This window comes from Pelodiscus sinensis, chromosome 1 (assembly GCF_052426305.1).
Source record: "Pelodiscus sinensis isolate ZL-2025 chromosome 1, ASM5242630v1, whole genome shotgun sequence".
Taxonomy (NCBI): domain Eukaryota; kingdom Metazoa; phylum Chordata; order Testudines; family Trionychidae; genus Pelodiscus; species Pelodiscus sinensis.
In genome coordinates this window covers 135,802,706-135,856,619 of record NC_143052.1, presented here as the reverse complement: position 1 = coordinate 135,856,619, position 53,914 = coordinate 135,802,706, and the positions used below count along the sequence as shown (strand labels likewise).

Genomic DNA, 53,914 nt, shown 5'->3' with positions numbered 1-53,914 from the left:
CATTCCCCCTGCTTCTGCCTCTGAAGAAGTCTGTGCATTCTCACTACACTGTGTCAATAATTACCGAACTGGTTCCATTTCTCTGTTGGGTTGCCAGTGATTGGGGAGTATGACAAAAGCTTGCAATGAAGTGACTCCTGAAACTTCACCGGTGAGTTGGCGTGCTTGAGCTTTCCTATGTTGATGGGCGTTCTATTAAGTTTTGGATGTTTGTGCTGTGAGGAGACTTTATGCAGGTTGAGCACTGGACTCTGGTTCTTGTCCCAAGGCCCGATGGCAGTATTCGGTTCCGCATCCACTTCCATAAGGTCAATGCTATTTCAAAGTTCGATGTGTACCCGATGCCCTGAACAGAAGAACTGCTAGACTGTCTTGGAAAGGCACAATAACTTACCACCCTGGACCTGTCCAAAGAACATTGGCAGATCCCTTTGAATGAGGGGTGCTGGGAGAAGACCGCGTTCTCCACTCCCTCAGGCCTGTTTCACGTCATCTGGATGCCTTTTGACCCCGAGGACCTTGCAGAGGCTGAGGACTGGCCCGAACTGCTGGGCCCCCACTCCAAAGAGGAGACCTTCTCTACCCTGCCCAAGGGTGCAGACCATGACAACCCTGAGAGCCGGCATCCTGTGTGGGGCCAGGTAGATGCCGAGAGGGAGTGAGGAAGTGGCCATGGGGAAGCTGGCAACTGTCAGGCTGATCTCATAACATTTTAGAGTGTGTCAGCATGTTGCTGGCCAGATCCCCGCTGATGCCAGGAGCAGCCAGGGCTACCACTGCTAGGGCCCAGGGCTGGGACGCGGTGGAGTAGGGAGGGCCCATGTCTCTCCCTCCCCTCGCTTGCCTGTGGGACTGTGTTTGCTTTGCTGCCCCGCTCTGAACCAAGGCCTGGCTTTATTGACTGGGGGACTGTGTTGGTTTTGCTGCCTGCCCTGTACTCAGGGCCCAGGGTTTGAAGGGAGCTGCTAGACATGTATTTCCAGGCCTGAGCACATGTCAGGGACCCAGGACTCAAGTAGCCAGCTTACACACAGGCACTGCAACATGCTGCAGAGGATTCAAGTGAAGTCAAAGTTTTATGAGCTGTTCATTTACATCAACAGGGAGGTCAGGACGTTGCTTCAGGAGTGACATTCTTATGGCAAATCCAGCTCCATGGATCCTGTCATCATCCTCTGATTTTCCTTTCCCACAGGAAGTGCAGTTGCCTCCGTGCTCACTGATGGAACCTTCTCTGGTTGATCTAGTCTCACCCAGGACTGCAACATCAATATTACAGCAGGGAAGTTCTCTGCAGACAAGAGCTGGTCTCCTCTCAGACCTTCGCACGTTGCCTCTGTCCACAAGGAGAGAGACTTTCCATGGTCCCAGGGTGTTTTCTTCTTTATTGGTTTTTGACCATGGGATAATGACGGGCCAGCTGCAGGAATTTGACAGGTGTCATGGGGCAGGCAATGTGTAGGGCGCCTTTCCTAGCCCCTTCCCTTAAAACTGGTGAGCAGCGCTAGCCTAAAATAGGGCTGCTCAGGTGCCTAGACGGCTGTTGAATTTCTCTGCATTCTGGGGCCAGAAAACAGCCACTAGTCCCAAGGGCACCTACATGCAGGATGTAGCTGGGACTGCCTGTGGTCATCTCCTCTTGCGGCTTCAGCGCACCCCCACCCCTGCAGGACTTGAATGAAGATGTGCTGGCTGCTGGCATGGAGCTTCCCGTGCTGGCAGCCAGGAAGTCCCTCAGCTCGTGGGGCTTCCCCAGTGGTCTGAGGGTCACAGTTCAGGGAGCAGCACAGGCTGAGGGACGTGCAGGCTGCAGGCACAGTTCTATATTGTTTGGGGGGGTCTGTAACATCTCAATAGATTGAAAAGGGGTCGGTATGATGGAAAAGGTTGGGAGACACTGGTTTAAATGAAGAAAACCAAAACTTATTTGGGTTCAGAACCCGAGCAATGCTGGGTAAATCTAGCACCTCTATAAAAGTGGTGAATATGGTGTCAGGTGGGTACATTTTTTCACAGGGGGTGCTAGAGATAAGGCCTCTGATCATACGGATTTGAATTAATGAGATCGGAGGAGACGTCACTGAGAGGAGAGTTGCAGGGAAATCTGTGGGGTATCGCTTACTGAGAAAGCCATTGCACAGGCGCGGTCCCACCCTGGATTCTAGTGACAAAAGGAAGCATTACAGCTGGGGCCTTCCTTAGCTGCAGTGGGCAACCAGGAAATCTTCAGTGCTGTAGCATGGCCTCTGCACCTCACAGCACACTGCTGAACGGCCCTCCTGGCTGTTGAATCTCAGATTGATTTCCTCGGCCCAGTCTGCCTGAACAGTCTCCGCATGCCAGAGAAAGGAAGGCGAGAGGTGCTTGCCACAGTGGAACTCTGCTTTTCAGCTTAGATAAGAAGAGCTGTTTGGTGGGATCCTATCATCATGCCCGCTTGTGATGATGAGCAGTTGATGCAGAATTTTGAATGAGCAAAGCCACTTTCAGGGGAATGTGTGAGCTCGTTCTCACCTGATGGCACAAGGACAAGCGAATGAGAGCTGTCCTGCCAGCGGAGAAGTACATGGTAATCACACCATGGAAGCTTGCTGTTCCAGACAGATTTTGCTCTGTTACCAATCATTTCACAACAGGAAAGCGGACCGTTATCCTGATGAACACGTGTGGGGCCATCCATCACATTCTGCTCCAAAAACCTGTGATACTGGACAACATGTGTGACATTGTGGGTGGCTTTGCACAGTTGGGCTTCCCAAACTTTGGTGGGGCAATAGATGGTGCACACATTCTAATTCTGGCACCAGACCATCTAGCATCTGAATAGTTTAACCACAAGGGATATTTCCCCAGGGGTCTGCATGTTCAGTGGGTCACCAAGGGCATTTCATGTACAGTAACACAGAATGGTTTGGAATGTTGCATGACACATATATTTTTCAGAACCCGGGACTGTTGAGAAAGCTGCAAGTGGGGACTTGCTTTGTGGACCAGAAGATCCCCATGAGGAAAATGAAAATGCCCATTGTGATCCCTGGGGATATTGTCTATCCCTTAATGCTGTGGCTAATGAAACAATACAGGGGAGCCTTGACAGCAGCAAGGGGTAGTTCAATAAAAGGCATGGAATGAGTATGGAGTGTGCTTTTAGCCATTTGATGGCCTGCTGGTGATGTGTGTATGGGAAGTTGGACTGACTTGGCCAATAACAATATCCCTGTGGCTATCGCCACATGCTGTGTGCTCCATAGTATTTGGAAAGGGAAGGGTGAACACTTTACTCAGGGGTGGAGCTCCGAGGCACAGCACCTGGGGCCCCAGTTTGAACAGCCTAAGACCAGAACTATTGAGGAGCAAAGACCAGGGCCATAAGGATCAGGAATAGTTGAGGCAGCAAGATGAAGTGCACTGGCTACATTGCTAGGGGGTATTTTCATTGGTCCATGCACTGCACTTAGCGCTGCAGTGACCATAGCTTTGCTGGAGTACACTTGCTTGCTTTCATGTAATGGAATGAAGATTTCATTGAAACACATGAATTTCATTTATTACACACAGTAAACGTAGGACAATCATGAAGCACAAAACAAACATCTGCATGGTTGGAGACAGAGGAAGAGGAGGTGGGGGAGATAGGAGGTGACGCATGACCCACAATTATCACAGGTTTGTATTTGTCCAAGTTTCATATACAGCCTCACCATGTGACGTGCTGTGGAAGAGGGTGGAGTCTGCAGTTCATCAGGGCTAAGCTGCATGTGGAGTGGCATTGAGTGCAATGGGAGCCTGCAGGAGTCTGCATGGATGGAGGTTGGGTAGGCAGGTATGGAGCACAGAGAGTGGTGTCTGGAGACAAGGTGGGGCCCAAACTATGTTGACAGATGGGAGGCGTATTGGAAAAAGTTTTAGAACACTGGTTGCAGGGGAGCTGGTCCCATAGCTACTCCATCTGCAGGGCTAGCAGCACCTCCAGCATGTTCACTTGCCTCCCTATAGTGCTTAGGAGCCATTGCATGCTCTCCATCTTCTCCCCCAGGTCGTTACCCTCCATTCCTGACTTTCCTTGTGTTCAGTGTCTGGGTGACTGAGGACATCTCACAAAAACTCCTCTCTAGTCTTTCATCAAGCCCCAGTCATGTAAATGGGACCCATTGCAGTTGGTTCTGGGCTTGGCTCTGTGAGGCTGTGGAGAAATAACACAAAGCAAGGAGGGGAACAAGCCCAGGGAATCTCATCACTGCCCACAGCTCCCCCCAGGCCTGAATCCACTGCCTGTTCCCACCCAGTGCAGGAGGAGATGATGGGCCTCTAGCCCAGTTTCCTGAATTTAATTTAATTTGTATTTGAAGTGAATTGAATTTGTAACCCCAGAATGGACCGTGCTTGCAGAATCCCTCCTAGAAAGCCCCCTGCCCTCACTGCCTTCTCAAACAAGGCTCTCCAACTCGCTCTCTGTGGGTGCAAGTGCTTTACAGTATGTTTGGCTGTGTCTGGACAGAAAATGGCTTCACCACAGCTATGAGTCATGTGGGCATGGTCTAACCCTGGGCAAACACTGTAGAGTAGCCAGGCCTTACCTGTTGGGGGGGGTCCTCTTTGTGGTCCATGGTTTGTGCACACTCAGCCCATCCAGTTGTCACCTAATTAGCAGGGGTGAGCTCCCTTGAGACCAGCATCCCTACCCCACAGAAGTGACTGCCCTCACACCCCATCATCTCCTGTCTTTCGGGAGCATGCCACCATCCTGAAGGCTTCTATGAGTATGTCTACACTACAAAGTTAATTCGAACTAACAGCCGTTAGTTTGAATTAACTTTCATAGCGTCTATACATGCAAACCGCTAGTTCGAACTTAATTCGAACTAGCGGAGCGCTTAATTCAAACTAGGTAAACCTCATTCTACGAGGACTAACACCTAGTTCGAAATAAGTAGTTCAAATTAAGGGCTGTGTAGCCACTTAATTCGAACTAGTTGGAGGCTAGCCCTTCCCAGCTTGCCCTGGTGGCCACTCTGGGCACAACCAGGGAAACTCTTCTGCTCCCCTCCCGGCCCCGGAGCCCTTAAAGGGGCACGGTCTGGCAACAGTGCCCGTGCCAGTTGCAAGCCTGCCAGCACCCAGCCAGCAGACCCTGCACCTGGCACAGCATGAGCCAGCCACCTGCTGCCACCCAGCCCTCTGCCTCTTCCCGGGACCAGGCTGGCAGCTCCCAGGAGCCTGCCCGGGACCGCAAGAGCTGGGCACCCGCCTGGTCTAGAGTGGAGATCGTGGACCTCATCGAGGTTTGGGAGGAGGCCTCCAACATCTACGGCCTCCGCACTAGGCACAGGAATGTGCCCGTCTATGGCAGGATAGCTGCCAGCCTGGCCATCAAAGGCCACATGTGAACCCAGGAGCAGGTTTGCATGAAAATCAAGTTGGTCCAGTGAGACCCCCGACCCTGAGCCCTGAGCTTAGAACATAAGAACATAAGAATGGCCATACTGAGTCAGACCAAAGGTCCATCTAGCCTGTCTGCTGACAGTGGCCAACACCAGGTACCCCGGAGGGAATGGACCAAAGACAATGACCAAGTGATTTGTCTGGTGCCATCCATCTCCAGCTTTCCACAAACAGAGGCCAGGGACACCGTTCCTACCCCCTGGCTAATACCACTGCATGGAACCAACCTCCATGACTTTATCTAACTTCTCTTTAAACTCTGTTATAGTTCTAGCCTTCACAGCCTCCTGTGGCAAGGAGTTCCACAGGTTGACTATGTGCTATGTGAAGAAGAACTTTCGCTTATTCGCTTTAAGCCTGCTGTCCATTCATTTCATTTGGTGTCCTCTTGTCCTTCTATTATGGGAACTAATGAAGAACTTTTCTTTATTCACCCTCTCCACACCACTCATGATTTTATATACCTCTATCATATCCCCCTCAGTCTCCTCTTTTCTAAGCTGAAAAGTCCCAGTCTCTTTAGCCTCTCTTCATATGGGACCTGTTCCAAACTCCTAATCATTGTGGTTGCCCTTTTCTGAACCCTTTCCAAGGACATAATATCTTTTTTGAGGTGAGGAGACCACATCTGTACACACTACTGAAGATATGGCGTACCATAGATTTATACTTCCCCTCCTCCTTCTTCCCCTGGCTTCCCCCTTCCAGCTCCCTCCTCCCAGGTTTCCTCCTCCCCTCTCCACCCTCTCTCTTCCCCTCTCCCACCTCCTTTTCCCAGTCTCCCCAGAGGTTAATCCCCCCCCCCCCAGTTTTGTTAAATAAATAGAGTTTCTATTTTTGAACACACGTGTCCTTTATTTTTTACATCAGGAAGGGGGGCTAGAGAGGGGTAAGTGGAAGGAGGTGAGGGAGGAATGGGGCACGAGCCCCCGATGGGGGGGACTGGGGTGGCTATGCAGGCTCCTTGGGGTGGAAGCTCTCTTGCAGGGCCTCCTGGATCCTGACAGCCCCCCGATTAACTCCCCCCAGATGGCAGCCTGCGGCAAGTGCAGCCGGGCTGATGGCCGAGTGCTGTGATGTGCCGAGTACGGGCACTCAGGGCATTCCAAGACAGGACTGCTTTGCTGTCCTTCATCGAGTTAGACAGGTTGGGTGTCGGGTCACTTTAAGCACAGCCCTCGGCCAGCCTGAGGCAGCAGCTCCACACTCTAAGTCCTAACCTGATACTTTGCCAGCACTGGTTCAGGCCAGCCTTAACTTCGGTTCAGAGTCCACTCAATGTGGACATGCTAGTTCAAATTAGCAAAATGCTAATTTGAATTAATTTTTTGGTCTAGATGCACTAATTCGAATTAGCTTAGTTCGAATTAACTAATTTGAATTAAGTTAGTTCGAATTGGTGTTTTAGTGTAGACATACCCTATGACTCTCCATAATCTGCTGATCCAGGCAGGGGATCAGCACAGCCAGGTTGCCATGCACTTCCCCCACCTGGTACCCATTCAATGCTCAGTGGCAATTCCCCTGTCAGTTATTAGATGCATAGTTCAGGGCTGCAGGTACCTCCACTCAGAGCCTTACAACCTGCTAGTGGGAGTCTGCCATGCCCAGTGGGCCTATATCCAACAGTGGGAGCCTCTACACAGCCAAGGGATCTTTGTCGTGCTGTGCTGGACTTCCCTCCTCTAGCCTGCACCCCACATGCCCTTGTTGAGTGTGGAGGTTGGGAGCTTTCGCTGGGGTCCCTGGGGCTTGGTTTCCTCTGGTACGTGCACTGCAGTGGCTCACAGGCCTCTGCCTGGGCCAGAGTAGCTAGAAATGGCCTGGTTGGCAGGGAGGAGAGCTGACCCTGAAATTTCTCCCTGTGGAGAGAATGAGGACAAAACCAGATTTTGCCCATGGAAGCTTCAAATAAATCTGTTAGTCTTTAAGGTGCCACAGGACTACTCCATATAGACCTCAATCATCTCCCCCCTTAGTCTCTTCTTTTCTAAGCTGAAAAGTCCCAGTCTTTTCAGTCTCTCTTCACATGGGACCTGTTCCAAACCCCTCAACATTTTGGTTGCCTTTTTCTGAACCTTTTTCAATGCCAATGTATCTTTTTTGAGATGTGGCTACCACATCTGTACGCAGTATTCAAGATGTGGGCGTACCATGGTTTTGTATAGAGGCAATAAGATATTCTGTCTTATTTTCTATCCCTTTCTTCATGATTCCTAACATTTTCTTTCCTTTTTTGACTGCCACTGTCCATTCATTTCCCCTTAAACCTGTCTCAGATAGTGATGTAAAAGCTCCCTCCATTAGGTGCCCTGTCCATGAGTCTGTCCATTGATGTTCTGTCCATTCATCCGCTGTTGCCATTGTCCTCCAATTCCTTCCTAGAAATGTGGGTTTAGTGCCCGGATCCATAGAGAACAACTCTGAGAAGAGTCACATAGGTTTTTAAACATAAAAGACAGTTAGACCGAGGCTGGGACCCAGTGGAGTGGGAGGTCCCGGGTACCCTACCTCCCACCCCACAACAACCCGACTCCCTAGCACTTTGGGAGGCTACCCTTTGCACTAGGCCAGTAGGCCAAATATACCCTGATAGAGGGGACTGTGTTTATGACAAGGCCTTTGGATATATACCCGGATAGGGGGAACTGTACTGTGAACTAGGCTTTCAGGGCCATATATACCCGGATAGAGGGACATTAGCGATGAACTGACTCTACGGACCATGTTTGCCCTACAAAAGGGAAGCCCTGACTCAGACTTCAAGGGACTTCTGTACTGTATAAAGCTTTTTCTGAAAAAGGTGTCTGTGGATGCAGAAGAGAGTGTTTCTTCGAAAGAAGAGACCTCCAGGAAACAACACAGGTGCCCTGGTAGGTACTCCAGCCAAAGTAATCAGAACTCTATAGTTCCTGTCTCCTGGCAGCTCTTAAAGCTGCAGGCACCTGGAACAAGCCTTGTGGAACCAAGCCGAACCTGGGAGCTGCACCTCACCATGCAACTCTGACTGCCACTCCCTTGTGAATCCATGGCCCAGCCACAAGCCCCCCAGGACTCTCCCTAGCTCTCACAGGGAGCATCACCAGGCCTCCCAGGACCCAGCCAGGGGCACAAAAAGAAGAACGCCCTCCTGCTCTGGGGCGGAGATCCTGTCCCTCCTCGAACTCCTAGCGAAGAAACTGGGACATCTATGGCTGGATGGCCGAGGGTCTGGCTGAGAGGGGACACTCACCCCCAGACATTAGAACAGGTCTGGAGTAAGATAAAAGAGCTCCGCCAGGGCTACACCAAGGCCAGGGAGCACAGCTCTTGATCCTGGGCAGAACCCCACTCCTGCCCCTACTTCAGGAGCTCCACCACATCCTGGGGGTGGTGAAGCCCTTTCCCCACCCATGGTGGTGGACTTGGGGCTTGGACTCTCATCATCACCCTCCTGGAGCTCCCTGATGAGGAGGAGGAGGAACTGCAGCTGCAGGAAGAGGAGGACACGGCCAGCGAGTTCATCCTCACACTGGAGCTGGTACCCCAGGCCTCGGAGATCTCCTAGGCATCCTCTGATGGCAGGGAGGGATCATCAGGTGAGTGCTCCCAGTTTGTCACATGCACAGGGTGGGGGAGGCAGGCACAGGAGGGTGGGGTGTGATCATCACTCGGCCTCCTTGGCCTGGACATCGTGCTGCAGTCCATGCACGTGGAACCAGTCTGCACCACGCGGCCTCAAGAGGCAGCCCTGGAGCACCCCCAGCCTCCTGCTCACAGGCTCAGGGGAGGCCCCACACATGTGTGACCCCTGGGGGCAATACTCTCCTGCCACCCACCACCGCTGGAAGCAGGCTGGGTACACAGGCACACATACGACCCCACACAGACCGAGGAATGCCACACACAGCAAACGGGCATTCCTGCCTGCACGAGGCACCACCCACTCCCGTGGTCAGCGCTGCCAGGTACAGGTGTGTGTTCAGGCCCCATGGAAGGCCAGGCTGCTCCAGGCCCCTCTCCCTCCCAGGGGATCCCATGGTGGCCAGACACTTCCCTTGCCTGCTTGTCCATGGGACGGGGAGGAGCGGGAAGCGTGGTCCCTTGGGCACCTCGGGGCCCCTATGAGGCAGGGGCCACTGTGCAGGCTATACACAGCTACACACAGCCTTTCTCCCAGAACCTCCCAGCCTTGCTCCCAGCCTTGCTCTAGGCCAAGGACTGTTGGTCGCAGCTCACAGAGGAAGGCACAGCCTCAGGGACAGTGTCTGCGTGGATGACTGACTGCCTCTTCCTCTTTATTCTCCATAGCCAGACCAGCTGTTGCAGAGGGGTGATCACTGCCAGCCGAGGCAGCCGCCCAACCCCAGGGGAGCTGCAAGCACTCAAGGTGGCACTTCCAACTGTACCATGCCATTCCCAGCCCCGAGTCCCCTCCCTCATCCAGGTTCTCAGCCCCCCTCCTCCCCAGTTTATTTTATTATAAAAAATACAACATTTGTTTTGTTCAAACAAAACAGGTGTGTTTATTCAAAGTTCAGGGAAAGGGGGAAGGGAAAGGTTGTGTTGGGAAAGGTATAGTGAAGCAAGGCACAGGTCTCTAGTGGGGAGGCCTTGGGGAAAGTTACTAGTGTCCCTGAGAGAATCTCTCTCTCAAGGCTCCCTGGATACACCCCCTCGACTGATGGGCCTGGCGGATGGCAGCTGTCCTGGGATGCTCAAAGGCCCTCCCTTCCCAGTCAGCCTCTGGCCTCCTCCTCAGTTGGAAGGACTCCCCCTTCCTCTCCACAATGTAAGACACAAAATGCGGAGACCACCTCGGGGATGCTGTGCTCTCCCACATCAAGGTGGGTCAGGAGGTACCTGAACCTTGCGTTTAGGCACCCAAAGGCGCATTCCACCTGGATTTGGGCCCAACTGAGGTGGGCATTGAACTGGTCCTTCCTGGGGTCCAGGTGGCTGGTATATGGCTTCATAAGCCATGGCATTAGTGGGTAGGCTGCACCCCTGACAATGCGGAGTATCATCTGCACGTCCCCCATGTGAAAATCTCGCTGGGAGAAGAATGTCCCAGCCTCCAGCTTCTAGTAGAGGCTGGTGTCACGTTGCTGAATTGGAGGGAAGCAGCCAGATCGCTGCTGCACCCCTGGGTGGAGGTGTTGGCCCCAGAAATTGGTGTGGGGGGAGCCATGTGGGGTATTGAATGGGAGATTATTGTTTGTTGATCTTATGTACGCTATTTATGTGAGTGTATAATGTCGGTATGTGTAGGTAGGAATCTGTAATCTGTGTGGAAGCTGAATATTTCTCTGAATGTGGTTAAGCATGGCTATGGACAGGCTGAGTAGCAAAGCCCTGTGGAACAATGGCTCTCAATAGGCTATGGACACACCCAAAGAATGGGATTTGTCACCTGAGGGCAGCCAGCAGGAGATATAGAGATTGGCCTCTGACCAGGTGACTTGCTGCAGACTAGAAGAGGCCAGGAAGGAGTATAAAGAGGCTATGTGGTCGATGCCATTTTGTTCTCAGCTCAGCACTTCATCCCAGAGGCAGCACTGCAGGGATTGAAGAGCCCGGAAGACCTGTGAACCCATCCTGATCGTAGGATGTGCAATAAGAACTTTTAAACCAGCAGCTGCAACATCTCTGCTAGAGCCTGCATCGAGAACTGGGAGATTCGGTGCATGTAACGTACTGTACTTTAATAACCTTACTCTCATGCTTTTCTTTCTTGTAATAATAAACCTTTAGATATAGATTCTAAAGGATTGGCCCAGCGTGATTTGTGGGTAAGGTCCAGAGGGTAAATTGACCAGGGATCTGTGGCTGGTTTCTTGGAACCGGACAGAACTAGGACCCCCCACCCGTGTATAGGCCCGGGGCCATCTGGGGCACGGATATTGCTGGGGTGTCAGAGGGGTTTTGCTCGGGAGGCTTCAGGCAGGCAGCTGAAGCGCTCTGTGAGACTGGTTTGTGGCCTGTGTGGAGAGGTCGCCAGTCAGGGGGACTGTAAAGAGCCCCGGATTTGAGCAATTCGCCCTGAGCGGACGCCCTAAGCTGTGCTCAGACACGGCCCGGTCTGTCACAGCTGGAGTTTCTGAAGATGTGGGAGTCATGCACCCTGCCAAAGAAAATGTCTGTAACTGTCTAGTGGTTGACCAGGGCCTGCTGCACCATCGAGAAACAGTCCTTCCTGTTGATTTAGTGGGCGGCTCAATAATGTGGTGCACAAATTTGAATGTAGGTTCCATCAATCACTCCCCCACAGTTAGGGAAGTTCAGGGCAGAAAATCCTAGAACATTTCATAGAATCATAGAATACTAGGACTGGAAGGGACCTCGAGAGATCATCAACTCCAGTCCCCTACCCTCATGGCAGGACCAAGTACTGTCTAGACCATCCCTGATAGACATTTATCTAACCTACTCTTAAATATCTCCAGCGACAGGGATTCCACAACCTCCCTGGGCAATTTATTCCAGTGTTTGACCACCCTGACAGTTATGAACTTTTTCCTAATGTCCAACCTAAACCTCCCTTGCTGCAGTTTAAGCCCATTGCTTCTTGTTCTATACTCAGAGGCCAAGATGAACAAGTTTTCTCCCTCCTCCTCATGACACCGTTTTCGATATCTGAAAACTGCTATCATGTCCCCCCTCAATTTTCTCTTTTCTAAACTAAACAAACCCAATTCCTTCAGCCTTCCCTCATAGGTCATGTTCTCTAGAACTTAAATCATTCTCGTTGCTCTTCTCTGGACCCTCTCCAATTTTTCCACATTTTTCTTGAAATGCGATGCCCAGAACTGGACACAATACTCCAACTGAGGCCTAACCAGCGCAGAGTAGAATGGAAGAATGACTTCTTGTGTGTTGCTCACAACACACCTGTTAATACATCCCAGAATCATGTTTGCTTTCTTTGCAACAGCATCACACTGCTGACTCATATTTAACTTGTGGTCCACTATAACCCCTAGATCCCTTTCTGCTATACTCCTTCCCAGACTGTCGCTTCCCATTCTGTATGTGAGAAACTGATTGTTCCTTCCTAAGTGGAGCACTTTGCATTTGTCTTTATTAAACTTCATCCTATTTATCTCAGACCATTTCTCCAATTTGTCCAGGTCATTTTGAATTATGACCCTATCCTCCAGATTAGTCGCAATACCTCCCAGCTTGGTATCATCTGCAAACTTAATAAGCGTACTTTCTATACCAATATCTAAATCGTTGATGAAAATATTGAACAGAGCCAGTCCGAAAACACCCCTGTGGAACCCCACTTGTTATGCCTTTCCAGCAGGATTGTGAACCATTAATAACTACTCTCTGAGGGTACGTCTACACTACAGCGCTAGTTCGAACTAACTTAGTTCGAATTAGTTAATTCGAACTAAGCTAGTTCGAACTAACGCATCTAGAACTAAAAACTAGTTCGAACTAGCGTTTTGCTAATTCGAACTAGCAAGTCCACATTGAGTGGACTCTGAACAGGGCTTAAGGATGGCCGGAAGCAGTGCTGGCAGGGCATCAGAGGAGGACTTAGAGCGTGGAGATGCTGTCTCAGGCTAGCCGAGGGCTGTGCTTAAAGGGACCCGACCCCCACCCCGGACAGACAGTTCTCAGGGGTGCCCCGCTTACAAACCAGTCCTGGCTTGGAGTGCCCGAAGTACCCACACTGGGCACATCACACCACTCGGCCATCAGCCCGGCTGCACTTGCCGCAGGCTGCCATCTGGGGAGAGGGGACAATCGGGGGGCTGCAGGAGAGCTTCCACCCCCAGAAGCCCGCAGAGCCAGCCCAGTCCTCCCCATCGGGGGCTCGTGCCCCATTCCTCCCTCACCTTCTTCCACTTACCCTTCCCTAGCCCCCCTTCTTATTGATGTACAAAATAAAGGACACATGTGTTCAAAAATAGAAACTCTGTTTATTTAACAAAACTCGGGGAAACTGGGAAAAGGAGGTGGGAGAGGGGAAGAGAGAGGCTGGGAGAGGGGAGGGGGAAAACTGGGAGGAGGGAGCTGAAAGGGGGAAGCAAGGGAAAGGAGGGGGTGGGGAAACTGAAGGATCAGGGGTGGGGGTCTCGCCGGGCCGACCGCCTCCCAGTACAGCGAGGGAGGGGGCCTCGGCGTCCCCGGGGCGATGGGGTGGAGGGTGCGGAGGTTGAGGTGGGGGGTGTGGACATTGAGGAAGAGGTTGTGGGGGTTGAGGAGGGAGAGGTGGGAGGGGGAGCAGGAGTGGGAGGAGGGACAGCAGTTGGGGGGACAGCTGGTGCAGGATCAGCACGGGGCACCATGCTCTGCAGCAGGAGCTGCAGGTTGGTGCTCAGCCCTCGGACCTCAGACAGCAGCTCGTGGCGGACCTGCAGGTCTTCCTGCATCCAGGACCGCAGTGTGCGGTGCACGGCTTGCAGGGCCCCAAGGTGCTGGTCCCAGTATTCCTGCTCCGTGCTGGCAGTCCGGAGCAGGCCGCGGGTGCGGGAGCATGTCCCAGGCGGGGTGGTGCGCCCTGCACGAGCAGCTGGTGCAGCTGTAGAGAAAGAAGAGAAGGGGTCAGTTCTCCCTGGGGACGCAGAGGATGATGCCCAGCCCCCTCCCCAACTCCGCAACGTGAGGGTGACCATGTCCTGCACCGTCACAGCCGCTGTGCTTGTACAGAGGCCATGGTCAGGATGTCTGGCTCTCCCCGGGACTGGAAGCTGCCCCAAGACCGCACCCATGTCCCTGTGCCATGTATAGTGTGGCCGGGGCGGTGGGGGGAAAGGGGAGATGTCCCCTGCCTCCGTGTAGAGGGGACATGTGAAGGGAAATCATCCTGCTGGGTCCTGCCCCGGGGTCGGGAGCATGTCACGTCTCTTTGCACAAGCATGTGCCTATTGGGCAATGGCCCCTGGGTGTCACGCAGCTGGAGCCACCTGCCCAAGGGTGGCATGGCACGTGCTCGCACGTGTACAGGTGTCTGCGTGATCCGTGGAAGGCATGGCCCACGCGCGCGGTCCCTGGTCTCCCTGCCACCTCCCCCCCCGAACTACTTAATTCAAACTACTTACCCGGTACGGTCTCCCTGGACGACCCTGCCGACTCCGGTGCTGGGACATCCTGCGGTGGCCCCTCCGGTGTGCCCGGGTCAGGGCCCTCCAGTCCCGGCTCGCTGTCCCCCAGGCTGGCACGGACCGCCCTGCCCCCCAAGAGTCGGTTGAGGGCAGAGAAGTAGGGGCAGGTGGCAGCCCCTGCTGTGGCGCCACCCCTGGTGGCCCTGGCGTACGCCTGGCGCAGCTTTTTAATTTTAATGCGCACCTGCTCCTGGGTGCGCCTGTGTCCCCTGGTGGCCATGGCGGCTGCTATGCGGCCATAGACGGCCGCATTCCTCCTCCTAGTGCGGAGATCATGGACGTTGGGGGCCTGCCCCCAAACCTCAATGAGGTCCATGACCTCCGCACTAGTCCAGGAGGCCGCGCGCCGTCTACGGCCCCTGGCTGGCCCCTGGGTGCTGGGGGACTGGGCAGGGGACATGTCACTCCCACTGGCTGCCTGGCTCATGGTGGGGCCACTGCTTCGGGGCAGAGACTCCTGGCAGGGCTGGCTGTCTCAAGTGCCGTCTGGCCAGAGTCTACCCCTTTAAGGGCCCGGGGCTGGGGGAGAGGAGAAGAGTTTTCCTGGTTGTGCCCAGAGAGGCCACCAGGGGGAACCTGGGAAGGGCTAGCCTCCCACTAGTTCGAACTAAAGGGCTACACAGCCCTTAGTTCGAACTAGCTAGTTCGAACTAGGCGTTAGTCCTCGTAAAATGAGGTTTACCTAGTTCGAACTAAGCGCTCCCCTAGTTCGATTCAAATTCGAACTAGCGGAGCGCTAGTGTAGCACCTATTAAAGTTAGTTCGAACTAACGTCCGTTAGTTCGAACTAACTTTGTAGTGTAGACATACCCTGAGTACAGTTATCAAGCCAATTATGCACCCACCTTACAGTAGCCCCGTCTAAGTTGTATTTCCCTAGTTTATTGATAACAATATCATGCGAGACTCTATCAAATGCCTTACTAAAGTCTAGGTATACCACATCCACCACTTCTCCCTTATCCACAAGACTCGTTATCCTATTAAAGAAAGCTATCAGATTGGTTTGACATGATTTGTTCTTTACAAATCCAAGCTGGCTGTTCCTATCACCTTGCCACTTTCCAAGTGTTTACAGATGATTTCCTTAATTACTTGCTCCATTATCTTCCCTGACACAGAAATTAAACTAACTGGTCTGTAGTTTCCTGGGTTGTTCTTAGTTCCCTTTTTATAGATGGGCACTATATTTGCCCTTTTCCAGTCCTCTGGAATCTCTCCTGTCTCCCATGATTTTCCAAAGATGATAGCTAGAGCCTCTATCAGCTCCTTGAGTATTCTAGGATGAATTTCATCAGGCCCTGGTGATTTGCATGGAACTTTTCTAGGTGATTTTTAACTTGTTCTTTTTGGGTCCAGATCTCCAAAATGGATGACCCTGCACAACAGGACGGAGTTGATGGCTCTCACAACCTGCGGAAGGAGACAAACAAACATACAAAACAGAATGAGAGGGACTGCCTGAGGTGGGAAGTGCCCATTCCCCTCTCCATCCCAAACACCCCAAAAGCCATCCCCTATGATCCACTCCTGTGACAGATCGGGCTGGGTCTGGGCACTGCTAATGGCGTCCACTCAGGGCGAATTGCTCAAAATCAGGGCTCCTCACAGCCCCAGACTAGAGACCTTCCCAAATAGGCCACAAAACAATCACACCGAGCACTTCAGCTGCCGATCTGGCCAGCCAGAAGCCTCACAAGTAAAACCCATCTGAAACTCCAGCTCTTCCTATGCCCCAATCAGCCCCGGACCTAACACACAGGTGAAGGGTCACAGAACTCAATCTCACCTCCCCCGAATGCGTTCTTCCGGTTCCAAAGAACCAGCCACAGTTCCCAGGTCAATTTACACTCTGGATCTTACCCACAAGATCATGCTGAGCCAATTCTTTAGACTCAAAAATCTAAAGGTTTATTATTAAAAGAAAGAAAAGCATGAAAGTAAGGTTGTTAAAGGATAGAACATTACATGCAATGAATCACCCAATTCCCGATACAGGCTGTTAGCAGAGATGTTATGACTGCTGGTTTTAAAGTCTTTTGTGTACATCCTATGTCAGGTTGGGTCCACAGTTCTTTATGGCTTGTGGTTCCCTGCAAAGCTGCTTCTGGGATCAAGAGCTGAGCTGAAGATCAAGATGGAGTCTGCCACATGGCATTTTATATCTATCCCCTGGTCTTTTTCAAGCTGGAGTGGGTCACATGGTCAGTGGCCAGGCATTCCTTCAGGTGTGTCTCTGGCACTTAGAGATCTATTGTCCTGGGAGCCTTGCTCATTAGCATAGCCACTGAGCAAACATTCCTGGCACATTGCTCTGCCTCAGACAGAGAATTTTCCAGCATCAACACAGAGTACATATTTATAACTACACATACAGATATTATACAAGTACATGATTAGCATATACAGAATCAGTAGAACATAAGCTTTCGTTCGACACCTCACATGGCCCCCTTTGAATACACTTTGGGGCAAATACTCTCCACCCCCCATGAATGCAGCAGTAATCCGGCTGCTCCCCTTAAAATCCAGTAATGTGACAAACCCCCAAAGCAGGCTTGTTTGAGGGCAGGCTTCCCCCCATTCACCTCCTATTCCCCCACCCCCTTTCCCTAGATCTGAGGAAGTGGGTCTGGCCCACGAAAGCTCATCATCTAATAAACCATCTTGTTAGTCTTTAAAGTGCTACATTGTCCTGCATTTTGCTTCAACTACCCCAGACTAACACGGCTACATTTCTATTTCTACCCCTTTCCCTAGAGACTCCCTTACCAGGACTCCCACCCCTGCATGGACTGCAGCCTGAGAGTTCCTTACCTCTATGAGGAGGGCACCAATGGTGGACTTTCCCATGCCAAATTGGTTTCCCAGCAACAGTAGCTGTCTGGGGTGGCCAGCTTCCAGATGGTGATGGCAACTCGCTTCTCCAGGAAGGTGGTGGGCTGCAGGTGGGTGTCCTGTTGTTGGAGGGCAGGGCCCAGCCAGGCAGAGCTCCATTAATGTGGACTTCTGCATGGGGAAGTTTTGGAGCCACTGCTGGTCATCCCACTACTCCATGACCAGTAGGTCCCACTAGTTGGACCTGATGTCCAACCTCCAAAAGTGTCTCTCCACTGTGGGTGTGGGTGCAAAAGCCTTGCTCCTGCACACAGGGAGAGGGTCTCAATGATGAGTTCAGCGTTGAGCTCTTGCAGAACCATGAAGGCAGCCTGCACAAACTGCAGCATGGCATCACCAGGAAGGCTTCTTCTGAGGGTATGTCCAGACTACATGCCTCTGCTGACAGAGGCATGTAAATCAGACTACTCAACATAGTCAATGAAGCAGGGATTTAAATATCCCTGCTTCATTAAAATAAAAATGGCCACCATGCTGTGCCTGCTCAGCTGATTGTCGGCACAACATGGCAGTCAAGATGCAGATCGGTCAGCAAGGAAAGCCTTTGCCAACTGATCCTGTAAACCTCGTTTCATGAGGCATAAGGAATCGGTAGGCAAGGGCTTTCCTTGTCAATCGAGCCACGTCTTGACTGCCGCGTTGTGCCGACGATCAGATGAGCCAGCACAGAGTGGTGGCCATTTTTATTTTAATGATGCGGGGGATATTTAAATCCCCACTACATTGACTATATTGGGTAGTCTAATTTACATGCCTCTGCCCTTCCCAGTGAGACTTCTACACAGTTTGCATTATGCAGCGTGGCTGTTCCTCCAGGTATAAATGCATGTTTTAAAGATGCAAAGACAATATTCCTAAGTTCAGATGCAAAAATCATACATGTGTACAAATGGGATAATCATGTTTAGCAAATCATAACCTCTTTACTGGTACCTCACATGACCTATCTCCTTTGAAATACATCAGAGTTATGCCATAATCGGATCAGAACAAGATCTTGTGTGGAATATGGTGTATGATGCCAGTGTTTTGCCCTAATCACAACTGAGCTGTGTCTGAAGGATGGGTCTGAAGGAGGAACAGGTCGAGGCTGGGAAAAAGGTAAAGAGTTAAAGACATTTCATGCAATCGAAGTATTTGTAACAATTCAGAGTCTCAGGTAGGTGTTGTCGGCTGACCTTCTGATGGTGGTAATCAATTATGTTTATAAGTTATTTATACAAATGTGTATTTTTATTTGATAATGTTAAATGATATTTCTAAGCTGTTTGTGAAAAACAAAATGGAGTCTGTATACCAGGTGACCTCAGGACAGGGAGGGGCTCGCCACCTCAGAAACCAGAACCAGCACAGACTGGAATTTCCCGCCTTTTCTTAGTTACCTCAGAACTGGTTTCCACTGAGGGGTCACATGGTAAAAGTTACCTCAGGGGTTTCCTGCCCTGAAGGTTGTATAAGTCCAGACACAGCCCATGGGGGGTGCTGTCCATCTGAGTGGCAGTGTTTGCGTGGATTGTCAGCTCTCTCTCCTGAGATCACCAAGGGATCTGATCCAGCTGCAAGCCAGTCAGAGGAATGGAAGAGGCACCCCATCCACTGTCTTCCATCTACACAAGTGTCATCTGCCTGCCGTCCCTTCAGGGTTCCTGTACCACCAGCAAGGGGCTCCCCAGTTCCTCCCTGAGGGCTCTCAATCAGCCCAAAGGTTGCAGGTCGTGAGCAACACACCTCTGGCTCAGCCACTCCAGTCCAGAAGAGTAAAGTGACCATTTATATTTGGGGTAGAATTTACCCATTATTTTCATGCAGTCCAGTTGGGACATTAAGGGTATGTCTACACTACATGGCTCTGTTGATGGAGCCATGTAGATTACCTTTGTAGACATAAGAAAATTAAGCGGCGATTTAAAAAATTGCCGCTTCATTTAAATTAAAATGGCAGCCGCACTGTGCTGATCAGCTGTTTGTCAGCACAGTGCTGTAGTCTGGATGCTCCGCGGTCGACATCACAGGCATTTGTCGACCTCGCCAGTAAACCTCATCCCATGAGGCATGGGAGTGTCCAGACTACCGTGTTGTGCCGACAAACAGCTGATCGGCACAGCACGGCTGCCATTTTAATTTAAATGAAGCGGCGATTATTTAAATCGCCACTTCATTTTCCTATGTCTACAAAGGTAATCTACATGGCTCCGTCGATGGAGTTATGTAGTGTAGACACACACTAAGGGTTTTACTGTTCACTTCCACTGTTTTGTTACAGGTTATTAGTCTGCGTCAGGTTTCTCCCCTGCTTTTCCCTTGATACTGTATAATATCCCTAATACAGTTTCTTTTTGCTTTCACCTTTACTTGGATTCTGTTTTCATTTATCGGTCTAATTCACAGGTGATAGACCCTGAGGGAGGGGGCAGATCTGTTTTCTTTTGATGGGTTCCACTTTCAGGCCACATTTGAGTGTTATCCAGGCCCCAGGGGTAGCAGTGTGGAGCGACCAGTTCTGTGCTATGTACCCCTGGCCTTGTTCCTCTTCCTTTCCTTCTGATTCACATGGATCAAGTACATTTGTTTCCAAGGAACCCTTACCCTACTGACAGCACCAACACAATATAGAATCTATCGGGGTGAGAAGCAGCACGAACACACTCTGTACAGCACTTTTCTCTCCCTCACCGGAGACTGGGGGTAACCGGATAATCTGAGACGCTGGCAAACCTGACGTCAGGAGGGGCTCATCACTCATATATGGTGATGTTTCTTGCTTTCAACTTTTACTGGCTGTTTGAGCTGCCTAAAGTCACAGATCAAACCACTGATAATAACTAAAAAGGCAGGTGGGTTTGCTATTGGCTCCTTTCCACAGCTGATACCAGCCTCTGAATCTATATATTCCCCTTCCACAGCTTTGTTGTCACTTTTAAGACACACAGGAGCGCTGGCAGGTGCATAGTGGCAGCTAGATCAGTGAGGGTGGGGGCAGGACAGAAAGTCAGACTGGCAATGAAGGGACATCTCTGCATTCTGCTGCTGTGGCTTCTTCTCATCCCAGTTCAGGACACAGCAGGTAAGTCTTCTCTGTGCTGTACCTGGGGAGCTGGGTGAACTTGAACTTAAACTTTTACTGTCAGTTTTTTCCCACCTGCCTCTGGAGCAGAGATTGTAACTTTCCCTTTCAGGATGGGACCTTGCCACTATTGCCCCTCATTGGTTACCTTAAGGCAGTGATCACCAGCCAGTAGATCGGGATCTACCGGTAGATCTTGGAGCCTCAAACTGGTTTGGCCAGGAAGCTATTGAGCGCTGGCATGTCAGTTGCCCCTCTCCCCATTGTCATGCTGCTTCTGCCCTCTGCCTTGGAGCTGCTGCCCTGGGAGCCTCCTACTTGCTGTACAAGGTGCGGGAGGAAGAAGGGGGGTGCTGACATCAGGGTGCCCCCTCCACTCTTGTACCCCATCACCACATAGAGAGAAGGGGATGGAGGGAGCTTGGCAGTGCAAATCTGTCACTATCACACTGAGCGTGTGTCTCTGTCATTCTCTCTCTCTCTCACACACACACACACGCTGTCCTTCCCTCCTCTCCCAACCCAACACATATACAAGGGAGTGGTTGTTACTACTTTTACTTCTTGCAAAGTGGGTAACTAAAAAGGCAGGTGGGTTTGCTATTGGCTCCTTCCCACAGCTGATACCAGCCTCTGAATCTATATATTCCCCTTCCCCTGCTTTGTTGTCACTTGAAGGAAATACACAGGAGTCCTGGCAGATGTTTAGTGGCAGCCAGAAGAGTCGGGGTGGTGGGGACAGCAAGTCAGGCTGTCAATGAAGGGATAGGACAGGCTGACTGCTTCTGCTCTCTGCCTTGAAGCTGCTACCCTGGGAGCCTCCTGCTTGCTGTGCAGGGTGTGGGAGGGAGAAGGGGGGTGCTGATGTCAAGGTGTCCCTACCCCTCACTCCTGTACCCCATCTCCACACAGAGAGAAGGGGATGGAGGGAGCTTGGCAGTGCAAATCTGTCACTATCACACTGTGTGTGTTTCTGTCATTCTAATAAACAAACACACACACCGACAGACACAGACACAGACACACACACTGTCCTTCCCTCCTCTCCCAACCCATAAAATACATAAGGGAGTGGATGTCACTACTTTTACTGCTTGCGAAGTGGGTTAGTTTGGGGTTTAGACTGGTCTGTGCATTTCATCATTTTCATTTCTCTCTTACGCTTACATTTAATTCTTTGAGCAGTGAGTTCTAAAATGCCGAACCTGTTGCGGCTGGAGTCATTATCCCTGTTGTAACTGCTGCTTCTGGACATGGCTGGCATGTCCCTGCAGCTCCTGAGAAAGGCAGAGCAGGTGGTTTCCACATGCTGTCCTTTTCCTGCAGACACCACTCCTGTGGCTCTCATTGATCAGTAATGGGGAGCCGTGGCCAGTAGAAGCTGTGGGCTCGGTGCCTGTAGATGAGGGCAGCACATGGCACCATGGAGTCACTGCTGTACATGCCAGCTGCTTTCAGGAGTGGTGCAGGGCCAGGGCAGGAGTGAGCCTGCCTTAACCCCACTGCTCCACCACACGGAAGCCATCTCAGTTAAACGGTGCCCAGCCAGAGCCTACTTCCTGAACCCGTCTCAGCCCTGAATCTTCTCTTGCACCCATCTCCTGCCCCAGATGTGAGTCCCCCTGTCCCCAAACTCCTTCCCAGAGCTTGCACCCTGAAGCCCCTCCTGGACCCCAGTCCCCAATCCTGGGCTAAGCCCTAAGCCCACACCCCATTCTAGATACCTTCCAGTCACAGCCCTCCTTCCTGTGCCTGGCTCCAGACTTCCTTTTCCTCCCTCCTGTCCATCCACTGCACACCTCCCTCTTCCTCCCTACTCTTCACCTCAATTCTCCCTCCTGAACAACCTACCCCTTCCCAAACCCGCCTACTCCAATCCTACTTCCCTCCTGACCCATGCACCAGACCTCACCACCCACCAACTCTGTCTGTCCCCTCCCATCCTAGTCCCTCCTCTGCCTCCTCTGGCCTGATCCAGCCCCTGTCTCTTCTCACTCTCATACCCCCTACTCCAGACCCCCCCTTCACTCCCTATCCCTTCTTCTTGCCCCCTGTTCAGACCCCTCCCCCTTCCCACTCTTCCTTCTTGCCCCCCAGCTCCAGACGCAGCACCACTCACTGCTTTTCTCTCCTGCCCCCACACTGCTTTCCCTATTCCCTTGTAACTCCTAATTCTACCTCCCTGCCCTTCCAGTGCTCTGCTCCCTTCCTGCCCCCACCTCCTTACTTGGGTCTGTTCAGTCCCCTTAGCCATGCAGAGGCAGCCATGTTGCCTGTCGGCTTCCTTCCCATTGAAAATGGAAGTCGGTGGCAGCCTCACTCCCACCCACCAACAGACTGTGAGGAGATGATGGCATCTCGCTGGCTGCAGCCCCAGGGACAGGGACAGGGACAGGAGATGGCACCATTGGGAATGAGGGAAACTCCGGGAGTCGGTGCCTTTTGTTGTGTTCTCACGGGAGAGGTAAAACCACTCCAGATCGCCAGAGGGGATAAAATGGGGATGGAGCAGTAGCAACATCCCAAGTGTAAGGCCCTGAGACATGAGAAGGAGGCACAATGAGACTTCTCTGGGTAGGTCCCATCCCCTGGCTCTGGGCACAGACCCCTGCTGCCAGGCACAGACTCTGCTGTGACAACACCGGGGAGGGGCCCCCTTCTCGCACTGACCCTGTGCTGTCTCTCTCCCTGAAGGTTATGAGGAGCTGAGGCTGGTGAACGGAGGCAGCCCCTGTGCCGGGCGAGTGGAGATTAAACACCAGCATCAGTGGGGAACAGTGTGTCATATAGGCTGGTACATGGAAAATGCTGCGGTTGTCTGTAAGCAGTTGGGATGTGGAGCTGCTGTCAGTGCCCATCATTATGCTCATTTTGGGCCAGGATCTGGACCAATTTGGCTGCATTACGTTTCCTGTCGTGGTACCGAATCTGCTCTCTGGGAGTGTAGGAAAAGTGAAGAGGATGAGCGATACTGTGATCACAGCCTGGATGCTGGAGTGACGTGTTCAGGTAAGAATCAGCTACCTCAGGCTTAAAAGGCAAACCCCTTGAGAGAGAAGGGCTTGAGGGCAATGGGTGTCTTGTGCCTGTCATCCTAGTGAGAAAGGACCATCAACCAGAGCAAGTCCTGTTATCATTGCTGGGACTTTACTGTAATTATTCCTGTTCGTATCATTGCCCTCTCACCATCCCCCGTGTGACTGTGGAATATTTTCATTATCACATTTCCAGTTGGCTCAATGCCACATTTTCCCCTTTCTCTTTAAATGGGTGTAAACATGCAGGCTGTGTCTAGACTTGCCAGCTGTCTACACTGGCCGCTTGCATTTCCGCAAGAACACTGACGATCTCATGTAAGATCATCAGTGTTCTTGCGGAAATACTGTGAAGCTCCCGTTCGGGCAAAAGCCCTCTTGCGCAAATCATTTGCGCGAGAGGGCCAGTGTAAACAGCACAGTACTGTTTTCCACAAAAAAGCCCTGGTTGCAAAAATGGCGATTGGGGCTTTTTTTTTGTGGAAAACTGCCTCTAGATTGGCCACGCCAATCTAGACGCAATTTTTCAGAAAATACTTTTAACGGAAAACTTTTCCGTTAAAAATATTTCTGGAAAATCATGCCAGTGTAGATGTAGCCACAGATGGGAAGGAAATGGAAAAGAAAAATGTCACTTAGGCTCCTATGTCCCTGAGTCATTTTTTTGAAAATGTTACCTGAATGCTAAAAGTTAGGCCCAGACAGCCACCTGCAGAGGTACTAAGGGTGGGGCATTTTTTTGTAACTGTTTTGTCACCCCCACAGTGTGACCAAGGTTCTCCCTACTTGGCCAGAATGAGAGTTAGCCGAGAGCACTCTCCTCTCTGTTCTGTTACATCTCACATTTTTGACCAATCAGATGGTGTTCTGATAGAACACTGGAAAACTATTTAAACCCAAGTGACATTTGTGTTTGTGACACTGTGCTCCATATTCTTCATAGCTGTGTGATGATATAATCTCTCATATATATATATATATATATATATATATATATATATATATATATATATATATATATGTTTGTGTGTCATCTGTAAGTCCATTTGTTCAACAACTCCTCCTCCTAAACAGTAAGAGCTATGAATTAGCTGCTAAACCTCATTCCACGTGGAGTAACAGATAATTTGAGTTAGGGGTTTACTTTGAACTCCCGTTTCACTGCTGCGTGTAGACGCGGACAGTTACTCCAGGCTAGTCAGTTTCCAAAATGGCGACCACCCAGGAACATGCTAATGAAGTGCAAGATATTTAAATCCCATGCTTCATTTGCAATTTTGGTTGCCCTCATTAGCCTCCTTAGTTCGAACATCTTCCCAGTTGCTCCTCTAGATGATGATGTCATCCATGCAGGCTGCTATGTAGCAGAGGTTGCAGCAGTTGCCCCACAGAATCACAGAATCATAGAACCATAGAGCTGGAAGATACCTTAGAAGGTCATCAGGTCCAGCCCCCTGCTCTAGGCAGGACCAATCCCAACTAAATCAACACAGCCAGGGCCTTGTCAAGCCGAGACTTAAACACCTCTAGGGATGGAGACTCCACTACTGACAACTACTGAGACTCTGAACAACATTGTTATGAATTGGTAGGGTGCTTAGGGTCAGCCATAATAATGAGGATGCTTGGGTAAAAGTCCTGATTCAACACTCCTTTTGTTCTTTGTGACTGGGAAAGGGCTGTTTTCTTCAATAACATTTTAAATTCTATCGAGGAAGTCTTCATCCTCTCTGATCAAGCGTAATCCTCTCTGATCAAGCGTAAAGTCTCCATCCCTAGAGGTGTTTAAGTCTCGGCTTGACAAAGCCCTGGCCGGGTTGATTTAGATGGGATTGGTCCTGCCTAGAGTGGAGGGCTGGACTTGACGACCTTCTGAGGTCTCTTCCAGTTCTGATTCTATGATAAGGGGATGGTTGGATGAAATAACATGATCTTGGTAACTAATTGACCATTCATTTCCAGTTGGAAATAGGTCAATGGAGGGATGATAGGAGTTGCTATAGGGAACTTTCTGGGTGTCTGGCTGGTGAGTCTTGCCCACATGCTCAGGGTTTAGCTGATCGCCATATTTGGGGTCAGGAAGGAATTTTCCTCCAGGGTAGATTGGCAGAGGCCCTGGAGGTTTTTCGCCTTCCTCTGTAGCATTGGGCACAGATCACAGCTGAAGGACTCTCTGCATGTTGGGGCCTTCAAAGTATTGGAAGGCTTCAATATCTGAGACATAGGTGAGAGGATTATTCTAAGAGGGGTGGGCGAGATTCTGTGGCCTGCACTGTGCAGGGGGTCAGACTAGATGATCATAATGGTCCCTTCTGACCTTAAAGTCTATGAGTCTATGAGTCTATGAAATTGTATATATACATGAATATGATATTTGTTAGTAACTGGTGGGTGCCACAGTGGCACACATCCGAACAAGCCCACACAGCCTCAATACTAGTTCACAAGACAAAACTCCCTTTGATCAGGGATGGAAAATCTTAGTGGGAAGACTGCTCAGGAGAGGGGTGGGATGTCTTTCTATCCCCAGAGGTCGATGGAGAGGAACACCCTCCTATTTTTGAGCCAAAAACTATTCCCCAAGAAGAAATAATACTCAAATACTGAGAAGGAGGCCCTTGCAGTGAAATGGGCTGTTGACTCCATGCCCTACTACCGTGGTCACCAACAGTTCGATCAGGCCTCGACCAGTCGATAGCGAGGCGTCCTGTCCTCCCCGCCCCCATTTCCCTCACACCCCTGAGAAGCCCCACTACTTACCTCAAGTGAAAATGGAGGTAGTGTCAGCTCCCCGGGATGGACAGAAGTCCCGCAGCTTAGCGCCATTTCCGGCGATTCCGGAAGTAGTGCTAGCTGCTCTGCTGGGAGTACTGCAGGAGGGAGTATCGGCTCCCTGCACCACACAGAAGGGGTGAGTCAGCCCCGGGGCAGGCGCGTGCAGGGGGATTGGCCCTGAGGCAATCGCGCACGGGGTTGTCCTGTGCCGGGGCGGGGGGGTTGGCCCCGAGGCAGGTGCGCGCGGGGCTTCCCTGCACGGGGGTCGGGGGTAGGCCCTGGGGCAGGTACGCACTGGTTTCCCTCTGGGGGGGGGAATCCTGGGAGGAAGCAGATGCAGGGGACTCTCTGCCTCCACTGGCACCCCACTCCCCAGCCACAGAACACTGTCGCCACTCCCCTGTTCCCCGCTACAGAACTTGTCCCTATTCCCATCCCCACTCCCCAAACTCTGTCCCCACTGGCACTCTGTCCCCTGCTGCAGAACCCTGTCCTCTGCCCTCCCAGCACCCTGTTCCCTCTCCCCTGCCCCCAGCCACAGAACTCTGTCCCCACAAAATGTATAATTCTCAATGCTTCATTTTAGATTTAAATAGCATGAATAAAAAACAGACCATTTATTTCATAACTATAAACACGTGATTTTAATTGTATGTATCGTATAATTGAAAAATAAACTGTTTATCAGAGTGTGTAAGTAAGGGCTGAGGATAGCAAGTGATGGACAGGAGGCAACTAGAGAGGGCAGGGCTTCAAGGAAGGGGTGGGGCTTCAAGGAAAGGGCGGGGCGGTAGATCTTCGCCTGTTCTGAGATTTAAAAAGTGATCTTGGGTGTAAAAAGGTTGGAGACCACTGCTCTCCTACCTTCAAGTGGATCACTGATCACGCACCCCTCTGAAGGTTGTCAAGGATGAAAGATATCAATCTCCAGATCATGTGGTGGTACCTCTCCCTGTAGCCCTATATCTTCCAAGTGATACATTGCACAGATAAGGCCTCCAGCAATATAGACTTCTACAGGCTGGGAGAAGAGGAAACTGGAAAGGTGCACCAATAGGAGAAGCACCTTTAAAGGGCAGGGAATGTGATGAGGTGAGTCTACCCACTCTGACCCAGAATATCAGGGACCATGCTGTGTGAAGAGACATCCTGCCTCTCTGGCTGTACCAAGCACACTTGAAGATGAAGCTTCCATGGCCAATGGAGCATCAGGAAGCAGCCTATACTGAGAAACCTGCAGACCCTGGGGTTTCATGAGTTGCCGCACTGACAGCCTACAGCAGAAAATGATCTAGAGTGTTTGAACAAGTGGTACCTCCCACCTAGGGAATTATCAGTATATTTCAGTGAGATTCCCCACTGAGCCAGTGGCAGTCTGCTCTGGCAGTCTGGGTGATGGACTGTCTTTCTGGGCCACCTTACCTTAAAAGAAAGCTGCAAAATACTAGAAAGATGAAAGCTAGACAAAGGATAACACTGTAGTGAATCATACGTTTACGAAAGTAAAATATTCAGCACTACTGCGTAGTTTCATAGTGCTTGGCTGATAGACTCGCTCATGATGCAGTGTGAGTGTGTCTACCAGCCAGACAGTACACAACTACGTACTGATACTTATATCCAAGTGGCAAATCAGCATAGTAGCACATTACACAGGCCTAGAGAGTGAGCAAGAATACTCGCGCACAAGTCATGTCATAACATGATCATAATAAAACTTACTTAATTAGAAAAAAACAGACATTTATATGTCTGGTATTTTCCTAATTTGTTTCCCAGACAGAAAGCTCAAATAATGGATAGTCCGGTTCAAAACCGGATACTTGGCAACTCTACTTTGTGGGTAGGTAAGCCTGGATCTCCCCTCAGTAGCTGTGCGCCAAACCAGCCCCAGCCTCTCAGCCCCACCCCTGGGTGCTGGGTGTGCAGGGGCAGAAGCTGTGCCAGACCCAGCTGCTGGAAAGGGAATAGGAGGGGAAAGCCAGGAGCTACACCAGCCCCAGCCTCTCTCACCCCCTGAGCCCCAGCCTCTCGGCCCCCTCCTCCCTGTCCTGAGTCATAGCCAGTCCTGGCCTCCCCTGCTCTGCCCCCTCCCCATTTTCCCTCCAGCTGCAGCCTGCCCCAGCCTACCCCCTGGCCTCTTGGCCCCCCTCTGCCTTCCCAGCCCTCCATTCCCCTCTCTGACATCTTGGCCCCCCCATTCCCCACTCCCAGCCTCTCATCACCCCATCCCCTTCCCCAGTTGCAGCCAGCCCTGGCCTCTTCCCTGGTCCCTCTTCCTCCTCCTCCTCCCTGGCCTCTTGCCCCCACCCCCCCATTCTCTCCACCCCAGCTACAGACAGCCACAGTCACCCCCCAGAGGAAGGCCAGAGCTGAGCTGGGGGAGATGGGGATGGCAGCAGTGTCTCCTCTCTGTGCTGAGGGCTCCAATGCTCTGGGACCCAGTGGGGAGCTGCCAATTCTGACTGCTCAGGCCAGGTGCCCTGTGGCCGCTGCGTGCCTGGCTCTGCACCCAGCAGCATGCGCGTTTTGAGTCTCCGCATCAGAGGCAGCCTGCAGTGAAGCACGCACTGAGGGAGGATCTCGGGCATGGAGACTCGATGTACACATGCTGCTAGACACAGAGACTTGGGGTTTTCTTTTCTCCCCGCTCCCCCGCAGGAAGCCGACACTGGTGCGCTACTCTTGCAGGGCTGGGGGGATGGAAGGAGGGTTCCAGGCTGGAGAGCCAGGCATGCAGTGGCCCCAGCAAGCCTGCACTGACCAGCAGGAGGCGGTGGCTCCCCTCTGGGTCCTGGCACATTGGGGCCCCCAGTACAGTGAGTAACTGCTGCTGCCACCCCCTGGCCCTCCTTCAGGGGAGCTGACGGTCAGTGGGGAGCCCAAGGCACCCCCCGAGGAGGAGGAGAACCCACAGCTTCTTCCCCTTCTGGGGACTCTGTTGAGGCTGTGGAGCAGGGCGCGATGCCCCACAGGAAAATCTTTGAAAGAAAGAAAGAAAGAAAGAAAGAAAGAAAGAAAGAAAGAAAGAAAGAAAGAAAGAAATGGCATTCCATTATTATTTAACAGTGACTAATTGTTTAATTATTTGATAACCCTCATTATTATTCCCATTTACACATCCAAGGATCATCTTAGTCTTTTCATAGCCTCACCCTGGGAGTGCTAGTTCAGTTGCCAGGTCACATATTAGGAAAAAATTTCAAAGTATATGGATAGTTAAGTACTAGAACAAGGCACCAAGGGCGGTTGTGGGATCCCTGTTATTGGAGGCTTTTAAGAACAAGTTAGACAACAATCAGGGATGTTCCAGGTATTCTTTAACCTGCCTTAGTTTGTGTGTGGGGTAGGGGAGATAGACTAGCTGACTTTGTGAAGCTACTTCCAGTCCTGCATTCTATTTATTCTATGATTTTAAGAGTTATCCTGGCCTGATGATTTGTATTTATCCCCAGTAGATACTGCTTAACATCCTCCTTAGTTACCAACACACTGCATAGTTCAACTTCATCACATAGTATGAGTATACATCCTGCTTCTATTCAAAACCAAAAATGTTTACTAAACACCTCTGTCTGATTTGCATCATTATAAACTATGTTGTCACCTCCATTTATGAAGGCAATATACCTTTGTTAGGGTTTTTGATTGTTTTGTTTTTTGTTTTGTTTTTTTGCTTCTAAAATACCCTAAAGTTTCTTATTATTGTTCGTATTCCCACCAAATAGTTTCTCTGATAGCTTTAGCTTCCCTTATCAATGCTATACATTTTATAACTTTTAATATAAATTGACTCCTATTGAATGTGCTTCTTTCCATTTGTTGTGTATTTGATATAAAATATATTAAAGGCTCCCTCTCTAACTCTCTTCTCCCTAGAGCACATAGGGTTCCAGCTGGTGAACGGCAGCACAGCCTGCTCTGGGAGGGTGGAGATCCAGATTCGTGATGCCTGGGGAACCTTCTGTGACTCACGCTGGGATCTATCAGACGCCAATGTTCTCTGTCATCACCTCGACTGTGGAGTCGCTGTGTCGGTGCCAGGAGGAGGGCACTTTGGGAAGGGAACCGGCTCTGTCTGGGCAGACACATTTCACTGTAAAGGGACTGAACCCCATTTGGGGCACTGCCCTGTCACTGCCCTGGGGGCCTCTCCGTGCTCACACGACAATGATGCCGGTGTGGTTTGCTCAGGTAAGTGCAGGAGCAAAGCTGGATTAGTGACACCTGCCCTCAGTGTGTGACACTGCCCCAGAGCAGGGGGACCTCAGGGCACAGTGAGGGGAGGGGGAGCTGGATCCTCAACCTTGCACAGTAATAATGACTGTATTGCAAGTGAGATACATGTTATCACCAAAGTGTAATTATGACTGGGGAGAGGGCTGGATTCTCTAGGAAGATCTTCAGCAAAGGTCTGTGTATTCAGGGCAGGCGTGAAGGATCAAAGTTTCCTAAATGTCACCAACTTACTTCCCCCACCCTTCTCCAAATCATGACTTTGATAGTGTTAGGAACAGATGGGCATTCCTCTGGGCTCTGTGGGTTGGCGGCAGTAGGGGGGTTCCATGTGCCATGGGTGTGTCTACACTTGGTGCTAGGGACTGGCACACTAAAATAGAGTGCAGCTCTGAGCCCAGTGTCTCCCAGAAGTCCCTTCCAAGCCCTGGTCAGTGTTACATGCCTTAAAGCACCCTCCTCTTAGAAATTCATAACAAATCTGCTCAGGTTACTCCTCTGAATTCTATAACACACTTGGTCACTGGGATGGTCCATAAAACTTCAAACATTGCCCAGTGTTTGCAATGCAACAGGGACTGTTATTCAGTGCATCTCCTGTCTTTCCTAGGCCCAGGTCTCGCTGGGGCACTGCGGCTGCTGAGTGGAGATGGCCGATGCGACGGCAGAGTGGAGATTTCCCTCCGAGGTGTGTGGCACAGGGTGCTGGATGACCAGTGGGACATGAACGATGCCAGCGTGGTCTGCAGGCAGCTCCAGTGCGGAGCAGCTGAGAGAGCTTATAACCCCCCTTCGTCTCAGCGAGGAAAAGGCCCCGTGGGGCTGAAATGGGTCCAGTGTGCAGGGAACGAGACTCATCTGACCGGCTGTGACAACTCCCCGTCTGAGCCGGCCCAGGCAGGAATTGCCGAGGACGTCGGTGTCATTTGCTCGGGTGAGTCGTTTCCTGATCTCACACACGTGCTCTGGGCAGCAGGGCGACGCGCACTAACCGCTGGGATCTGTCCCACAGGGAGCAGGCGGATCAGGCTGGCGAATGGGCCGAGTCGCTGTGCCGGGAGAGTGGAGATTTATTACAATGGCACCTGGGGGACAGTCTGTGACGATTCCTGGGACCTGCCGGACGCCGATGTCGTTTGCAAACAGCTGGGATGTGGACGCGCCCTCAATGCAACTGTCTCTGCTCATTACGGGCAAGGGTCCGGGCAGATCTGGCTGGACGATGTGAAGTGCTCTGGGAACGAATCCGATCTCTGGGCCTGTCCTTTCGTGCCCTGGGGACAGCACAACTGCAGACACAAGGAGGACGCGGGAGTTCTCTGCTCAGGTCTGGTCTGGGAGCGCTCCCGGGAGCCTGGTTACCAGGGGATTTAATGGAGGGAAGGTTTGGATGTTTAAGGGGATCCCTGCGAACAACATCTCTGCCTCCCATTCCCTTGTGTAACTACCTATCCGAGTCACCATTAGAGAATCCTCAGCTCCCGCCCAGAGGCACTGGAGATATTGCAGGATTTCCCCGGTGTTAGAATGCTGCTTCACTGGTGTCTGAAGGAGACTGTCATGGAAACCAGTGACGGAAGGGGGACAGGGCCCCAGTGGAGAAATAACTGGACATGAGCACCCAGGGCCATGTGGCGGCAAAACAGGCTAATGGGAACCTTGGAGGGAAAGACAGGGGAGTAGTGAGTGGGCATGGGGACTACACTTACCAGTTATAGATGGCAGATCTCACAAGACAAACAAGTATTTTGAACAAAATTAACACATAGGTGACCTGGTCAGATCCCCAGCTATGAGACTGTCAGTCCTTAGCTGATGGCTGCAGCCTGGGCAAGAGCTGGCATCTGGCCTATCGCTATCACCATCCTTTCTGGCCTTAATTGATTAAAATCCAGACACAGCTGGGGCAATTGGTGGCCTCCCAGAGATGCCCACTCTATCGCTAATGGGCCTGTGGTGTGGAAAGGTGTCTCTGATCTTGGAGTGACTCTCTCTGCCGTTGGCTCCTGAGGAGAAGCCCAAGGGTCTCACCTGTGCCTGGGATTTCACTCTGCACAACCCACTTCATGTGAGAGTAAGACAATTTAAATTCCCTTTTTGTGCATTCCCTTCTAGAGTTCACAGACCTGCGGCTGGTGAGCGGCAGTGACTGTGCGGGGCGGCTGGAGGTTTTCTACAATGGGACATGGGGCAGCGTTTGCTCCAATCAGATGTCTGGAGTCGCTGTGTCAATCATCTGCAAGCAGCTGAACTGTGGGGACAGAGGGAATATTGAAGCAGACTATGCATATCGAACAGGCTCTGGTCCCAGATGGCTGGACAATGTTGTGTGCAGGGAGTGGCACAGCTCCCTTTGGCAGTGCCAATCAGACCCCTGGAATGTTGAGTCCTGTGATGAACGTGAAGAAACCTATATTTTTTGCACTGGTAAATCTGAAACTATCTGCACAGGCACATTCGCACACATACATACACAATGGGCTCGTCTACACTGGCCCCTTTTCCGGAAGGGGCATGTTAATTTCAGAGGTCATAATAGGGAAAGCCACGGGGGATTTAAATATCCCCCGCGGCATTTAAATAAAAATGTCCGCCGCTTTTTTCCGGCTTTTAGAAAAGCCAGAAAAGAGCGTCTACACTGGCTCCGATCCTCCGGAAAAAGCGCCCTTTTCCGGAGGATCTTATTCCTACTTTGAAGTGGGAATAAGATCCTCCGGAAAAGGGCGCTTTTTCCGGAGGATCGGGGCCAGTGTAGACGCTCTTTTCCGGCTTTTCTAAAAGCCGGAAAAAAGTGGTGGACATTTTTATTTAAATGCCGCGGGGGATATTTAAATCCCCTGCGGATTTCCCTATTACGACCTCTGAAATTAACATGCCCCTTTCGGAAAAGGGGCCAGTGTAGACGTAGCCAATGGGTGCGTCTAGACTGGCAAGATTTTGCGCAAAAGCAAAAACTTGCCAGCTGTCTACACTGGCCGCTTGAATTTGCGCAAGAGCACTGACTTTGTAATGTACAAAATCAGTGCTTCTTGCACAAATACTTTCATGCTCCCGCTCAAGAAAAAGCCCTCTTGCGCAAGAATACTTGTTCAAGAGGGCCAGTGTAGACAGGGAAGAATTGTTTTGCATAAAAAAGCCCCAATGGCTAAAATGGCGATCAGGGCTTTCTTGCGCAAAATCACGTCTAGACTGGCCACGGATGCTTTTGCGCAAAAGCACTTGTTGTGCAAAAGCATCTGTGTTAATCTAGACGCTCTTTTGCGGAAATACTTTTAAGGAAAAACTTTTCTGTTAAAAGTATTTCCGCAAAATCATGCCAGTCTAGATGTAGCCATCTGTTTAATTCATGGAAGGGTTAGCATAGAACTTTTGCTGTTGCTCACAATTCAGTGGAGATATATTTAAATTCGTAGCAAAAAAAAATGATCTTTTCAGTCTTTTTTAGGGGAAAAAATTGTCTGATTAACAACAAACTTGGAAGTTAATTAATTATATAAGATAAGGTGCCTGAGATCCAAGAAAAGCCTCTCCATTGAAACTATCATTAGACAGTTCTATGGTGATTAATCTTTTTGGGATGAACAGTCAGAGATGAGCCCAGGCTGTGCAGTTTGGGTCAGGTCTAGAATTCCCCAAAAGTCTGTGTGCCTGTTAACCGTGTGCCTGAGTAACAGCTGAAGGGCAAATTAACAGGATATTGAATGACCAGAATTCACTTTGTACAGCACTGAAATTAAGGGTTTATAATATTGTTAAATTCTATCGCCGTGTCACACGCACAGCCCAGCCCATTCACTCAGCATTTTCTCTCCATAGGAAAAAAAGCAAAACTGCCTCAGCCCTCGTTTGCTGAATGCCCGAACTCGAAGAGCTGCACAGGTATCTCTGCCTCTCCCTGTCCCCTCTTGCTCCCTGAGGGTTCCCCGCTGTGCCAGTAACATGGGAGGTTTCTGCATTTCCAGACCGGGACAAGCTGCGCCTCGTGGGAGGAGAGGGCAATTGCTCGGGCCGAGTGGAGGTTTGGTACCGTGACTCCTGGGGCACAGTCTGTGATGACTCCTGGGACCTGGCAGACGCTAACGTGACGTGTAAACAATTGGGCTGTGGAGCAGCCATGTCTGCCCCGGGCGAGGCTGCATTCGGCGAGGGGACTGGACCCATCTGGGTGGAGACGCTGGATTGCAGAGGGACAGAGTCATCCCTCTGGGACTGTCGGGCCAAGCCCTGGGGTGACAGCAACTGTGGCCATAAGGAAGATGCCGCTGTGAGTTGCTCAGGTAAGTAGCAGCAGACTTCTCTGAGACATGCTGTGAGGCCCTCCCCTCCTCCCACCTTGGTCACAGACTGGTCCCTCCCATCTCCTGTGTGCAGAAACATCATGGCTTCCATGGGGTCGAAGTTTTCTGGGTTCAGACTGACTCAGGCATCAGCCCACAAAGCCACTGCAGCTCTCACATGCCCCATATGCTGTTTTGTCACTAGAGGCCTCAGCATTGCACAGAGCACACGGGACTTGGGCCCTAAATCATAAACTTGGGTAGAGGCCCCCTGTGCTGAGTCTGTGGGGGTGACTTCTGGAAATCCTCAGGGACTCTGAGGGGATGTTCTCCTTGTTACAAACACGTCCCGTCCCCCTCACTCCACGCCCCAACTCTCCTCCCTTTCCCCTTACAGGTGTGGCACAGAGGATGGATTCGGTGAATATTCCAGGTAAAGAATCTCCCTCTCCCCACCAAGGGCTGCATTTCCCTGGGGCTGGGTCCCACGGGAGAAATCATAGAACCATAGAACCATAGGGCTGGAAGAGACCTCACAAGGTCATCAAGTCCAGCCCCCTGCTTAAGGCAGGACCAATCCCAACTAAATCAAGGAGCTGCAAGCCACAGCCAGAGGGCAGGGCCCTTTCCCATGGTCTGTGAAATCTCAGGGCCAATGACTCCATCTGCTGAGCAGGAGGATTCCTGTGTAGTGACAGGGCCGGGCCTACGAGTTAAGCAGCAGCCTCTGAGTTTCCCCCACCGCAGACTGTTCCAGCCCATTACCCTGTGTTCATTGTCCCTCGTTCCCCCCGACTCTCACTGACCCTTCTCTCCCTGTGGCCTGTTCCTTTCCATCCAGCTCCCCCGCGCCGCCCTGCGACCGACAGTGGGACATTCACGGTGCCCGTGGTCGTCTGCATTATCCTGGGGGCCCTGCTCTGCCTGGTCTTAATCATCCTGGGTGCGCAGGTGCAAAGTGCCAGGGCCCAGCGCAGAGGTGGGTCCTGATGGTGTCACTGTGTGAAACGCCCCTGCAGGAGCAGAGGCTGCTGGTGTCAGGGAGAGGGGATGCTAGGCTGGGAAGGGTGGCTGAGGGTGCCTGTCAACTCCTCTCTGATTTATTGTTTCAACCGATGTCTGGCAGTGGAACAGCCCAGCCATGAACTCTGGAGATGCTACTCAGCAGGGAGCGTCACAGGCTCAGGGAAGCTGTACCTGTACCCCCCTCATGAGGTGCTCCAGGGTGCCTTGTCAGACCTTAGGCCTCTAGCTGTCTCCCGCCTTTGGACAGGACCCCTGTTCCACCAGCTTCTGGCCTGGGCGGTTGGAGGCTGCAGGCTCCTGCCTTCCCCTGTGATCCCCCTGCAAATTAGCCTGTTTCCAGGCCAGCCTCACACTGTGCTTTCCCTAAGGGCTGTGAGCAGTGTGCTGCCAGCAGTCACAAGGTGTCAACCAGCTCTCTCTCAGCAGACTCCACCCTATTCTTGGGATAAAAGCATCTCAGAGAAACCACAGAGAACAATAAAACTTTCTCCCTATTTACTGAACAGACCAGAAATTCCCCTTCTTCCACAGCAGCAGCCCCCAGATCCCTCTGGACAGGAAGGCAGTGGGTTTAACAGGTCAATGGAGTCCCATCCTTCACAGGTGCTGCCATGGTCACTGGACCCCTGGTTGCAAGACTTTGGGGAGGGGGGTTTGATGTATTATGCCATTTTCATGTTCTGGGGTGGCAGGACAATCTAGGCTTCTCTCAGCTAGTCACTTCCTTGCCATTGCTGAGGCCTTGGGCATGGCTGGCACCTCAGTCCCTCCTGCTATCTGCCTGGGGATGACAACAGCTTATGCCCTTGAGGACTGACATGCTTCAGTCTGACTGTGTCTGTGGGGTCAAACAAGGGGGTGTCTGGGTGACATATGTGTTATACAGGGGATTAGACTAAATATTGTAATGGTCCCTTCTGGCCTTACACTCAATGAAAAAAAGTGTTAGCACTATTTTACAGATGGGTGTAAACACCAGGGCTATGTCTAGACTGCAAGCCTCTTTCGAAAAAGAGCGTCTAGACTGCAAGCGGAACTTTCAAAAAAGCAAGCCGCTTTTTCGAAAGAAAGCAGCGAGTGAGTCTGGATGCTCTCTTTCTAAAAAGCCCTGTTTGCATTCAAGAACGCCTTTTTTCAAAAGAGCACTTTCGAAAAAAGGCGTTCTTCCTCGTGAAATGAGGTTTACCGCCATAGAAAGAAAAGCCCCGTTCTTTCGATTTAATTTCGAAAGAACGCGGCTGTAGTCTAGACGCAGGTGAAGTTTTTTCAAAAAAAGGCTACTTTTTCGAAAAAAAACCCTGAGTCTGGACACAGCCCAGGGTGGGGGAAGAAGGATGCAAGGTGCTCCAAAGGGGAATAAACAAGATTAATGGGGTGAGATTTGAGATGAATTTGAGGAAGCTTCCTGACAGGGAACTTGCCCTTGGAGCCATAATCAAAGGAAGACTGTGGAAAGGGAGGCTGTCCCTGTTACCTGGTTCATTTAAATCCTGGGCAGAGCAGTGGGAATGTGCAGTAGGTTTAGGTTTGCGCTAGGCCCAAGGGGCGGGAGCTAGATGATCTTATAGCGTTTTCTATCTCATGGCTCCTCTGACTCTGTACAAACTCTGCCCTTTGTTTTCAGGTGCCCAAAGACCCTCTGATCCCTTCTCTGATGCAGTGTACGAGGAGATTGACTATAACCTGATGAGAGAGAAGCAGAAGATGTTCGGTCGCTCAGGTCAGTGTGTCTCATGCTTCACAGGGAACAGCTCTCCAATGTCCTTTCCATCTCAGGCCTTAACCAAGAGGTGAATCATTGCAGCTTCAGCCCTGTTAGCTTGACATTGGAGCTGAGCACAAGGTTCATTACAAAATGTTTGGGTTAAAAATGCAGAATCAGAGACACCAAAACGTTTCACAGATTCATGTCAGTTTTACTCAGTTCTTCCAAGCACACACACAAATTCATTTGACTTCAATACTTTCTAAACAAAACTTCTTGTTTCTTTTAATTTCAGACTACTTGTCTGTCTGAAATTGCCTCTATTTTTAGCTGTAAACATTAAAAAAAAAAAAAAAAAACAAATGTCCTAAAGAACACAGAATGGTTTCTTCAACATTTTGCATTTTCCACAAATGTATAAAAAGCTCAACCCCGAATGTTTGTATTTATTTATTTATTTTTACAATGGCCAGAGACCCAAACTATCTGTTTTTTGACAAACTCTAGCTGGGCGAGTTGGTTCTGTGGTGAGACCTGTCATTACTCTGGTGGACATAGGGAGATTCGCTTCCTTTCCACCATACTCTAGGGCTACGTCAACACTGGCATCCCTTCCGGAAAAGGAATGCTAATGTAGCACTTTGGACTAGGCAAATCCACGGGGAATTTAAATATCCCCCGCGGCATTTGCATTAACATGGCTGCTGCTTTTTTCCGGCTTGGGGAAAAGCCGGAGAAAAGCGCCAGTCTAGACGTGATTCTCCGGAAAATAAAGCCTTTTCCAGAGGATCTCGTATTCCTACTTGAAAGCTATTGGCTTGGCTCGGCCTAATCTGGAAATGACGGATTCATGGGGCAGGCAGGTATTCACACCCTAAATGCTAGACAGACCTCTGTGGCTGAGGTGGCCCAACCATAGTGAAACTTCCCTGGGTCCGCAGCCAGAGAGGCTGTTGTTACTCACCCCATCACCGTTCAGGTCAGTTTGTGTCATACCCTCCATTTTCCATACTCACAGGGAGGTTTCTCTTGGGGTCTGTGTCACCTTTCACCACTCAGAGTGGTGGTGATCCAGCATCTCCCCTGGAAGGAGGAGCAGCTTGAGCCCTGAAACCTTGCATCAGGCCCTGAGTGAGTGCCCAGGGCCATGTCTCAGCTGCTCTCACTGGGGTGAATTTCTGGTTTTCCTCTCTCCAGGCTCCTACTCAGATGGCTCCATGAGGAAGCTGCCATATTACACAGGGGACAGCGAGGGAGAAAACAACCCTGGACCAGAGCAAGGTAACGAGGGAGGAGCAGACGCAGGCCAGAGACCCAAATAAAGGCAAAGCAGAGAATTGCTCTGACACGTGCTGCAATCACAGCCGTTTCCCCTCACTTGGCTCCCACTTCACACAGCTGGGTCTGAGCCTATTGAACAGGGTTTCTGTCAGAGCCTCCGGATGGAAACATGTGACCATCTCTGAGCACAGACCCCCTGGGAGTGGCACCCAGTGAGTTCCCCAGCTGAGTCGCTTTGGATAACGGTGTCAGTGCCTATCGAGGCTCATCTCCCTGCCCAAGAGAGGAGGAAGTTTATGCAGTGTTGTTATTACAGAGGGGCCCAGCCCAGCTCACAGATCTCAACCCCCTGAGCTGTGAGGGAGGCAGATTTGCTGATTCTGAGATTTGTCCAGCCCTGGAGCTCAGTTTTGCAGCTGGTACCTGTCGCTCTAATGCAACCAAACCCCTGGATCTGAACTTCCTGGCCTGGGCCTGTCTCTAATGACAAACAGGGCGGCATTTCCACCCCACTGCTCTCCAGCAGCCCCTGAATTTAGGATCGGACACTGGACAGATGAGCCAGTTGTGCTGAGAAGCAGGAGTGTGGCCAAGCTGAGCGCTGGGCCGCCTGAGAGGCAGGTGGAGAGCAGGACTCACAAAGAACCAGGCCAGTGAGCACCCAGCAGGAGCTTTATTCCCTGCAGCAGGGACATTCTCCCTCCCCAGTGTGACAGGAGCATTCATACCTGCCTGCAGGGTGCAGCTGGAGTCACACGGGGCAGCTGTGGCCTGGCAGCGCCCAAGTTCTGGACTCTGAGCTCGGCACAAGCCCGGCTCCGGCGCCCATGACCACACACAAAGGAGCTGCTGTTGGGTTCTGCAGGGACAGGACTGGCCCCTGGTTGTTCCCGGGCCTCCTGTTTGACAGTAGCTCTCTGACGTGTGCCCAGCTCCCCATGGGCACCTGTGACTCCCCTCCCACGTGCCATGGGATACGCCCTGATGCTAAGGGCCAGGGGCTGAGTGGGGTGTTTGCTGTTCCAGAGGGGGCTTCCCAGGAAGGGTCTGAGCTGGATTATGACAACATGGAGGAGCTGGCCTGGAACGAGGTGCCCCAGACTCTGGATGGCCGAGGTGAGCAGTGTGTTTCCCAGCAGAGACAATAGGGGCTTGTTAATAAAACCACAAAATGTACCAAGGGATGTCTTCTAGCAGCACCATGCTGGGGGTGCTGACTGGGTAAGTGGCCCCTGCTCTCACCTCAGGCCAAACCCTTCCCTCTGGCCCTCTGCCCCAGGGCTGGACAGGAAGGGAGCCCTGGCATTCCCCTGGGGAGCGGGAGTCAGGGAATGGGGTGAGAAGTGCAGGACTCCGGGCAAGGCGTGAAGGCTCAGAGCAGGGGGCTGGAATCAGGGGGGGACTTACCGGGGCTGCCCGTGGTGGTGAGGCTGGCACTGCTCCAGTGGCAGTTCCTCTCTGGGGACTGGGAGGCAGCTCTTCCCGGGGAGGGGCAGAGGGCACAGCTGCAACCCTGACAACACTGCTTCTTGAGGTGGGAGCAGACAAACCACATGGACACAACCAACAGGAGGAGCCATTAGCCAGGGATTACAGCCCCCCCCCCCCCACGGCAGAGCCACCACCAAAGCCAGCACCACCCTCACTGTCACGCATGGCTAGTATACTCCCCCAGACACCCCAGCCCCGAGTCCTGCACCTCCATCCCCTGCCCTAAACCCCCCACAACCTTCCACCCTTTCCCTGAGTCCCCTGATCCCTGCCTTGAGCCCCCCACATCTTCCAATCCCCCGCCCTGAGCCACCCACCCCCTGCTCTGAGCCCCTCCTCACACCCAGACCCTCACTGCTACTCCCCAACACCGTTTCCCTTTCCCAGAGCCACTCCTTGCCCCCAATCTCTCACTCCACTCCCCCCCCACACAACCCCTTGCCCTGAGCTCCTCCTCACCCCCAGAACCTGAGCCCCACACTCCTGTCCTGAGCCCCTCCTCATCACCAAACCCACACTCCTTCACCCCTCACCCCTTCAACCTCCTGCCCTGAGCCCCATACCTCACATCCTGAGTCTTCCATGCCTATACCCTTCTCTCACCCCCCATGCCTCCCAAACCCTTCCTGGACTCCTTCACCCCTTACTTCTCCCATCTCCTGCCCTGAGCCTCCCCCCCCCCACACACCTCCCAACCCTCTTTCTTGACAACTGAACCTCTACTCACTAACCTGAGTCCCCCCCATACCACTCAGATCCCCTGCCCTGATTCCTGAGCCATCCATTCCACGCCCTTACTCCTGCACATCACCAGAGTGGCCACCAGGGAAAGTTGGGGCGGGCTAGCCTCCCACTAGTTCAAATTAAGTGGCTACACAGCCCTTAATTTGAACTACTTAATTCGAACTAGGCGTTAGTCCTCGTAGAATGAGGTTTACCTAGTTCGAATTAAGCGCTCCGCTAGTTCGAATTAAGTTCGAACTAGCGGTTTGTATGTCTAAGTTAGTTCGAATTAGCACTGTAGTGTAGACATACCCTTACATACAGTGCAACTCCTCTTCCTTTTCTCCCCTGCCTGTTCTTCCTGATCAGTTTATACCCTTCCATGACAGCGCTCCAGTCATGCAAGTCATCCCACAAAGTCTCTGTTATCCCAATCAAATCGTAGTCCTTGGACTGGGCCATGGCCTCCAATTCTTCCTGTTTGTTATCCAGGCTTCTCGCACTGGTGTACAAACAGCTTAGATAACCCGTTGATCGCCTTACCCTCTGCATTTGAATCAGGGGTCCACCTTTGTTGCTCGTTCCTCTTTGCATTCCTTCCCGGTATCCGACTTCCCCATTCTCCTCAGGGTTTTGGTCACCGTCTCCCAATCAACCTAGTTTAAAGTCCTCTTCACTAGGTTTGCAAGCCTGCCCGAGAAGATGCTCCTTTCTCTTTCTGTTAGTTGGATCCCATCTCTTTCTAACAATCCTTGTGCCCAGAACAGAGTCCCATGGTCAAAGAAACCAAAGCCCTCTCTGCGACGCCACTTGCGCAACCACGCAATTACTTCCTCAATTTGACAATCTCTACTCAGTATTTTCCCTTCAACAGGGAGGATGGATAAGAATACCACTTGCGCTCCGAATTCTTTGATCTTTCTTCCCAACTCTACGTAATCTGCAGTAACCCGCTCAATGTCGTTCTTGGCAGTATCGTTAGTTCCCACATGGAGAAGCAGGAAGGGGTAGTGATCCGAAGGTTTGATCAGTTTTGTAAGTCTCTCAGTCACATCCTGAATTCAAGCTCCCGGTAAGCAGCACACCTCTCGAGATTCCAGATCTGGACGGCAGATGAATGGCTCAGTCCCTCTTAGGAGGGAGTCCCTGACCATCACCAACCGCCTTCTTCTTTTGGGGGTGATGGTTATGGAACCCCCATCCTTAGGACTATGCATCCCATGCCGTCCAGTAGAAGTGGTTCCCTTCCGATTTCTTCCTTGTAAGGTCCCTTCCAAAGCATTCTCCATCACAGAGCCTGTGGAGAGAGCCTGAAAGTGATTACTTACCTCTGTAGGAATGGGGGATTCTTGTGCTGTCTTTTTTTTCCCCTTCTAGAAGTTATATGCTGCCAGTTCTCTTCCTCATCCTGTACTGCCCTGTCTGGCTCTTCCGCTTGCCTTGCTTGCAGGATTAAATGCTGCCTTTTATTGAGGAAGTCTTCATCCTCTCTGATTGAGTGTAGGGTCGACATTTGGGCCTCCAGTCCTCTAATTTTTTTCTCCAAAATGGTGAACAACTTGCACTTAGTGCAGATGAAATCCCTTCTTTCTTCCAGGAGGAAGACAAACATGGCACGTGCTGTGCAGGTAACAACAGCAGAACTATCACCATTCATACCTACTGTCCTAAAAAGGGTTTAAAAGAAAGACAAGAGCACCTCACCCCCTTCCTTCTCCCCTTCCAAACTCCCTCTCTAAACTCTCTGTGTGCAATCACCTGTTCACTACCTCCCTGGTCACTGACTCACTCCTTAATAAAGCCCTGGAATGCCTGATAGTCAACCCCTCCTCTCTCCCCGCACTACCAAGGCTCAGCCAATCAGCAGAGGCTTCTAGATTTCAAACGTTAATTAGAAGCCAACTGTTTCCAGCCGCCTGTCACAGCACACACTCCATGGGGGAGAGGGGGCAGGGAAAGGGGAAACAAAAAACCCCCACCACACTACACTCACAAACACAAACTCAGCACACAGCAAGAAAGCCCCAAACACAACACACACTACAGAAAGCCACTTCCCTCAAGAATCCTGTAGTCACTTCTCCCTTACCTGGAGAACTCCCTCTCTAAACTCCCTGTTTACAATCACCTATTTCTACCTTTGCTGTGAATATTCTCTTAATTAACTCACATCTCCCATCAGATGCCCCTGCCCTGCCTGGCAATGCCCTGGGGGATGGATACGATGATTCCAGAGAAGTTGCTGATCCTGAAGAGGAGCCTGGTTTGGGGCAGAATGATGGGGAAGGCGGTGAGGGGAGTGAGAGGAACAGAGATTCACGAACAGGTGAGTTTGTACTTCACTGTCTCTACAGAATGGGCTGGCTGGAAATGTGGGCTATGCTCCAAAGCAAAAGTCTGGCCAAACCAATGCTTTTGAAAAAACTCTCCTGCTCTACTCTCTTCATTCCCTTAAAGCAGAGGCTTCAGTGCCTACAATGGTGAGAGCAGAGTCCTTGCTGTGTGGTATGTCATAGCCAAATGAATAAGCTGCCAGAATCCTTCAAAATCGAGGTTACATAAGAACATAAAAATGGCCGTTACTGGGTCAGACCAAAGGTCCAGCTAGCCCAGTAGCCTGTCTGCCGACAATGGCCAGCACCAGGTGCCCCAGAGGGGGTGGACCGAAGACAATGATCAAGCAATTTGTCTCCTGCCACCCTTCTCCAGCCTCTGCCAAACAGAGGCTAAGGACACCATTTTATCCCCTGGCTAATAGCCTTTTACGGACCTAACCTCCATGAAATTATCCAGCTTCTCTTTAAACTCTGTTATAGTTCTAGCCTTCACAGCCTCCTTTTGTGGCTGCCACAACTAGATGTACTGGATTCCCACCAGTTTACTGCAAAAATATCTTATGGGCAGAATCCTATAAACCAAAGTCCTGTTACCTTTTCACAAGTGTTAGGGAGCCGATGACACTTCTTGTAAAAGTCAGGCTTTGCACATGGTCCTTGGCCAAAATTTCCCTTTCCCTCCTCATTGTGCAATGAGTTGAGACACTACCAGCCACCCCAGAGGAGATGTAAGGTGATGAAATGTGCATTGCTTAGTACTTTATAAGCATAATATGCTTGTAAATCTCAGAGGGGGAGCTATGTTAGTCTGTAACTTTAAAAACAGAGGTCATCAAGTCCAGCCCCTGCCCAAGCAGGACCAATCCCAACTAAATCATCCCAGCCAGGGCTTTGTCAAGCCGAGACTTAAAAACCTCTAGGGATGGAGATTCAACCACCTCCCTAGAGGGCTGGCCCACAACATTTTGGGACCTGTGGCGGGGAGCTCAAATGACGTCCCCATGCTCCCTTTTCTCCTGCCTGCCTGTTGTCTCTTGTGCCCTCCTTCCTCCAGCACAGCACTCCACCATCTCTGTGCATCTACAGCACAGAGAATACATCTGCACCAGCAGCAGACACAATTTTCTACACTCTGGATCCTAGTGGTGCCCCCTCTCCCCCCCGCCCCGTCTGGTTCCTGAGGTGGCCGCCTCAGTTCGCCTCATGGTAAGGCCAGCCCTGCCACTCTAGATAACCCATTCCAGTGCTTCACCACCCTCCTAGTGAAAATGCTTTTCTTAATATCCAACCTAGACCTCTCCCACTGTAACTTTAGACCATTGCTCCTTGTTCTGCCATTTGTCACTACAGTGAACAGCTTCTCTCCATCCTCTTTGGAACCTCCCTTCAGGAAGTTGAAGGCTGCTATCAAATCCCCCCTCACTCTTCACTTCTTCAAACTAAACAAACCCAAATCCCTCAGTCTCTCCCCATAGCTCATGTGATCATTTTGGTTGCCCTCTGCTGGACCCTCTCTAATGTGTCCACATCCTTTCTATAGTGGGGGCCCCCCAGAACTGGACATAATACTCCAGATGTGGCCTCACCAGAGCCAAATAAAGAGGAATAATCACTTCTCTAGATTGGCTGGCAATGCTCCTCCTAATGCACCCTAATATGCCATTAGCCTTCTTGGCTACAAGGGCACACTCTTGACTCATATCCAGCTTCTCATCCACTGTAACCCCCAGGTTCTTTTCTGCTGAACTGCTACTTGGCCATTCGGTCCCCAGCCTGTAGCAATGCTTGCAATTCTTCCGTCCCAAGTGCAGGACTCTACACTTGTCCTTGTTGAACTTCATCAGATTTCTTTTGGCCCAATCCTCCAACCTGTCCAGGTCACTCTGGACCCTATCTCTGCCCTCCAGCATATCTACCTCTGTCCCTAGTTTAGTGTCATCCGCAAACTTGCTGAGGGTGCAACTTATCCCTTCATCCAGGTCATTAATAAAGATGTTGAGCAAAACCGGTCCTAGAATGAATCCTTGGGGCATTCCGCTAGAAACTGACCGCCAACCTGACATAGAGCCGTTGATCACTACCCGCTGGGCCCGACAGTCTAGCCATATTTCAATCTATTTTACAGTCCGTTTATCCAATCCATACTCCCTTAACTTGCTGGGAAGAATATTGCAGGGCAAAAGTTGAATGAAGCTATACAACTTCAGCCGTGTCAATTGTGTAGCTGAAGTCAAAATAGCTTAATTCTGAAAAGAGCACTCTTCCCCTGACTTCCCTTATTCCTCATGAAATGAGGATTACATGAGTTGCAGTAAGAAGTCCTCCAGCTCAACATTATTTTGAAATAATGGCTTGTTGTGTGGACACTCTTTGTTATTTTGAAATAACATCAGTTAATCCGAAATAACGCTGCCGTCTAGAGGTACCCTAAGGTATCACTGAGGGTATGTCTACACTACAAAGTTAGTTCGAACTAACGGATGTTAGTTCGAACTAACTTTGATAGGCGCTACACTAGCGCTCCGCTAGTTCGAATTTAATTCGAACTAGCGGAGCGCTTAGTTCGAACTAGGTAATCCTCATTCCACGAGGATTAAGCCTAGTTCAAACTAGCTAGTTCGAATTAAGGGCTGTGTAGCCCCTTAATTTGAACTAGTGGGAGGCTAGCCCTCCCCAGGTTTCCCTAGTGGCCGCTCTGGCCAACACCAGGGAAACTCTACTGCCCCCCTCCCGGCCCCGGACCCCTTAAAGGGGCACGGGCTGGCTATGGTGCCCATGCCAGGTGCAAGCCTGCCAGCACCCATCTAGCAGACCCTGCACCTGGCACGGCTCGAGCCAGCCACCCGATGCCCCCCAGCCCTCCCCCTCTTCCCGGGACCAGGCTGGCGGCTCCCGGGAGCTTGCCCGGGACCACAAGAGGCGGGCACCCGCCTGGGCTAGTGCGGACATTGTGGACCTCATCCATGATCTCCGCACTAGGCACAGGAAAGTGGCCGGCTTGGGCAGGAGAGCTGCCAGCCTGGCCACCCAGGAGCAGGTGTGCAAGAGAATCAAGGGGGTCCACTGAGACCCCCGACCCTGAGCCCTGAGCTTACAATGGCCATCCTGGGTCAGACCAAAGGTCCATCTAGCCCAGTAGCCTGTCTGCTGACAGCGGCCAACCCTAGGGACCCTGGAGGGGATGGACTGAAGACAGTGACCAAGCCATTTGTCTCGTGCCACCCCTCTCCAGCCTTCCACAAACCTTAGACAGGGACACCACTCCTACCCCCTGGCTAATGGCACTCCATGGACCCAACCTCCATGACTTGATCTCACTTCCCTTTAAACTCTGTTCCAGTTCTAGCCTTCACAGCCTCCTGCAGCAAGGAGTTCCACAGGTTGACTCTTTGCTTTGTGAAGAACAACTTTCTGTTACTAGTTTGAAGCCTGCTACCCATTCCTTTCCTGTGGTGTCCTCTAGTCCTTCTTTATGGGAACTAATGAAGAACTTTTCTGTATGCACCGTTTCCACCCAATTCCTGCTTTTAGAGACCTCTATCCTGTCCCCCCTCCGTCTCCTCTTTTCTAAGCTGAAAAGTCCCAGTCTCTTTAGCCTCTCTTCATATGGGACCTGTTCCCAACCCCTGATCCTTTTTGTTGCCCTCCCCTCTCCCAGCCTCTCTCTTCCCCTCTCCCACCTCCTTTTCCCAGTCTCCCCCAGTTTTGTTCAATAAAGACAGATTCCATTTTGGAAGACATGTTATCTTTATTTTGTACATCAAGAAGAGGGGCTAGGGAAGGGTAAGTGGAAGAAGGTGAGGGAGGAATGGGGCATGAGCCCCCGAAGGGGAGGACTGGGCTGGCTCTGCGGGCTTCTGGGGGTGGAAGCTCTCCTGCAGCCCCCCAATTGTCCCCTCTCCCCAGATGGCAGCCTGTGGCAAGTACAGCCGGGCTGATGGCCGAGTGCTGTGATGTGCCCAGTGTGGGCACTCAGGGCACTCCGAGCCAGGACTGCTTTGCAAGCGGGGCACCCCTGAGAACTGTCTGTCCGGGGTGGGGGTCGGGACCCTTTAAGCGCAGCCCTCGGCTAGCCTGAGACAGCAGCTCCACGCTCTAAGTCCTCCTCTGATGCCCTGCCGGCACTGCTTCCGGCCATCCTTAACCCCGGTTCAGGGTCCACTTAATGTGGACGCGCTAGTTAGAATTAGCAAAATGCTAATTCGAACTAGTTTTTCGTTCTAGACGCGTTAGTTCAAATTAGCTTAGTTTGAATTAACTAATTCGAACTAAGTTAGTTCGAATTAGCGCTGTAGTGTAGACATACCCAGAATTACTTGTTTTTATAATGTAGTTATGTTCATTTTCAATGCAGAGTGAAAGTTATGATGCTTTTTATTATGCCCTTCTTGCTTGTAAGCGTTTGGGTTTTGTACACCAAGCAACAGGTAGCTGCAGCTGGTGCTTGGCAACTTTTATCTTGTCTGGAAAACAAAGATTTTAATTTTTAGACTATGGATGATGGACTGGAACTTGTCATAGACCTGCCAGAAGACTGATGGGGGAACAATCCTAAACTTGCACCAAACAGCAGAGATTCTCAAACTGTGGAGCACAGACTGTATTCTGGGGGTACATGAGAAGCCAGAGTAGACAGCAGTGGCTCCTCTCTGGATGCCCAATTTTCAAAGCAACACCACTACTAGTAGCAGCAGCACTGGTAAAATGGCATGGTATGGTGTTGCCATTCTTACGTCTGTGCTGCTGCTGGCAATAGTGCTGCCTACAGTGCTGGGCAGCCAGAGAGTTATACACTTACATGGCCCTTTTTATTCACTTACATGGCTCTTTTGCCTTAGTGCAGTGGTCACCAACCAGCAGATTGGGATCTACTGGTAGATCTTGGAGCTTTTGACAGGTGATCCTGACTGGTTTGGCTGTGAGGCTGTCAGGTGCCAGCACTTCATCTGCCTCTCTCAGCACTGCTGTGCTGCTCCTGCCCTCTGCCTTGGAAGTGCTCCTGACTCCTGGGAGCCTCCTGCTTGCTATGCAGGACACAGGAAGAAGAGAAGGGGAGTGTTGATGTTAGGGTGTCCCTCCCTGAGATAAGCAGTGCCCAGCTGGAGTCAGCATTCCAAACTCTGGCCCCAGTCCTGAATCTCTTCTGCACCACTGCCCTAGCCCTGAGTCCCCCTGCACCCAAACTCCCTCTGAGCGCCAGCACCCTCAACCCCCTCCTGCTCCTCAACTCCCTGCCCCAGGCTCAGCTCAGAACCCCTCTCACACTCCAGATCCTTTTGCCCAAGATCAGAATCTTCATACCCCTTCCTCGAACCCCAGTCCTCTGCCCCCAGCCTAATAAAAGTGAGTGAGGATGGGGGAAGGAAGGCAGATGAAGAGAGCAGGGGTGGAGCCTTGGAGAAGGAGCAGGAAGGAGACAGGGTTAGGGTGTTTGGGTTTGAGGTGGATCCCTGATTGCATTTAAACTCAAAAAGTGATCTCGTGTTTTAAAAGGTTGGAGACCACTGCCTTAGTGAGAGTTGCATGTTGATTTTTAAAAATGGTATATGTACTTGTGTGGCAAGGTATGTGTACCAATTATTGCAGGTACAAAGAAAGGGGTCATGATAAAATAAGTTTGTTTGCCATAGAATGTATCCACTGACTGAATGTATCTCCCTTGCTATTATCAGGTTGGAGTCTGCACATGCTAAGGAGCAAAGTTGTCTCTGGGGTGGAGAAGGAACCCCCATCCCTACTTCCTGCAGACACAAGTTATGATGATGTGGGACATGGTAACTCTGGGGGATCAATATCAGAATAATTTGATTGAACAAAATAGCATTGTGATTATGTAAATGCTTTGCCTCTTTCTCTGAGAAGTGCTTTCTTTGCTATGATGGTGCAGAAACAGTCCTTGCTTTGTAGCATAAAATAGGTGTTTTTATAGGATTTGTGTGAAGTTGTAAGAAATACAAGTGGAAGGGGAGAAAGGTTCATAAATGTTCTCCGTAACATTTTACATTGCTGAAGAGGGGGGATGTTTCCTGCATTTTATGCCTAAAATTTCTTCATCTGGAATTTGGTGGGGGAGGGGGGGAGGAGGGTCTGTATAAAACCCCTTCTGAAATTCTTCCCCACAGTGGACATTTTTCTTGCCAGGGCTCTTTAGGAAAGGATGAGAATAAACATACCAAGAGTCAAGAGATATTCATCTCTTGCTGTAGCTGGCTGTATGATTGCAAGGAGGGTTTATACATCAGGCATGTGGTAACAGTGAAGGCAGACTATTTTGAGATGAGCAACATGGTTGTTCCTAAACCTAATTCACATTTGAAACCTGCAAAAATGGTACATTCTTCCTATATAATTCACACCTGAAATTAAAAAATCTGTGAAAAGATTTCTGACTGCCAATAAATACAAATGATGAATAATTCTTCTAGGACAATACATGAATTGTATAGAAAGTAATGACAAGGAGGGAGTTGATAAAAATCTGGTTTTCCACTGAACTAATAATGCTCTGACAAGTAACAAGTCACTGTGGTGTTACTAGAAACCCCATAAAATCAATCGTGTTCACACAGCGACATGTTTATTTCCATGACAACCTACAAATATGGTTTAAAATCAATGCTGAGCTAAGGACTGACCAAAGGACAAGCCAGAAGTGTTCTCTGAATGAACCTTCAGTGAAATCAATGCCAGAACACACAGAGACTGTTGCTTTTTCACAGAAATGTCTGTCTTTCCTTTGCCACAAATCCTACATTCAGTTTGGTCACATCATCTCTAGCAGGACAGAATGCAAATAGAAACTGTCAAGGCTGTTCCCCACTCTGGTACTTCAAGTGCAGAAGTTGGGAACTGGAAAGAGACCTTAATATACCTTGGCACTAAAGGCTTCTTTTAAAAAAACCTCCCCAAGGTCATAGACTCCCTGACCTTGGGTGGTACGCTTTCACTACCAAAATACAAAAACCCCGTGGGAGCCCAGGAACATGCACTTGGTAATTTTTCCCAGTGGGGTATCCCCAAGATCTTTAACCCTTCCTCAAGAGAGACCTTGAAAATAAACTGTGACTTCTTAGCAGCTGACCTTCAGTCCCAGGCATGTGCACACAGAACCTCATGCTTTTTTTGGGACTCAGGAATCAGATCAAGGTAATTTTATTAACAAAAGAAAGATGACATATTTGGTAAAGCATACTTGGGGTATGTCTAAACTACAAACCTCTTTCAAAAGAGATCATCCAGATAGCCCCAAGTCTTTCGAAAAAGTGAGCAGCTTTTTCAAAAGAGAGCACCCAGGCAATCTGGACATTCTCTTTAGAAAAAGCCCTGTTTGCATTCAAGAACACCATTTTTAGAAAGAGCTCTTTCAAAAAAAGGCATTCTTCCTCGTAAAAGCAGGTTTACCACTGTTGAAAAAACTGCCACGTTCTTTCAATTTAATTTCAAAAGAACGCAATGGCAGTCTAGACGTAGGTGAAGTTTTTTCAAAAAAAGATCACTTAAAAAAAAAAAACCCTGTAGTCTAGACTTAGCCTTGGTTTCTAGGTGTTACAGAGCAAGAAGAAGAAAAAAAGGCAAATTATTTCCCTGGGATTCAGTTCAGTTACAGTGTACGGGGGATTTAGCACAGAGGAGTTTAAGCAAAAGAAAATAACCTGATCTCATCTAACTATAAACATTCCCTGTTCAACATACATCTCAACTGTCATGTCATTATTGCTTAATCCACTTTTCTCCCAGCTCCTCCTCTGATTCACATAGAGGGAACTGAAACAGGCAAAAGCGTATTTCATTTTAAACTTTTCCCACTCTCATTCCACTGGCTCTCCTGGCTCCCTACCAATACTTCCTGAATATCTACTGTTCTAGGTTTTAACCCTTTAGTTATTGAATGCTAGGATGTTTAGAAAAGGGTAGTACCCCTCCCATCCATCACAGAAATGTTGTGAGAAGTCACTACCAATCAACATGACCAGGAGACACATAAGGAGACAGACATGCAACAATTTACATTTACAATTTTACTTCCACAGAAAAATAAAAAGACGTTACCAACCTGTGCAATAGGGCCTTAGGTATTCACCTGTTCCAAGGGTTCTGTCCTTTGTGGCTCAATGAAAATGACCACAGAGAGAGGAAGTAGGCCCGGTGTGGGTGTTTGTGCTTTGGCAGGGAACCGAGGCTGGTGATGCTGCCTGGGGCTGGGGCTGGGGCTGGAGCCTTTTAGAGGGAGCAGGTGAAGGCTATTCTCTTCTTTCAGGCTGAAGGAATACGGGCCAATGTTTCTGGGTTTGGCCAGTCCATCCAGGTGGGTCATGTCACCACAGACAAAAAGAGGAAGAGAACTCTCCCTGGAATGATACGTCTGAACTTGTTTCCCCACTTTCTTTTTAAAATTCATATTGGCCCTCCTTGCTATTCCACTGGTTCAAATATCATCAACCTCTGTGAGGATTTTTAGGGAGGGAATAAGGGAGTTTCCTAGCGCCTAGGTTTCCATCATGTTAAATTGTGATTCCTACAGAGAATAGCTCATTTACTCACCAGATTAGCGGTCAAGGATCAGCAGTATGGTTAGATGGTGACAGATGTTTGGCTGCATGTGTATGTTTTAGGGACGAGACCACGTAGTCAAGAACACGAGCCCAGGCTCATCAATTAACCCTCTTGGTTACATGCAACCCCCCTCCTGGCTATCTCTGTATCAGGTGGCTTTCAAGGTGGCTCCCCACACAAATTGGCTCCCACTGAGCTGAATCCCCTCCACTCCCATTCTCCTGCCTCTGTATCAGAGGCAGCAGTGCGGGGATGCAGGGAAGCAAGAGCCAATACGCACAGGAAGCCAGCTTTTAAGTAGCCTTCTCATGAGTACCAGCTTCTGTGGAGTTGCCTGCCCTCCCCCCTCCCCGCACTGCTGTCCTCCCCCTCCAGCGGGGGAAGGAGGGCAGGTGGGAGCCAGTATATGTGGGGAGCTGGCTTTGAGGCTGGTTCCCTGCATGTACCGGCCCTCACTGAGCTGACCACTCCCCCCACCTCTGATACAAAGGCAGCAATGGAGAGACACATGTTTTAGCAGATACACAATTACATAAATGCATTTTAACATCCTTAGTATGTTTCCTTTGCGCGCTGCCCTCATACAGTGGGCATGGCAAACTCTGAGCCAATTACTCAATGACCTCAAGATGTGTTATGGGATGAAGACCCTGCCAGGTTAATTTGTGACAAAGTATGGTACTATTATCCTGCAGACTCTACCAGACCACCAGACAGGCTCAGTGAATGGTGGGACTTTCTGTTGCTCCCTAAGCCAGACAAACATACTCCCTCTGAGATATCTTTTTCACCCTGATATGAACAAATTACGTACTGCCTCTGACATACTTAGTTACCGCCCCCTGATGTGGCTAGTTATTACACATCACCGTGTATATGTTGGTTTAATTAAAACATCTTTATTATGTACTGTTATCCTGACCTCATCTTTTAAGAGTGCCCAGTGTGTTCCTCTTATCCTTGGGAATGTTTTTGTACCATCCCTGGTGATAGGATCTTCTAGTACCACTTGATATCATGATGTGTTTGGGTGATTGTTCTGTGCCAAGCTCTTCTTAGAGCTGTGTATTTCTGCAATATCAGCCCTGTTCTTGCCAACTTCTGTGAGCAGTGCCTGCCTCTTGCTCACTGCTTGTCTTTGCTTTATAGCAGTAAAGTTTGACTACTACTATTGCCCAGGCCTCACGCCAGGCCTCTGATACAAGGACTTATTCTTAGGCTTTCTTCTTACGACACTTGTAATAAAAGATTCGCTGGAACTGTTGACTCTCATGATGATCAAAGTCTATTACTAATGGTATATATTATAGCAAGGAATTTAATACTGATGGTAAATCCTTTGTTCTGAGTGAGATTTGCATTTCATACACCAGTGGTGATTTTATGTGAGGTACAAGCCAAAGAAATGGAGAAGAAAGAAAGAGAGAGGAAGCGCCAAACGGAATTGGTAGAGAAGCAGGACTAAAGACTCCCATACTCCTGGGGGCCTCTGATCACCAAAAATCCACAAATAGGAATAGTTGTGTCCAGCACACAGTGAGACAGGGACATTGCAGAATAAGTCAGCACCTTTGAGAGGCTGCGTGTACTTCACCTGAGGAGCCAAAGATGCCCACTTTGGTTCCCAAGTTGACTGCTATAGCTCTGGATATATTCAATAAGATGCCAGTTGAGAACAGAGGCAGCCAGTCAGAAAAGGGCTGAGGGGAGCAGCAAATTAGGGCAAAGCAGATCCATATATAAAGAAATCTGCAGGGCAGAAAAGGAGACTTGGGCACCCCAGGGAGGAAGGACGGGGTTCCTGAAGAACTGAGAGAATTGCCAGCACCCTGGACAGAGCAGTGCTGGGCCTGATCAAAAGGAGCAAGAGTGAGCTCTGAGCTGATGGCTGATACGCTGAGACCTTGAGACAATTGCAGAGAAGATTCTGGAGCTGTGGGGAAGTGGCCCAGGGAAATGGACTGAGGGGTTGGA

At 50.5% G+C, this 53,914-nt stretch overlaps 1 protein-coding gene across 1 annotated transcript; it reads left to right on the top strand.

Moving 5' to 3' along the window:
- Window positions 1–20,438: 20,438 nt before the first annotated feature.
- On the top strand, window positions 20,439–53,645 carry LOC142818986 (scavenger receptor cysteine-rich type 1 protein M130-like). The gene is made up of 13 exons (XM_089774225.1): window positions 20,439–20,502; window positions 23,197–23,511; window positions 30,153–30,506; window positions 31,165–31,482; window positions 31,561–31,875; window positions 32,664–32,975; window positions 35,223–35,258; window positions 35,667–35,804; window positions 37,476–37,571; window positions 38,766–38,837; window positions 39,864–39,953; window positions 43,234–43,377; window positions 49,060–53,645. The coding sequence occupies exons 1-13, from the start codon at window positions 20,439–20,441 to the stop codon at window positions 49,188–49,190; spliced, it is 2,385 nt and encodes a 794-aa protein (XP_089630351.1). The 3' UTR covers window positions 49,191–53,645.
- The last annotated feature ends 269 nt before the right edge of the window (window positions 53,646–53,914 follow it).

Coding starts and splice junctions, on each gene's coding strand:
- LOC142818986 (XM_089774225.1), top strand. CDS start 20,439: ATGAAGGGACATCTCTGCATTCTGCTGCTGTGGCTTCTTCTCATCCCA. Junction 31,483..31,560: donor CGTCGGTGTCATTTGCTCGG/GTGAGTCGTTTC, acceptor TCTGTCCCACAG/GGAGCAGGCGGATCAGGCTG. Junction 39,954..43,233: donor CCAGACTCTGGATGGCCGAG/GTGAGCAGTGTG, acceptor ATCTCCCATCAG/ATGCCCCTGCCCTGCCTGGC.